This window comes from Magnolia sinica, chromosome 10 (genome assembly GCF_029962835.1).
Source record: "Magnolia sinica isolate HGM2019 chromosome 10, MsV1, whole genome shotgun sequence".
Classification (NCBI taxonomy): Eukaryota; Viridiplantae; Streptophyta; class Magnoliopsida; order Magnoliales; family Magnoliaceae; genus Magnolia; species Magnolia sinica.
Window position 1 is genome coordinate 8,928,325 of NC_080582.1, and position 60,948 is coordinate 8,989,272.

Here is a 60,948-nt window from a genome sequence, read left to right on the forward strand (position 1 = left end):
AATTTTGTGGGCGGGTGTAGAAAAATACATTAGACCCTCATCGTAAATTATGAAGAAATCTGACGGCTGAAATGTCTTACATTTCAGTTTTATTTACACGTGCCAGATTCTAATTTTGGCATTGGTGGGGCGCATCTGGCAAGTGTCAGATTCCACTTCTGGGTGTCCACTGGGTCCGTGGTCCGCGATAGTCCCCAAGCCTAGTGAGATCTATGCTCCCTTAAATTTTTATAATTTTCTGACCTTCCCGAGCCGCGGTATAGCCTACACGGGATGTCGCTACGTGTTAACGGTCATCTGGCTTAGAGGCCTGCACCAGGTTCTATCAAGGCTCGTCTGGTCTATTCAATTGAGTTAATCTTGGTCTAATTTATTTGTGATACCTCACTATGAGTGGCTTAAATGAACAGTCCTGTGGTAAATCCTACGTGGACGCCCCAGGACACTGTTCTGGTTGGGCGAGACATTACACTATACCTGATGTTCGAGTGATTAGGTGGATTCACTGGCTTCCTACGGCTGATTAATCAGATTTATGTGGTTCTTTACTGGCTTCACCCCTGTATAGACCAATATTAAGTGTTATTGATCATTTAAGTGATATTATAAGTTAATTAATAAAAAAAATTCAAGGATTTTTAGAAATCCAAAACAGTGAAAATCCAGGATGTTATAATAATGCAATATCCTGATGTAGAACGTCTATCAATAACTGATCCAGCTCAGTCAGCATCCGTCCAACATTTAATCCGATTGTCTAAGACTCTCAAGGTCGATAAACGATAACTTAAAGATAATGGTCCGCACATTTGCAATGATTCGCCCGACTTAAAGCTCTCCTAAGATTAGGGATTTGAGAAAAATGATTCATATACCAATGTTGAAGCAATTAGGTAAGATTTATACAATTTAATCTAGAAAAACATACATTAGAAAGTAGGATTCATATCTTACCTCTCGATTGCGAGTGGGATGGATCCGATGGAGGAGAACGGTCTAGGCTATGACTTGATCGAAAGGAACTCATCAAGAAAACTTCAAGATTTCTTTCTCTTCTCTTTCTCTATTTCTCTCTTTCTCTAGGGTAAATTTGTATGTTGAAAGGGGGTGTGAAATGAAATGGTATTTATAGTGCTAGATGTTGTACAAATGACCTCAATGACAGTTTATTCATTATACTAACCCTGGAGAGGGTTGTTTCCAACTAATGGGACTTGCTGGGAGGTGTATAGGTCAATCTAATCCATGGGATAAGTGCCCTAATATGCAATCTATATTTGGACACAAACATATGATGATCGGACATGTCAATTAACCAGGAAAGCCTTAACTTAGATCGATGGTCACCGATGATCAATGGATACGTGTGGAGAAATATCTTTAGTCGGTACCTTGAATTTGGCCATGAATCGACGGTTCGAAAATTACAACTTCGTGAAAGAGAAATGGGCTAGTTTCACTTAAATTTCAGGTTTTCACCTAAGGCATTCACACATCCCATGCACTTGGCTTGTGGTCCAAGTTGAGTAATTCGAGACACGACCTCAGCTTGATGTCCCGTGATGGGAGTCAAGCCTACTAAGACAAACGTATTTCTATAGCCTCGAGTTTAGTGGCCCACTAACGAGCGGTATGGTGCTCGTTCAGTTAATCATGACATTCTTAGAATGAATTGAGTAACGAGATTTCTTGTACACAATGATTAGGGTTTGGATTAACTAAGTTCATAGTATGGCTTATTTGCAACTAGCAAAAATGACGATAAAATTGTAATCATCATAAGCCATTGGTTCTTTAGCTAAAAGGATAAGTGAGTTAGTTTGATTTGTTAATTAAGATCTAACCCCCTAATTGTCTTGACTTTTGTTAGATTTTTATTTAGTTATGGTTGTCTTGATTAGTTAGTAATAGGTCAGCTAGATTTGGGCCCTAGATGAACAAATCGCGAGACTAGACTTAATGTTTAAGTGATCGGGGCGGATTCGTTAGCTTTCTGTGGTTGATTAATCGAATTTGTGCGGTTCTTTACTGGTATCACCCATGTATAGTGTAACGCCCGTAATTTTTGTTAATAAAATTTTAATTTTAATTTTGAGTAGGAAAGATCCGCCATAATCATCATTTTTCCTCTTATTTCTCGTTATTCAAAACTTTCCTTTTATCTCGTAGTCTCATAACAAACACTCTTTCTTAAAAATGTAACGAGATCGAGAATCCTATCAAAACTAAAAGAATCAAAGAAAAACTCGCAGGAAAAAAAAAAAACATAAAAGAGAAAATAGGAAGGAGGATTTTTGGAATTCACTTATTCAGGTTAGTATTTTATTTTTATTTTCTTTATTTTATTTTTGCAATAGTTAATTTAGCATAATCTACACATTAGATGGATTTGATCAATCAAATATCCATTGTGTAGGTTTAATTCATTCATGTGAAAAGTTATGCGCATGACTTTAAAACTAATGTGGAGAATGTGAGATTCTAAGGTATGCTCATGGCTTTAAGGCTAATATGTAGAATATGAGATTTTTTCGATAATGGACAACAATCAATGTGATCTATACTGTTCATGGGTGTTATAAGACTTAATTATATAATATTTTTAAGAATCAAACCAATTCGACATCTCAATGGATCGTATTGATTATAAATCTACTAATTTTCTTCCTTAATCTAATGAAATTGAATAAATACCGAAAGATTAATTATCTGCCCAAGATACAACTTGACACAGAGAATTATATAACATAATCTGAAATGTCATTACTATTTCATTAGTTCTTTGAGATTAAAATAAATTAAAATCTTAAATTCTAAACCGATCGAACCATTGGATGGGTAACATCGATCTAAAGAAATGATAGATAGTGAATCTTATGTTTGAACCTTACATTTTATTCATTATGTATAATCGTAAGATCAAAGAAAATTCTTATTTATGTGATTTTAGGAAATCTTAATTCAATTCAAACCGTTGGTTCAGGGAATCATCTCCACCGCATAAAGGTGAGTGATCCCGATGTGTTTTTCATCCATCAAGTTAAAATAGATGGATTGTTTGATATATTATATAATTACCTTGATTTAATTGCCATGTACTCTTAATTGATTAGATGATTGTGTGATTTTGTATTAATATAATAATAATGATATGATTTGATTAATGTGTTAGATTATGTTGATTCAAATGTGATAATCAAAATAATCTATGCAATACATGATTCATGATTACTTGGTGCATCTATCAATTACATGTACAACACATGCTGAATTTCTGAGGGACCTCCCTACATGGTATCCTGGTAGAATCGTTACTAGAAGCCCACTATACTAGTAGAAGCCTACTCAAGGAGTAGATGCGAGCCTTACATATGCCTACCAAATGATATAAGCCTGCCAAGGGGCAGATGCAGGTTGACGGGTTTCCAACTCAAGCAAGTGGACGGATTCTTACTTGATGCATTGATGCATTATATTTGCATTTTAAAAAAATTTATATTATGTATGATTATTGACATTTTATTATCATTTGATGTAAAGAACCATATCGAGAATTCTCACTAGGCCTGACCAGTTTACCCTTTATTGATGTAAAATCATACAGATGAGCAATTAGTTGATGAGTTAGCGCGGGAACAAGAAGTTCTGGTTGAACTGGTGCACGATATACGTGAGACGTAACCGTACCTATTAGAAGAGGAACTGACCGCATTTGAACCATTCCTAATTATTTTATTAGAATTTTATATGTTAGGATGATCTAATTAGTTGTAAGATTTTAAGCATTTGATTGATTTTATCTATCAGAAGAGGAACTGACCGCATTTAGACCATTCCTAATTATTTTATTAAAATTTTATATGTTAGGATAATCTGATTAGTTGTAAGATTTTAAGCATTTGATTGATTTTATTTAATTGAATTGTTTTAGGTTTGTAGCAAATATTCATTGGTAAGCTGCATTGACTGATAAGTAAATTTATGCTGATTGAATGTTTATGGATATTGAGAGTGGACAAATGTTAATAGTTAAATCATTATGTGAATAATTGTGAATGGACGTAGTTGGAATGTAGAAATGAATATTAATTTTGCCTCTGAATAATTGTATAATGGAGTGAAATTAGTACACTTCGTGTACGAGTTACGATTCGAAACTCGAGTCTGAGGGTGCACATTCTGTACTCGAATTTCGGAGCCTAACATATAGGCTCACCTCGCGCATCAAGAGTCAGTAAGTGACAATGTAGGCTAGTTATATAAAAAAAATTTTAAAGGATTTTTAAAAATTCAAAATAGTGAAAATTCAAGACGTTACTATCATGGTGGCCAGTAAATGGGTGTCGGGAGCCGAGAATGAGGTTCTACGGAGGCTGTCGGTGCCGGATTCGGCGATCGGAAATTTTGTGAACCCAGTTTCTGAGGTCGGGGCGTGACAATGTATGTGTTGTATACACACCGTGCATCCATTTGGAGAGATCATTTTAGGGCATGAGCTGAAGAATAAGGCAAATCCAAAGCTGTAATGGACTCCAAAAAAACAGTGGAGAGTGTGACGCCAATAGTTGAAACTTTCCTAAGGTCCACCGTGATGTTTATTTGAGATCCAACCTGCTCATAAGTTAAAACATACATTAAATAAGGGAAAACACAAATATCAGCTTGACCGAAAACTTTTGTGGCCCTTTAAGTTTTTAATAGCAAGCGTCACTCTCTCCACTGTTTTATGTGGTGGGTCCACTCGAGATTTGAATCTGATTCATTCTTTGGCTCATGCCGTAAAATGGTCTCTCCAAATCCAAATGGATGGACGGTGTACATACAAAACATACATCATGGTGGGACCCACTGAACTTAGTGAAGTCACTTCATGAGCGAGTCTCGCTACTCAGCTTGGGACATAGATGGCGTCCTACCCGGGCAGGACCATGTGTGGTCCACTATGATGTAATTGTTTTATCCACATTGTTCACCGCTTTTCTCGTGTCATTTTAAGATGTGAAAATAAAAATGAAGCAGTTCCATAGCTCCACTGGACCACACCAAAGGAAGCTGCACTGATAATAACACCTACCATTGAAACCTTTTTAAGTGCCAACGTTATGTTTTTTTACCATCCAACCTATTCGTAAGGTCATGTAGATGTGGATGAAGTAAAAACACATATATCAGCTTGATCCGAAACTTCTCCAGCTCCCAAGAAGTTTTTAACGGTGGAAATTCAATCCCCACTTTGTGATCCAATGGAACTGTAGAGCTGCCTCGTTTTTAGCATCACGCTTTAAAATGACCTGATAAAAGCAGTGAACGGCATGGATAAAACAGTTACATCACAGTGGGCCCCACAGATCCCTGCCCGGACGGCGGGGGTAGGACGCCATCCGCGTCCCTCAGCTTTTCATCGGCGCCCCCTTTTTAGACCCTAAAATGAGCCGAAAAAGAAGTGGACGGAACATACGTCACGGTGGGTCCAACATGACTTTTCCAGCACCGACATAGGTGATGGAGGAGTCACAACCGAATCCGAGTCGACGGTTTTCACGTTTTGGTTTCGGCTGTCCTTGCTGACAGCCCGAGTCGTATCTCTCTCTCCCCATCTACGTCGTAGGTGAACAATAGTTCAATAATCGGGACCGTCCAAACTGGTGGGTCACCACAGATAGGCCATCGTAGAGTTGATGGGAAAAAAATCTTATAAATACGGCAAAAAAAGAGCAGGTCTTTTCTCCGGTTCAACCGTCCGTTTGTAGTCGGCTCAACATCTAAGGGCTTCTAATGGGAAGCGGATTGGCTGGTGTACCACACATCAGCTATATAGCTGCTGTAGGTACGTGTCGTGCCAGGACGAGCACTGACACTCCTAGAGCTCTGAGTTGTACGAACGGTTCAAAGGAGATCAAAGTTACATGGCCCCACAGTGATGCATTTATTATATTTACACCGTTCATCTCGTTTTAGAGATCATTTTAGTTCATTTTCCAAAAAATGAATCATATCCAAAGATCACCTGGACCGCACCACAAATAGCAATAGAGATAATGATTTTCACCGTTAAAAAAATTTGTAGGGTCCACCATAACGTTCATTTTCCATCCAATCTGTTCATAAGGTCACAAAGACATGAATTAAGAAGAAAAAAAATTTTGATATTGATCCAAAACTTCAGTGACCCCAAAAAGAGTTTCAATAATCGGAACCGTCCAAACTGGTGGGCCACCACAGATGGTCCATAATAAAATAAAGGAATTGATGGAAAAAAAATCTTAAAAATACGGCAAAAAAAAAAGCAGGTCTTTTCTCCGGTTCAACCGTCCATTTGTCGTCGACTCAATATCCAAGGGCTTCCAATGAGATTTTTACACAATGGTCACGTGTATGCTGGAGATAGGGCAGATTATAATATTTGTGGACAAGTGCTTTGCCATGATACGCCGCGATGTATGGCTATAGGATACGTCCGGACTTCGACTTTGGATACGCTGTCATGCTTCAATGATCCTAACCGTTTATTCGATGGGCCTTAATGTTATCGGCGGCTGCCTCGAAATCTTCAAGATCGGAAGGTCTTCAAGTTTAGATCAGTGGCCCACAAAAGAACGGTTCATATTCAAAGGAAAGAGTTAAATGATCAGTTGGTCCAAATATTCCAATACGGGAGTTTGATTTTTTGGTTATCTAGAATAGACAGTGAGACACATCATATGAATGGTTTGGATCACGCAAACAAGATTCAGAAAACCTGGGCAGCTGCAATGGTAAAACAGAGGTTTTGTAGGACACATCATACGTCCCGGCGTACCGAGATAGGTACGTTGGAATCTTATACATTGAATTGGTGTCTTTCAATGGATATGGAATAAACAACCTACATTAAAATAATACAACCGTTGATTATTTAAAGTTCACGGTGACCGTCCATATTCGAAGGAAAAGAGTCAAACGATCAAAAGGTTAGAGTCTATATTTTTGGTTGTACACCATCCAATTGAGGCCCATCCTATAGACGGTTTGGATCAATCGAGAATAACCCCACGTTCAATGTCTAAAGTCTAGATGTATCCTAAAACAATACGTGAGTATTGGTTCTAGCAAACCTCTGCGAGGTAAACTCATGCGAGTGTAGTTTGTAAACGTACTCACCTACCTGAGGAAATGTGGACCAAATGGGCTTATTTCATACAATAAAACTACCTGGCAGGACACTACTGACGAGTGGTTTGGATCTCACACATGTGTGAGCCAAACAGCAAGAGAAAAAAAAAAACAACGATCCACATTAAGTGCACGTGTGACTTACGAGATTATCTGATTAAGCTTTTTTTTAAGAGAAAAATCTAAAGCTCGCTGATCAACGGTTTGGATCTCTCACACGAGTATCACACGGCGACCGGTAGAAGAGCCCGAAAGTACACTCGATCCTAGTGCAGTTTCCCCTCCTTGCCGGCTGTGCGAGTGCCAAGCCGGCAAACATTCAATCTATCCAAAAGGCGACCCCACCACTGAGATGACTTGTCCAAAAATCTCGACGGTCCAGTCATTAAGTAGGTCAGAATAACGGACGGCTGACAAACTGCGGCCGCCCATCTGTTTTTATGCAGCCACGCTGCAGTGGAACTACTCTGGGCACCGTAATCCAAAGGTGTGGGCCCAATGCAATGTCCGTGTAAAATCCATTCCGTTCATCAGTTTCGTCAACGCACATTAGGATTATAACCCCGAAATGAGGTAAATCTAACTCTCAAGTGGGCCACACCACAATAGAAAGTGGCAATTGAATGCCCGCCACTGAAACCTTCTTGGGCCCACAGAAGGTTCGGATCAGGCTAGTATTTGTCTTTTCTCGTCATCTGTTGGGAATCACCTTATGAACGGTCTGGATGGCATATAAACACCACGCTCAAGCCTAGGAAGGTTTCAACCGTAGATGTTCCCATCTCTACTTTTGCATGTGATGTGGCTCACTTGAGTCTTTAATATGCTTCTAATTATTTAGCTCACATTAACATGATCGGTTGAAACTGATGAACGGATGGGATCTTAGATACACAACTCAGCAGGCCCACAAAGCTTTGGATTACACGAACCCCACGTGAGTTTTGGATCTTCCTATTTTTAAAATCCTGTACTATTGAGGAGTGGGATTGTGTCAATACGCAGTAAAGTATGTTGGGCCCACTTTAATGTATTCAGTTTATCCACTCCGTCCATCCGTTTCTATAGTTCATTTTAAGGGTTGATATAAAACTTGAAGTATATAAAAATCTCAAGTAGACCACACCATATGAAACAGTGGGAATAATGACTTTCACTGTTGAAACCTTTCTAGGGCCCACAGTGGAGTTTATTTGTCAGCCAACCTGTTCATAAGTTCACAAAGATATGTATTTATAGAAAACACAAATATTAGCTTGATTCAAAACTTCTGTGACCCCCAATAATTTTTCAACCGTAGATCTTTAATTCACACTGTTTCATGTGGTGTGATCCAATCGAGCTTTGGATATGCTTATTTTTATAAATCATACTTGAAATTATCAGTTAAAATAGATGGACGGAGTGGATACATTATATAAATCACGGTGGAGCCCACAGAGTGTACGCAATCGGTTTCCTCTATTGTGGTCTTTCAAAAGAGAAGGACGGAGCGTATTTGTCACGGACCTCTCTATGGGCCTACGCAGCGGGGGAAGCGGATTGCGTGCTGAGTAACTGAGTACCCCAAGCGTACTGAGTAAACTCTGTGGGTCCACCTGTAATTTATATATTTTATCTACACCGTCCATCCATTTTCCCAGATAATTTTAGTTCCTGAATCTAAGAATAAAGTATATCCAAACATCAAGTGGACCACACCACAGGAAACAGTGTGAATTGATCGTCTACCATTGAATTTTTTTTGGGGGACACGAAAGTTCTTGAACAAGCTTATATTTGTGCTCCATTCATATATGTCTGTGTGATCTTATGAACAGGTTGGATGAGAAATAAACATCAATGTGGGCCCTTAAAAGGTTTCAACGGTGGAAAGCATTATTCCAACTGTTTCCTATGATATGGTCCGCCTGATCTTTGGGTATACTTAAATTTTGGGCTCAAGATCTAAAATGAGCTGAAAAAACGGATAGACGGTGTGGATAAACCACATACATTAACGGCGGGCCCAACAGAGTTTACTCAGTACGATAAGAGCGTACTGAGTAACTAGTACGCATTCCGATTTCAGTGCCCGGGTCACAGGCAATCCTGTCACTGTGGGCCCACCCAACGAACATATTGGATTTCGACACACGCGTCAGATTGTCGCACATGCCACATACACGCGCGAGGATCAGTCCGTGATTTTGTAATTCTCGTTATTATTTTATCCAGCGACAGAGCCGATTCAAACAGCGTTGCCGGTTTCTCTGTCTCTCTCTCTCTCTTCTGCTTCTCTTTCTTTTCCTTCCCTTTCTAAAACTCAAATACCCATCTCTTGTTTCTTCTCTCATATATATACTCCTATTTTTCTCTATTTTTTTTTTCTTTTTTTAGCTGATGATTTTGATTTCCATATCTCTCCATTCAAACCCATTTTCTTAAAATGGGAATTTTTGATTTTGGAAGAGATGTAAGAAGATTCATCAAACGAAAAGACAGTGATGCTGGAGAAGCAGGTTTGATTTCAACATAATGGGTATTGTAGTTTCCGTTGTTTTGAATACAATGTGATTTGATTTTTCTTTTATTTCTGTAGTTTTCCTTGTTGGATTGTTGAGTTTCTGCGATTTCCTTTCTGGGTCCTTTTGTACTGTATTTTTGGAAGATTATTATTATGATTTCCTGATATTTTCTATCGATTTGGTTGAGAATGATTCCATGCATTGTTAGAATCTTTTGATGATTTTATGTTCTATTCATTCAATCAAATGGGTGTGAGTTTATACTGGAACTTGGGTCCCTCATTTAGGATTTTTACTCTGAATGGGGTGATTTTCCGGTGACTGGACCGTTGATCTGATGGGCCCCTCTATGAATTGACTGCGGCTGAATATTTCCCGTTTTGGAAAATCCTAGTTGCCCGATCTTTGATGCTTCCTTCGTTGAATGTGGACCATCTGCTGCAAGATTTCTAAACAGTCTATTTTGCAGCCCCATAGCGAAGGATTAGGGCATTCCCATTGGGGTGATTCTTGGGGCATGGTTCATATGAATGGGGGCACATCAGGTTAACGGTCTGGATTGTTGGAATTTAAGTTCCACATGCAGAGGCATGGTTCATCTATTGTGGGGGCACATCGGTTCAACAGGATTTTTGGGTAATTTTTCATAATTCATGTAAGTATTATTTTCATCAGTTGTATTTTGTTGGATGTTTATTTAAGTTTTTTTTTTCACACTTTTTCATTCCTCTCATATTTTAAATTCTATTCATTAATTGCTGCTGCTGTTGCTCTGCTTTTGAAGGAGCTGATTGTGATTTTCTGAGGTTTAAGGTTTTTGTAGTTTGATTTATGTATGTTTTCGTATTTGCTAGATTCAATCAAATGGGTATTCGTAGTTCTATTTCCGTTTCTGTTTAAATGCTTTACATATAATTCATGGAACTGATTACTGTATAAATCCATGGAATTTGAAGTAGCTGGTTTGTAAGAGCGTTTCTTCTTCATCATCTTTTGGTTCCTTTTCTCATCTTTTGTAATTTTGGACTACTTTGTTACTTCTATTGGGTATTTGAATAAAGGAATTAAATGAGCTGTGAGCTGAAGGTCATATAGATATAAAAGAAAAGGATGGGAAATTTTCTCCTGCAAACTGGTTCTCATGAGAACTCGTGAGAACCCTCCATATGATGTGTATACGCATTCCAGGCCATACAGACCCTTCGTCCAGCTTGGACTAAGGATTGGAAAAAAATCAGGTTGTTTTGCAACTCAGGTGGGTCCTGGTGAAAATCACGGGTGGGCGTCCCTTCTCACTTTGTTTCCTTTTCTGTTGACTACCTGAGTTTTGGATCAGGCTGATTTCTGGGACCTAAAAGTTTCATGAAGTGACGCATCTGATGGATGGATTTGATGTCATTAACACATCACTTGGGTTGGGTTCTCAAATGGTTCTCCTGAGAACCAATTTGTAGGAGAACATTTTTCAGAAAAGGATTAAAGACCAGCCAGTTTGGTGGGGTGTGCAGATACAATATTAGCAAAATCTCTGTTTGAAATCAAGGGAGGTGATTGTCCAACATTCTCAGATTTCTCAGTTGGGATGTATAGTGCTCTTTTTTTTTTTTTTTTTACAACCCTTTGCTTGCATTGCCTGGTGTTCTTGCTTCTTTAATAACTGTTACCTTTCAAGAAAGAAAAAGTTGAAGTAGGGCAGTAAGTTGAGAGGAGAAAATGGCTATTTCTCCTGCAAAGCGGGAAGGTGCTTAGAGAGGGACAAGCTTTTTTAAAAAGTTGTTTGGGTGGGAGGTGAATCTCTGGCCTTTGTTTTCATCCTTATGAAAATGGAACTTTGCTCAGTATTCTACAAAATTATTGGGGGCAACATGTACATGGGAGCCTACCTTTCAAAATCTGAAAGATAGCAAAAATCCTATGTTTTTGAAAGGCTGCTACTCGATACTAAGGAGTGGGACGAGGATTTGGAAGTGGTCAGTGGGTGGCTGCTTCTCTTCTCAATCTTTTTTCAGCCATATTTGAAAGGAGGGAACAAGGTTTACTCAATGTGAGAAGTGGAATACTGCTGAGGGTGGAAGCTTTTGCTTACTACAATCAAAATCTAGATGATGGATAATTTGAAGAAAAAGAACTTTGTGCCCCTGAGCATATGCTTTATGTGTTGGGAAGGTGAGGAATCAGTCAACCACCTTTTCCGCCATTGTCCTATCATGAGAGAGGTCTTGATGGCGTTTTCCAGTCCTAGTTATGTTTCTAGTTCGAATGAGGTGGATATCTTATTACTCTGTGATGGGCTTCCCATTGTTTTGTCATGGGATGCCAATCCTCTAATCATTGAAGGGGGGGTGGGGGGGTCATTCAATGTCATCAAATGGGCTTCTTCGAAGTTTTGGGGCTGTGGAGATCATCTTCTTGTATATCAGAGATAGCCACTGCTGAGTAACGAAGGCGCCGCTCGGTATCAGTTTATTGTTGTCTTTTGCTATGAGGCTAGTTTATAAATTTTGGGAACCCTTTAAAAAAAAATAATCCTTCTTGGTAATAGAAATAGATGTTCTTTTATTTAGGAATATTGTAGATATTTTGTTCTTTTAGATATGATGCTTTCTTTCTTCGAGGTCATCTACTAGTACAAGTTTGAGCATTTCACTCCCTTTTCCATGATTTCCTTTTGGTTTCTACCTTCTGTTTTCCTTTGTTTCTTACATCTTTGCCATGTGTTCTTTTTCTTTACAAAGAAGGATATATTACAGATTGATTCACCTATCAAAACACACACACACACACAAAATTTTTTTTACTCATGCACACACACTCACGCCGTAGTGGGATTTCACCACCTATGGGTACTCGAACCCTTGACTGGGTGTTGAAACTCCTCAGAGTCTACCACCGGAGCAAGAGTAAGGATCCCATGATAGTGGACACTAGAAATGCGCTTTCCTATTCCCATGATAAAAGAAAATAAATTTATTCAAAGTAAACCAACATATATCATTGTCTATCTCCAATAGCCTCAAATGCATCACATGTGCCAGTGTACCAACTACCAAGTAACTCATTGTCCATCTCTAATTATGCCTCACACGCGCTGTTGTGCCAAATGTGTTACGATTCATCTTCTCTTACATACCAGGTTGTCTTTTCACTTATTTTTATTTATTTTTTGTTCTCCCACCAAATTTTGAAATATGAATGCCGAAGCATTTTGGGATCAGCTAGTGGGTTTGCTGAGTTGTACTGATTCTCTTGAGAGTATTGTAGGATATATTTATGTGTGTTGAATTGTGGCATTTGTAACTCTTCTATGGCTTCCACGGTGCTATTTTGAGTTTCCTCATCTAAAATAACAGGCCGATCATTGGAAGAACTGCGTGGGTCCCTTTACAATGATCTCCGTGCATCAGAAGGTGCAAAACGGCAACAACAACGCCTTTGTGGCCCAGTCGTGGCTCTGACTTTCAACTTCATAATTGCCGTCGCGATAATCATCACGAACAAATTGGTTTGTCTTATTCCACTTTTGATCATTCCAAGTATTTCTTTTACCGCATTCAGCAACAAATTGGTCTAGTATTTTGTAGATGATCCTTGAGTTGAGGGTATATTTGCGGTATCATCAAAATTTAGATTGGACAGGCTGTTGATCTGATGGGCCCTGGCACGTATGACCAACTCCTGAAAACTCCTATTGATTTGAGCAATCCTAACTATTCTATTGTTGGTCTTTGAGTAAACAATCAAGAAGATAATATATGAAGGGTTCACAATCAATGTAAAATAAAAAGAATCAAAGTTCTGCAAAATAGGAGCTTCCATTATGGGTATATTTGAGGCACGACCATGGCTGCTCAAGGTGTTTCATATCGGTAACGGTGGATGTAACGGTCACCACCATTACTGATATTGAGTATTGGTGTGACTCCCCTTTTTTTTTTTTTTTTTGGGGGGGGGGGGGGATTTTATTTTTCATTGGTTTGAAAAATTCTGAAAAAATATACATAAAATCTAGAAAAATGTAAACATTCCAAATATGAATTTGGTTTTTATTTTTGAACATGTTTATGGTAGTATAACGGTTCACTCTTTGGTGACAATATTGTATTGGGTTGTCTAATGGATTTATGAACTTGACAAACTGGGATTGGCAGCAAACCTTTTATATTTAATTTTCCAACTATATAATATCAATAATAAATTTATTAGAATAAATGTAATACTAACATATCTCAGATTTGTAGGTTTTACTATTATTTACAACCTTGGTGTATTGCGTATCTTGTGACTTGGGTGCATTTCATTTTAGCATACAGAGTCTCGAGACTTTTGTGTCCTATTATGTTATACATATACCTAACAATTCGATATCATTTCCCCCAATATATCTAAGAAAAAATTGAAATTAAATTTGGGTGAATAGTGTTGTGGATTTGGGCTGATTTGGTGGACCGCTTGATGCCCCAAATGACCCGCTTGTCCAAACTCAAGGCTCTAAGGACACTGCATACCATCAGCTTTAGGATCATATAATAGAGCTTTGTTGAGCCCGCACACATGTTCAATAAAGCCAGTATACATGCCATACGTGCCAGTGTTACACAATAGGTCCAAGAATCAGGTTGATCCACTGTTCAGATGGGCCACAGTAGGCAAAACAAATGTATGGCTCCGAACAATTTGGCTGAGCTTTTCTAAACCATCCATCTGTTTCCAATATTTAGGCCCGCATGCTGATTGGACCAGATTTTATTTTTGGGAAACCACGTAGAAAGTCAGACCAACCTGATGGATGGATCTCGCATGTTTGTGCCATGCTGGCGCATATGTGGCGTTGACACAAACTTGATTGCATATGCATGTGTGCTCTTAGCAAAGCTCCATATAATATGTAATAGCTCTAAGATTGTGGACCGTCGTATCTCATCCTTTTCAAATGATATCTCTCTCTCTCTCTCTCTCTCTCTCTCTCTGAACATTCAAACATTGTATTGGGGTCTATAGGTGCTGGGAAAGATTGGTTTCGATTTCCCAATTTGTCTCACATTGATCCACTACGCGACGGCTTGGTTCTTGCTTGCCATCTTTAATGTGTTTTCGTTGCTTCCGGTCTCTCCTCCTTCGAGATCCACACCATTCTCTTCTTTGTTCGCTTTAGGTGCCGTCATGGCTCTATCGACGGGCTTTGCTAATATCAGCTTAATGTACAACAGGTGTGGTTTCAGTCTTCTTATTCTCGTGGTTATTGTGCCGATTGCCAGTTCTTCATGAAATTAACTTTACTAGTGCCTGTTGTTTGCTCTCTCTCTCTCTGTCTCTTTTATTTCTCTTTTAATGTTGTGTGTGTGTGAAGTGTGGGGTTTTATCAGATGGCTAAGATCGCTGTGACCCCGACCATTGTTCTGGCAGAGTTCATCCTATTCAGAAGGACAGTTTCCTTACCTAAGGTGGGTATGGTAAATTTCTTTTCATTTTTTCTTATTAGAGATTGCTAATTGCACACTTGTATAGCCTGAACATGCCTTCATGTGTGCAGGCAACATGGTGCACATGTGGAACATCCAAGCCATTCATCATGTGGCTCTGCTGTGTAGATGCTGTTGCCTAAGAAATCAGGCTGTTCCCTTTATCTGGTAGGCCAGCGTACGAAACAAATGTATGGCTAAACAAAATTGGGTTAGCACTTCATCAGTTTAGTACATTGCAGCTGTGAATGGACAGGACTTATTTTGTATCTCTGCACCCCTATAGTGGGACCCAGGGATCGGACATTCTATGTACGTGCCACGTGGGTACATGTTCAGGCATATATGGAGCTGCACATTACATTCAATATAGACCCATACGACATGGTTCTAAAAAATGGTTTCAGTGTCCGAATTGCCTGGAGACTGAAACCGATACAACTCATCCTGACTCATTCCTTTTTGGTTGATTTTAGTCCTGTTTTGGCATGATGACTTGTTTCATTGTCCGCCAAAACTGCAATGGCTCAGCTGTCTTGGTATCAGATGATAATTAAGAACCATGTTTATGACTGAAACAATGTGGGTTGATTTTTATGCTTAGAAAACAAGAAATGCTCCAGTGCTCTCAAACTACTGTAAGTTATATTGCTCCTAGTTGAATTGGATACTTGAGTCCAATCCATTGATCTGGACTGTTTATCATGTCCAAGTCAACATTCCAGAGGTTATGATGCAAACATAGAGAGTCCAATCCATTGATCTGGACTGTGTATTATGTCCAAGACACATTTCATAGGTTATGATGCAAATATCACATCTCTGTGAGAGTATGAATATTTGATCAATGGCCTTTAATATGGATGGTCAAGATCATTTACACAAAAATACATTAAATTAACAATTTGATCCATCTATTTGTTAGTGACCATCATGGATTACCTTATGATTCTAAACATGACTTATGTTAGGCAATCAGTGCCATCCCATCCATTACTTGGAAAAGGATGTCTACATAACAATAAGGCCTTATCAAGGACTGATTGGATCATCCAATCCATGAAAATTTTGCATTGTAGGCTGTGAAATGTGTTCTGACGTAGTGGACAGATCAGATCAATGGTTGGATTGTCCAAGCGAATCAATGCAACCAGGAGCATTGTAACATATAGTGCTCTGAGAGCATTGGAGCATCTCTGAAAAAACAAGCTTATGAATTCGAGTTGTCATTTTTCATTTGCTTATTGGAATGGTGCAGGTTTTGGCCTTGACCGTTGTATCAATGGGTGTGGCGGTGGCAACCGTTACGGATCTACAGTTCCATTTTTTTGGTGCTTGTATTGCATTAATTTGGATAGTGCCTAGTGCTATAAATAAAATCCTATGGTCTAATCTGCAACAGAAAGGCAACTGGACTGCTCTGGCGTAAGTAATCTTCTTTTTCTTCTTAGTTGGTTTAAAAAAAGAAAGAAAAAGAAATTGAAAACCCATAAATTTCAAAAGAATTCTAGCTCTTAATTCACATACTAAATCAAGCAATAAACTTGTAGGTTGATGTGGAAGACTACCCCAGTGACCATCTTATTCTTGTTAGTTTTGATGCAATGGTTGGACCCACCTGGTGTGCTGTCCTTCGACTGGGATGGTAGGAATACGTCTGCTATCCTCGCTTCAGCTCTATTAGGTTTTCTCCTTCAATGGTCTGGGGCTTTAGCACTTGGGTGGGTGAAATTTTGATTTGTGGAGGTTTGCTAATCCCATTAGGCAGCCAGCTCATTTACATTGCACCAAATGTCCCAACGTGGCATGCAAGTTAGATATCCAAGCTGCCCATCAGATGGTTCCTACTGTGTAGCTGCCCTGGCCAATAAAATCTGGCCGCCATTCATGAAGTGGGCCACAATGTTAGAAACAAATCAATGGCTTAGGAAATTTCATCAATTTTTTAGCCGGCCATTTATTTCATAAACTGTATCCCACCCAGCCTGATTTTTTGGTGCCATGGGGGCCACCTGATGGACGATTTTGGATCTCACACCCATGTGCAACGTGGATGCATGTGGTGCCTATGTAAATGAACATGTGAGATTTGCAAACCACTTGATTTTGTTACCTATTCTATTTCAATGACTTAGTTTTTCATGCAGAGCAACATCCGCAACTACCCATGTTGTTTTGGGCCAGTTTAAAACCTGTGTTATCATGCTTGGAGGCTACATGATTTTTAAATCAGACCCTGGAGTGGTGAGTATCTGCGGGGCCCTTGTTGCTTTGTCTGGGATGTCTGTCTACACTGCCCTTAACTTGCGGATGGCGAAGGAGACTGACGGTAAGCAGCTTTCTGATCAGAATCCACTTCCACCAAAACCGAAAACCGACGTAAATACCACTGAGAAGCCTGGCACAAACAATATGGAAGTATTAGTGAGCGTACAGAAAGATTGAGATCGTGCACAGCTGTATCCGTTTAGATTGCTGATCTTAAAAGATAGGATCTCATAGTTGGTGTAGATTGATACACATAGCTCCTATCTTTTAGGATCAGCAATATAAACGGATATAGCTGTGCATGATCTCATCCTTCTGTGTGCTCACTAATAAGAAGAACTTGTTTGAATTAAACTTGGGGAACACAGGAGCATGACTTTCGATAAACTAACCCAGCGTATTTCTTCTTCTTTTTTCTCATTCCTGTTTTTATTACTTTAGTTATTGAGAGTAGCTAAGCCCACACACATGTAAAATGGAGCCAACCCATGTGCCAAAGTTGGGCACATGTGCGAGATCTAAGCTATCCATCAAGTGAGTCCCATCATGTACATGCCGTTGCCCGAAAATTGGGCCTTTTTACTGAATGGGTGCACTGCAGTTTATGAAACAAATGGACAGCTAAAAGTGATGAGTTTATTATTATTATTATTTAAGTCGTCCTTTGGTTTATAACATTGTGGCCAATTTGATGATTGGACGGAGTTGATGGGATTGCGTGTGTAGATGTGCTCCCTTATACACATGCGTGAGGTCTGCGAGGCCTTTTGATTATTTGTGTAACGTTTTTGACGTCTGATAAAGATGCAATTCCTGTATAGACTAACCTCACAATTTTGAGTAATTATCATTCAATGAAACTAGTTGATTTTGAAGATTGTGTCTTCATTTATATAGATTGGAATTGACTGTCTTGTTGAATTTTGGATACTCTCTCTCTCTCTCTCTCTCTCTCTCTCTCTCTCTCTCTCTCTCTCTCTCTCTCTGCTTGTGTGTGTGAGATCTGTGTCAGCATTTCAACGGAGGTACAATTTGTTTGACTCATTGGGATTGTCATGGGGTACCCGGCCTGGTTTTAATGATTCAGCGTCCCATTTATTGGACCCGTTAAAATTGGGTTGGGTTCGGGTCCGACAGCATTGTCATATGTGATTGCATAATCGCATACCATGGCTCAGATCGCTTATGCATCATCGCACACGCCATTATTACGCGATGTCATAGTTGCATAATCATGGCATATTTTAGTATTAATGTCAAGCTTCTTGTAGATTGTAATAAGTTGTAACTTGTACTATATGCATCAACTCATCAACAAGTTACACCAAATAATGGCTAATGGTCAGTGCTCTGTGGGCCTCACCATGATGTATGTGTTTCATCCATGCCTTCCACCCATTCTTCCAGATCATTTTATCGTATGAGCCAAAAAATCAGGTTGATCCAAATCTCAAGCGGACCGCAAAGTGTTTATTGAACGCCCACCATTAAAAACTTCCTGGGGGCCACAAAAGTTTTAGATCAAGCTGATATATATTTTGTCCCTTCATCCAAGTCTGTATGACCTAATTAACAGGTTAGATGTCAAATAACTATTAAAGTGGGCCCTAGTAGGTTTTTAATGGTGAACATTCAATCACTACTGTTTTCCCATGGTGTGGTCCACCTGAGATTTAGATCTACCTCATTTTTGGGACCTAAAATTATCTTTCAAAATGGATGGAGGGCGTGGATAAAACACATACATCATGGTGGGGTCCACAACACCGACCACTAGCCAAACCCCGTCCCTTCTGCCAACCCCTTTCTAAAAAAAACCTAACCATTTCTTGTTTTCAAAATTTGAAACTTCAACAATTTTGACACCACGTGACAGGAATGCAGCTGATTGATTGATTACACTCTGCAGGGATCGGATCAATATGGACGGTCCATCTAGTGGGCCTCGTAGTATGTGTATCTTTCCACATTGAATGAACTACCTTTCACCATTCCTGCTTTCTGATCAACCATCTGTGCGCCATTAACGGCTTTAATGAGAACCTCATGAGCAGTAAACAAAAGGAGCGATTTGGATGTTTGGATAACTTGAAACAAAGGTTTCCACGGTGGTTGGTTAAAATGCCATTGTCCATGGACAATGGTTTCCCCAAAAATGGTTCTCTGTTCCACGCAAATACTGCAATCTTTCTCGATTGGGCTGAAAGTCGGCCAGGTTGGTTGGGTTGGTGCTCAGCCTTAATCTAACCCAAGCGGGGTCGATATATTAGTCTATTATATTTCAATACATATCTTATTTTTTATACCTATAATTTTATTAATTATATAGGTAGTTATTTATCATTTAAAAAAAAGCTTCATTTTTTCTAAACAAACAAGTGAAAATATAGGACAACTACTTTAAAAGTTGTGTTTTTTAGCACGCAATCTATCAGGGAGAGAGAAATCTGATGTATCTTATTAGCTTGAGTCATCGGAAATGACGTGGACCAATGAGACCCGATGGCATTGGAATTTCCGGTGCCTTTAACAAAGACGATCTGCATTCGATTATAATTTATAACTCATATATTGATCAGGTTTGGGTTGGGTCGCGCAACCTGAGACCTCAACCCGAGCCCAACCCAAGTTTTATCGGGTCCTGATACATCCTGCCCTAGCCCAATCCAATATCGAGTTGGTTAGGTTGAACCCGCTAGACTTTCAGCCCTAGTAAGCCCTAATGCATCAGATGGATTGGGCGCATATCTAGGTTTAGGGTTGAGTTTGGGATAAATAAGAGCATTTACATGGCAGGGCCCACCCAATGGATGAATTAAATTGCACACACAGGTGCCACTTTAACACTTGTGTGGTGGATAAATGGTCTCTCTTACATGAAATAATCAATATTTTACGATTAAAATTCATTGAACCTGACCAGGCCCCAAGTATACCCAACCTGACCTGATTTTAATCAGATCAATCACGTGGAACCGAGTGAGACTAGATTTTTAACCGGTCCAAAAGGTGAGACCCGAACCTGACCGACTTTCTTAACGGGTCCTTCCTGTTAAAATTCGGCCAGATCCATTGGGAAGCCGTGAGTCCGAGTGCCTATTTACAGCCCTACTTAAGAGTTGTAATTAGGGTTGTTAAGGGATTGGGTCATATAGTACCAGTACCCGGGCTGACAGGATTGAAATCGGATTGCCTACTGAGTTACTCAGTGTTACTCGGTGCCCTTTTATTGTACCGAGTAAACTCTGTTGGGCCCACTGTGAATTCATGTGGTTTATCCATGCCGTCCATCCATTTTTCCAACTCATTTTAGGGCTGAGCTTGAAATTAATGCATATCCAAAGCTCAAGTGGACCAAAACACAAATACCAACTTAATCCAAAACTTCTATGGCCCCTCAAGATTTTTTCAGATTTTTTCAATGGTAGAAGTTCAATTCATACTGTTTCTTGTGGTATGGTCTGCCTGAGCTTTTGATATGCTTCATTTTTGGGATTAAGTACTAAAATTATCTGATAAAATGTATAAGAGTAGATAAAATGTATAAATCACGTTAGGCCCCAGGGACTACTAGTGTACTTAGTTACTCAGTATGCAATTTGCTTCGAACAGTTTTCCAGTCCTTGGGTTTGGTTAGTTATCAGTATCCATTGAGTCTTTGAATCTAAGTTTCTAATTGGGTTAGAAGAAAAAAAACAAAAACAGAGAGCATTTGTGTGATTAGGGCCCTCACCAAGATGGAATGATTGTGTATAGCCCTATAAAAAACTTTATTCTTTGTACAAGGGGAAACACAAATATTGGTTTGATCAACTTGTAGGATCCTCCAAAAGTTTATAACAGCAGGCCTTCAATTCCCACCATCTTTTCCCATGACGTAGTCTATCAATCTACCTCACTTTTTAGCTCATGCTCTAAAATTAGCCAGTAGAATTGATGGATAACATCGATAAGCCATATACATCACGGTTGGCCCACACGAAATTTACATCCCACCCTGGTTTTAGGGTTCAAAAAGAAAAATATCAATTCCGCCTTGATTGGGTCCTGACTCATGCTCCAATGGTGGACTCACAAGAGTTTCAACACAAGGTCATGGGTTCCAGTATCAACGGCAGTGTGAATGAGTGTGAAAAACCTTGAGAATGGTATTGGAATTAGAGAGCCCCAACTTGCCCAGTTGGGGGTGCATCGGCCGAATCGCCCAACTCGGACGTGACTCATGATATTGGACCGTATCATGTAATGCTAAACGAGTCGACTCGGACGAGTCTTAAACCCATGGTTTAAGATAAGAGCAGAAACGCATTGGATATTGATTTGGGGCAGAAAAGATGGAGAACCCACATCCAGACTAATCCAATTTCTACTTTTTCGCACTGCCCAAACACTTGGCGAGATCAACCATCATCCATTCTGCTATAAATATCCTTTTCAATAGCGATTTGGTGTACATCCAAACACACCCTTCAAAATTTATTTCTCAACCATGGATCAAAATTATAGAAATCAGATTTTTTTTCAGTATTCTAATAAGCTTCTTGAAGTAAGACAATTCATGAATTTTGTTAAAAACAAAACCGAAGTGTATTTTGGTCAACTGAAAATGTAAGCCCTCACCGCCGCTTCAAACGGGCGACACCTCATCGATGGCAGGCAGCGTCGGGGACCACATGACATCGTTTCGGACCCTCCTCGGCCGCTGAGGAACGACTTTCACTGTCTCCTTGAACATAGACGGTGTTGATTTAGATGTGGGTCCCACATCAGATGATCCGACGGTGCGATGATCAGCTGCCACGTCATGCGAAAGGTAATTTTCAGATGGTGGCCCAGTAGACTTTCTGGAAACTCTATCGCTATGTCGTCGGGATATGGATCCGCTGGAAATTTCATTTTTCAACGGTGTAGATTTGCTCGTGGGTCCCACTACAGGTGGTCTCCATTCACAACGATCAGGACCGTTGTTGATGGAATGCTTATTTCTAGCTGATGGCCCAGTGGATTTTTTGAAAATTCTGACCTTGAATCGCTGAGAAATGGATTCATCTGATGATGATTGATCAGATACGGCCTTAAATGAACGGTGATTTTTAGCTGATGGCCCATTGGATTTTCTGGAAGATCTGTCCTTATATAGTCGGGAAATGGATACATCCGAGATGGATGTATCTTTAAATGACTGATCGGATATGGTCCTGATAGGAATCTCGACTACAGGCCGTCGGATCCGACGCCGGAGCTTACGCACCGTACGTTGAGGCACCACATAGAATTTCTCACCAGGGGTCAAGATCTCTTCTGGCTGGATAAGAGAGTCCCACGGCCGTTGGAAGACGGTGGGCCGCGCGAGTAGGAATGACGGGTACTTCTCCATGATCTTGCCTGCAGGGACTGCCACGTAGTAGTACTCGACGATCCCACCCACATGGACGATCTTCACCGCCGGACGCTCCGGCCTGGACGGTGCTGATGAGGATGATTTTGGTGGCACGTGGCGGAAGAAGGATGGTGCGAGTGTACGGACGGGGAGGAGCTTGTGGAGCATTTGGGTGGTAGTTATTTCCGTTGGGAGAGTTTGGCGGGTATGGAGAGAGAGAGAGAGAGAGGCGGCCTCTCTTTATGTAGCTTCCAAAGTCGATGAAATCAACGGTCTTCATTTGTTTGTAGTGTTTCAGGGGCCAATGATTTTATTTTCCGATATTAACCCTTCTCTAATCACGATTAAGGAGGAGTTATAACATAAGTAGGCATTTTAGTACGGTACACGTGCTTTGAATTCCGACAAGTGGGGACTATTTGTCAGTAATCTAGACCGTTCGTCTTATTTTTCCCACCATATATAGAATATGAATCAAAATTTATATTATAGAGAAATATTAACCTTTTGATTTGTTTCCTACGGGTAGATGGCTAGGAATAGAGATTCAGATACAGACTAATTTCTCTTTTGAGAGGTTCTGTTGGCATTCCCCATCTGTCGTGGGATTTGAGAGATCAATGGTTTGGATTACTGAACCATGGCCGTCACACGTACGAATTGAAGACGCGTGTGTACTGAGCATGGATGCGGGGTACGTATATCATGTACATGAGATCCACATAGCAGGCCGGAGGTTTTGTACTAATGTTTCCTGACCGGACGCGGTTTGGGTAGTACGCTTGTCCCGAGTTCAGGATAAGCTGGCATTTTGAGGCGTCACTGTGATGTATGGATTTCATCCACACCGTCCATCCATTTTTTCATATCATTTTAGATTATAAGCCCAAAAATGAAATATATTCAAAGCTCAATTGGACCACACAATGGAGATTAAACTCTTGTCGTTGAAAACTTCTTTGGGCCACAGAAGTTTTGGATCAAGATTATATTTGTTTTTTCCCTTCATTCAGGCCTATATAAGCTTATGAACAGGTTGGATAGAAAATAAACATAACGGTGGGCCCTAGGAAGGTTTCAACCGTAGGCATATTAGCACCACTGCTTTCTGTGATGTGGTCCTCTACAGCCTTAGATCTGCCTCATTTTTAGGCTCATAAACTATAATGATATGAAAAATTGGATGAACGGTGTGGATTAAATCTACATATCTGGCTTCTCATAGACCCAACCCAATCCGCGTCCTTTATGGAGGAATCTTGTTATGAATAATGTATGATTGTTCTCTAACGAAATTACTGGAAACGTGTTACACGTCAGAATGGCTTTGACCAGACATACACCAAAACTCGGTGTAAAAACCTATGTCTACCGTCTAACTTAAGATGTCATCTATGATTTTGACAGAAAGGATCCAAATCCAAATTGATGGGATTTCTTTAAAATCAATGGAGATAACTTCCGTTGCTAACTGCCAGAACAGTTACCACTGATCACATGGTTGGGAACGTGTGATGGTCGATTGATGAGGTTTTTGGGTTTCTGACCATTGATCGGTCTGGATCAAGAGTTCCTAATTCATGTACAGGACTCGTGAAGACCACAAACCTTCATGCGCTATTGTCCACCGCATAATCGAAATTAGACGGTGGGAATCAAAGTGGGCCCACTTCCAGGCGGCCTGGTCTGAAATAGCCATAATAATTTAATAGCATGTTTGGCGGGTTGCATTAGGTGGGATTAGAAGGTATGAAACTAGTTTTAAGGCAATGATGATGTTGACGGTGGATGAGTTAGAGTTCCACGGTAATGCAATACTCCGGGATAAGTTTTGATAGTCTGTTTGGATAAATTGGAATATTCTGGGACAACCATGGTTATCGTGTTTGGCCAGCAATGGTGAAAAGCCATCAGCTGCGCATGGATGAGATGCAATCAATGAAGATGGATGACATTTATGTTTATGTCACCACATTCTATGGGCCCACAATGATGTATGTATTACATCCACACCGTCTATCCATTTTACCAGATCATTTTAGGAGACGGCCAAAAATGAAGCATATCAAAATCTTAAGTGGACCACACCACATAAACTAGTAAGATTTAACATCTACCATTGAAAACTTCTAGCAGGCTGCGGAAGTTTCGAAATAGTCTGATATTTGTTTTTTACCTTCACCTAGGTTTGTGTGACCTTATGAACATCTTAGATGACAAATAAACATCATGATGGGCCTTAGGAAGGTTTCAACAATGGGAATCATTCAACTTGGTGACGCACATACACCACCGTGCAACATACCACTTTCTTCTTCTTCTTAAATCCATGCTGGATTCACTTCCGTAGTTGTAAATCCAGCGGCATTGGGAGAATTCAAAATTTTATCTGGTTCAGTTTCCAAAGTCTTGAACCAATACCACCAAAGCTAATAACCAAACATGCATGAAGTTTGAACCATTGATTTTAATTTTCTTATTCAATCCCACGGAATCCTTCTTAATACAACTGGCCAAATAGGCCCTAAGAGGTCATTTGGCACCCTGGATTTGAGGGGATTTCAAATCCTCTATTTGTTTGTTTGGCACCATAAAGTAATTGGGGGTGGGGGTTTCAAATCCCCTCAAAGAGGTTTTAAATCGACCGCGAGAGCTTGGATTACATCTAAAATTCTTCCGAGAGTTGCATGAGTAACATGTGGCTCACTCGATTATTAGTCTATTATGCATGTAGCCTACTAATGATATCTCAAAACAATTAGATTATCAATTGCATCACTATAATTACTTCAATATGATGATCAATGTGGTCCAAACATTGTCCATGGAAATCAATGGTTAAAAATCGTCGGTTAGTCACTCGGACATGATCTTGTGCTTATGGCGTATCGAAAACTTAGAATTTCATCATATTTGGGCAAAATATATATTCCTCCGAGTTTATTACAATTATTGTGTCAAATATTATATTACATACGTTCACTAATTAAAAATATTAAAGTTGATTTAGTAATTAAATTAAAACCCCTAAAAATATGTCATACATAGCTAGTTTTGGATTAAAGTTATTTCCATTCCAGGGTGCCAAACACAATTGGAGAATTTCAAATCCAAAGGGGATCCGAATTCAAGAGGTTTGAAATCCGCGCTCCCAAACAGGACTATCTTCTTGCCCTGCTCCAATCCAGAACTTCAAATTCTTCTCCCAGGGCCCAAGTGGGCCCACGAGCAAAATAATCTGTATCAAACGGATGTAATCGAATGTATGCAATGTGGCCCACCCTCCAATGCCGATGTGGCTAAGTCATTTGATTGATTGGAGAAGGAGAGTCCCATGCCACCCGCATCAGAATTTTCTGATCTGGGCCACCAAATCTTGATTTTCTGAAAAACCAAGATCTAAGAGAGTTGCATCCAGACATAACCTCAAATCATACCTGCACCAATCAGCACGTGACCAGTCCAGCTGACACGATACCATACACGTGTGACATCTAATCTTTCCATCAGATGGGCCACAGTTTAGATCTTCCGGTAAAAAACGAGGCAATTTGGCCAAGTGGGCCAGTGTGGTATGGTGGTACCCATCAGATGCAGGGCCCACATGAAGTGCTCATTGAATTCAAACCGTCCATCACTCAGAAAACTCCCATCCTCGGGCCATAGCACATGGAATATGTAGAGAGGGTACAACCATTGCTGATCAAGTGGGGCCTACCGATTTGAACCAAGGTCGTTCAGACCTTTCATCGAGTTCAAATGAAAGTTTCACAAAAAAAATCAGGCTGTTTTACGGTTCAGGTGTGCCCCCGTGCAATTCAAGGGTGGGTTATTCCCTTTACCGTGTCCCACTTAATTTTGGATTAGTAAGTATTGGTACTTGGTTTTTTTTTTGGGAGGCGAAGTGTCCGATGGATGGACGGGTGTGAATGCATGCTTTGTTTATGGGGCAAGTTAGGTAGTTCATGCATAGGTTGTTTTCCAGTTGGAAGATTTAAATTGAATTATAAATTCAACTTTAAAAGAAGATTTAGATGAGGAGATAATAATAATTTGTGTTTTCCCTTCCTCCGGATTCGTGTGACCTTAAGAACATGTTAGATGGAAAAAAAATTAAGTCATGCTCGACCTGATAAATTTTCATGTTAGACTTGAGTTCCAACTATTTCCCATGATATGATCTACTTGAGCTTTGCATCTGCCTCGTTTTTGGGTGCTTCCATTAGAATGATCCAGTAAAATTTATGGTAGGAAAAGGGAATAGTATATTTCTCTATTATTTATTTTTCCTTTTTTACTATCCAATGTAATCAGATATTTATCCACACTCAATGCTCTTGGCATGAGCCATGCTCAGAAAACTCTCATCCTTGGAACTGGACCATAGCACATGGAATATGTAGAGAGGGTACACCCACTGCTGATCAGAGTGGGGCCTACCTAGTTGAATCAAGGCCATTCAAACCCTTTATCAAGGGTTGAATCAAGGCCGTTCAGACCCTTTGTCAAGGTCAAATGAAAGGTTTCACAAAAAAAATCAGGCTGTTTTACAGTTCAGGTGTGCCCCAGTGCAATTCAAGGGTTGCCATTCCCTCCCAGCTTATTTCATTTGCCGTGACCCACTTAAGTTTTGGAACAGAAGTATTGTTACTTTTTTTTTTTTTTTGAGGGAAGTGTCTAATGGACGGGTACCATGTGAATGCATGCTGTGTTTCTGGGGCAAGTTAGTCTTTCCGTTGGAAGGAAGGTTGCTCACGCCTTATGTATTTTGTCTACCAGATTGCCTGCGAAACTAGATCGACCTCTATAAGAGAGATTAAACATCCATCTTCCCTTTTAATTTCATCAACGAAGGGTTTTGCAAGCAATCCGGTAAAACAAATACAGGCGTGAGCCACCTTCCTTGCAACGGAAAAACAACGAATGCATGAATTACCTAACTTGCCCCATAGACACAGCATGCATTCACACAGTCCATCAGGCACTTCACTTCAAAAAATAAAAAAATAAAAATACCAATACTTACTAATCCAAAACTTAAGTGGGCCACGGCAAAGGGAATAAGTGGGAGGGAATGCCCACCCTTGAATTGCATTGGGCACACCTGAACCGTAAAACAGCCTGATTTTTTTTGTGAAACCTTTCATTTGACCCTGATGAAAGGTCTGAACTGCTTTGATTCAACTCGGTAGGCCCCACTCTGATCAGCATTAGGTGTACCCTCTCTACATATTCCATGTGCTATGGCCAGTTCCGAGGATGTGAGTTTTCTGAGCACGGGCTCATGCCAACAGTATTGAGTGTGGATGAATAACTGATTACATTGGAAAGTAAAAAAGGAAAAATAAATAATAGAGAAATATACTATTCCCTTTTCCTACCATGAATACATATGTATATGTTAGATCCAAACCGTCCATCGATTTTACCAGATCATTCTAGTGCAAGTACACAAAACATGAGGCAGATGCAAAGTTCAAGTAGACCACACCACGGGAAATAGTTGGAATTGTATGCCTAACATTGAAAATTTATCAGTCCCAGCATGATTTTTTTTCGTTTTCTTTTTTCTTTCTTTAACCTGTTCTGACTGTCACACAGACCTGGATGAAGGGAAAACGTGAATATAAGCTTAATCTGAGACTCTATGGTCTTGAAAAGTTTTTAATGGTAAGAGTCCAATTCCCACTCTTTCCTTTTATGTTATGTTGTCTACTTAAGATTTAGATCTGCCTCATTTTTTGGATCAAGCCCTAAAATAATCAGAAAAATGGTTGGACAGTGTGGATCAAACAAATATATTATGAAGGGACCCGCGGAAATGCTACACGTCGAAACCGTCCAGTTTTCTTCTCTCCTGAATAGAAAGGGCTGCACAATAGCAAGAACGGGCCCATAGATTATTTGTTTTTTGATAGATTATGACTTTATATGAAAGTTTCAATAGATTTGCTATATATATATATTGGTTCTTGAAGCATTGGAATGTTGGTTCTTGAAATTTTTGATACTTTATGTCAATATGATGGATTTATTTTAATCTATTTGCTGATATTTTTGTAAAAATTAAAAAATAAAAGAAATTGCTTCAAGATCTTCACCTTGATTCTTGTTAGGAATTAGAATTTTGATTATTGTCTACATAAAGGTATTTCTTGCTGTATTAGAAAAATCTCATCCATGCAATGTCATATTACTAAAAGTCTTTTTCTTGTCTCACAAAATTGTTTCATCCAAAATGAAAATAATTTCTGATTAGAATTATTGGAGAGCAAAGCTTATTAAGGAGTGTTAGTAAATGATAGCTAATATGGAAATGGAGGTCATAGTAAATGGCAGTGTATGGACATGTAAACTAGTTAGCTCTGCGGCATCTTTTTAGTGTTACTATGCTTAGAAAATAATTAACTCATTAAGTTCTTATATTGATTATTATGTTAACAAAAAAGATTCAAATTTTGGTTTTTTTTTTAATATCCAAATAGTAGTTTTTATTATTTATTATTTAAACAATCCCATATATTTGTTTTTCTTTCTAAACCCCACTACTGTATCAACTTAACATGATTGCACAGGGTCATTCATCTGTTAGGCTCTATTGTATCCTTGGTACCAAACTTAGGATATTTAGGTCATTGGTTCCAAAATTATGAGATTCTTTACTTAGTCCAATAATAGGTTAAGTTAAAATAAATAAATAAGTGGAAAATAACCTTATTCGATTAATTATTAAATTTTTAAAAAAAAAAAAAAAAACTCTAAAATTTTCATTCTCAAATACTAATGTTTTTTTTTTGTTTTTGTTTTTGTTTTTTTTTTTGTTTTTTTAATGTTAATTACTTTTTTTTTTTTTTTTTACACACACACACACCGACACACTCACGCCGTAGTGGGATTTCACCAACTATGGATACTTGAACCCTTGACCGGATGTTGAAACCTCTGAGAGTCTACCACCGGAGCAAGGTAGGATGACCTTATTGCACCATGTTGATTGAGAATATAAGGTTACACTAGTAATGTTAGACATGTTTTATGATAATTTGGGTCCGATTCAATAAAAATCAATTCCATAAATTGCTATATACATATGCTTTACATGTCAGTTATATGCACATATCCTCAACAATGTGATAGTCGTGTCAGGTATGAATAACTGAAGAAATGTCTGTAAAAATATTTCAGAAACATCTGATGGTAGTGGAAATCTACTGGCGTCATTTCAAAACTAATCACCATATTACTTGAACAAAAATTTAAGGAAAAACAAAAGCATATATCAACCTAATGAGAAACATTAAAAATTTTTAATGAATGCATGTTTAGTGTGTGTGTTAAAAAATCAATAAATGACATGAATAATGCCCTTACACACTTCGCTGGTTTAATGGCCTAATATCCGTAATGTCATCCGCACTCTTTACTACTTTTCAGCTGAAAAATAATTCGCATTTAATGAAGTATTTCACTGCATGTGAGAAAGTAATTCACGTTTTGTGCAAGTATAATTACATGAAGCTTATACTGTAAGTATGTGGAGATAGGATTAAATGCCCTATAAATAAATAAATGTGTTTTGTGATATTTTTTAAATAAATATGGTGTTATGATACTTTCTTAAATAAATATGGTGCTGTTTTAAATAAATGTGTCATACAAGAAGTATTTATACTAGGGAGAAGTATGATAAGGATGCATGAGAGAATCTAATACTATACGCCACTGACCCATATCCTCTTAAATAGCCATGTGATGGATCCCTATGTCACCTGCATCAGTGCCCCACAAATCTTGATTCTATGATAAACCCGAGAAATCAGGATATAAGAGAGCTGCACCATCTAGTAGGCCATATTCCAGTTAAAATAGGTAATTTGTTTGATATGATCAGTTAAAATAGATATTTTGTTTGGTATGATCATGGAATGGATACTACCTCACTTGTTACAAGCTCGGGAAAGGCTGGGGCTTTGAGGGGCCACCGTGATTTATGTCTTTTATCAACACCATCCAAATATCAAATGACACAAATACTTCTCTGGCTTTTAATCCCATCTGCCACAAATATCATCCAAAACTCCACCACCACCCCACCCCCAAGAAATTTTTAAAGGTAAGCTTTTAATCCCATCTGCCACATTTTTTGGCTTATAATCTAAAATTGTGTGGTAAAATGGATAGATGGTCTGGGAAAAATCCCTATATCACAGTGGCCTCCAAGCTTTTTTCCTTTGCTGTGGCCAACTTATGTTTTGGATTACTGAGTATCCAGGCTTGGGGTTTCTTTAAGGTGATGCATTTGATGGACGGATTGGATGGTGTGAATACATTACATGGGTCCTACATCAGGTCGTGAGACCATCCGTTTGTTTGTTTGTTTTGCGCATTTCGTAGAGTGAAACAGCTTTGTTTTTGTAGAGCAGATCATCTAAGCAGTTGGGCCAGACTCAAGGGAAACTTAGATATTGGTCACTTGCAATGCAATAAGACATGCCCAAATGAATAAACAGGGGCCCACTCAAACTACCAAAAACACACGATATCAAATCAGTGCATACAAATCCATCTCTCTTAAGAGTTACTAAAATACTGTAAAATGGTCAGTCAGGTGGTTCACCCCTAATCCTCAAATTCAACCGCCCAACAAGACAGTTTGCCTGGCACAGGATAAATACAGATGAAGAATGCAAGTTGGCTAAAGATAGAGGAAGAATGGAAGTACATCAGGCCATCTGCATTTAGGGACCATACAATCGAGCCCTCTAGCCAGTACTACCTCAGAGGCTGAGGGTTGAGGCCGACTCTGAGGTTTGAGGCAGTCAGCTGTGAAACCCAAACATATGACAGACTCATCTTGCCACACAACACGGCCCAGGGTGGTAGTGTGTCCAATCCAGACCACCCATCAAATGGCCCTACCATGGATGGCAATTTGTTCAAGATACACGTGAATGCAACAACAGCAATGGCCCGGGAAATAAAGAGAAGGTGATTGATCCGATTGCCTGGTGAGTGAGTCTTTCAGACACAGGCCATACATAACAAGGCCCACTAGATGGACAGTCCCGATTTACACATCACACATACATGTATACACTGGAGATGGCTCTATAGTATTCCAGTTCTTCTATTCCCTTCGCATTGTCTTGCTAGAGACTATATTCAACTCTTGGTTAAAAAAAAAAGGAAAACAAATACATAAATAAAATGTAAATTAAAAAGACAATATTCTAATTAACTTATACCAATTACAACATTGTAAAATGTAAAATACATTTTCTAACTAACAAAATTTACTCTTACAGGCAAGACAGTGGTAAAAGAATCAAAACCCCACTAATGCTTGTATCTTACCTTCAATGTCCTTAAACCCACACACACACACACAAAAGGTTTTAAAAATATTTTCACCACCCATAGTAATTTAAATGGCAACAGTCAGAGAGAGAGAGAGAGAGAGAGAGAGAGAGAGAGCCACATACCCTCCTTGAACTAACTTTTAAATGCTCAAAATATCAGTCACATTTGAAATTTCACCTTTCACCACCCCAAGCTATGTGAGATTACTTCACAAGAGGAAAACCTTCTGATACTCTTGACAAGAGTGTGATGGTTGATACTCAGGCACTAAGAAATTGAAACAAGCCATATGATCAACGCAAATTAAACCGTCCGAATCATGGGCCATAATTTAGATCAAATCATAAACCAAAAGTTATACTCGTTTAATTTTCTAACTGGGATGGGTGGAAATGGAAAGGAGTCAATGGTCTGAATCAACAAACAAATGTACATTAATCAAGGCTTAGGATATAGCTCAATAGATCAAATTTTTGGGTGATAGTCTAATCATAATAGGTCCCAAAATTGTGAAGTTCAATTTGGTTTGATGTATGCTACATATATAATTTCTGGGTGCCTGCATATCAACTATCACACTCCGCCAGAGTATCAAATAACTCCACTTTTCAGAATTCCCCATGTGTTTGTTTTTGTCCCCTTTTTTTCTTTTTCCGGCTACCCTTTTATATACACTCACAGATCAGGCCAACGCCATATTTTCTTGTTGCGATCCAGACCCTCCGTCTCTCTACAATCTTCCGAGATTTGATGTATGTCTCTCTTCTTCTTTTTTGTGGGGTACCCAAATGAGTTGTTTCAATAATTATTGGCCCAGTTGATCTGCGGGCTCTGCTGTGGCTGCTGATAAACACCGGCAGGTGGTGGCCCCACCATCTCGACAGATCCAGCCATGGTCTGAGGCTGTTGCAGGAGTGGATGGACTGTTGCCGCTGGCACCGCTTGGGCAGGGTGGTAGATCCCAGCAAACGTGCCGTGGCCTGCTTGAGCAGCAGCAAAGGCCATGTGCTGCCCCTGAGGAAGGTTGTAGAATGAGCTAGGTTGCAGGCCAGGAATATCTCGGCTGGGCGCAGGAATCCAGACAGCAGAACCTTCACTCTGAAAAAGGATCAAAGACAGACATCATAATCTGCGGAATATCAGTTTTCCAGATCAGGTGATGAAGGGGTGAAAATATCAGTGGATTGCAATGGGGATGGCCTCCATGCTAACATGCCTCAAAGACACTAGAAGTGGGCCCATCTTCAGTTATCCAGACCATGGTTCTGTCTGATGGACACACCCTAGATAGACAAAGCCCCCATAAAACTTGCTGGGAGAATCCCAACCCCTTCAGATGGTGTCCTAAAATTGGACAGTTAATAAATAAATAGAACAATAGCCAATATTCAACTGAAAAAAGGCTAAAAGAGTGAATAAACAAGATCTGTCAATCTGGGACGTCTTTGGGGCATGGTCCACCAATACACTAGAAACGGGCCCACACTTCAGTGATCCAGACCATAGGTCTTTCTGATGGATGCACCCTAGATGGACCATGCTCCATCAAAGTTGATAGGAGAATCCCAACCCTTCAGATGGTGGGGCCTAGAAATGGACAGTTAGAAAATAAAATACAATAATGACCCACGTTCAACTGGAAAAGAGCCAGTGTTAATGGCCACTATCTTTCAATCTAGGAGATCTTTGGGGCATGATCCATCCATCATGAGGCCCATCCAATCAACATCTGGATTATGGAACCATGGGCCCCAAGGAGAATCCAAGGATATATCACATAATCACGCCAAGAAATCCACTAATTCCACTAATTGCTTTTCCGTATTACCAAGAGGAGAATAAATAGGAGGAATTATCAGATCCATGCACAAGGATACACAAAGGTGGTATAGTTGGTTTTTCAGTTTGTACTTTGTACAAGCATGCCCCATCGTTTAGTGACCCAGACCGTTGGGCTGCTGAACAGTCATGCCCTAAAACTTTCCCAGATTCGAAGATCCCATCCACCAGTTTTTTGTTCATTTTTCAGATGAACATGGACCTTTTCTGTATTTCTCTTCTCAGCCATTCTTTTGCTGGTCATGTATATAAAGGGGTTGCAGATTGCTTGGTGACCCTGCCACCACCGACATCCATGGTGATCCGACATGGCGGGTGTTGACTGGGCCACATACGACTGTCAAAAATGAGGCCCGGTCGAGTACGTACTCAACCTAACAACTTTCAAACACACTGTGTTGAACCCATCTCTAACAGAGGCACGAGGCCCAATAAAATCTCCATGTAGGGCCACTATGGACGTCAATGGTAGCAGGGTCAACATGCAATCCGTGTTCATTTAAAGGATAGTAATCATCCTATCAAGCAGATTTTCAGGGTGTTTGTCCACCCACGGTGGGACCCAACAGACCAATTGTCTGGATCACTGAACATGCACCCCAACAGGCTAATGGTCTGGATCACTGAACCATGCACCCCATTTAAAGGATAGTATCCATCCTATCAAGCAGTCCTATCAAGCAGATTTTCAGGGTGTTGTCCACCCTCGGCAACAACCAACAGGCCAATGGTCTGATCACTGAACCATGCTCCCCATTCTACAAGATCGAAACCTTGATATCATGTCATCGTATAATTCCTCCAATCTCTAATAAAAACCAGAAGGAACATACCTGCTGCCCGGAGATATAGACATTATTTTCCTTGTACTGAGGTGCCGCAGCAAGATCCTCGTTGCCAGTTGAGTTTCCTGCAGTCACAGCAGGGCTGGCGCTATAACCAGCTGGGCCAGAGCTGTATGGACCATACCCAGTTGGCATTCCGATGTGGGCCGAGTTGCTGGTGTTTGTGCCTGGCTTGTATTGGGAAAGTGAGTATTTGATGGCAGCGGCCGCTCCAGCTGCTGCTGCTGTCGGAGGTGGGTATATGCTACCGGTCAGAGACTGCTGCGGGAACGCGGTATTGCCTAAAAAATGATGGATGGCAGTGGGAGGAACATAGTATGGGGGGAAGTACTGGCTATAAGGAAGGTAGTTTGGAGGGTAATGGGATATGTGTACACCAGTGGGCTGACGGAAGACAGGAACTGGTTGCTGGGTTGCAGCTATGGAGCTCTGCATGACTCCTGCTGCTTGGGTGACAAGAGTGGGGCCCGCAGTAGAGAGAACCAGTGAACTCCCGTTCTGCAATCAGATGGTCACAGGCATCAGTTGCAATACATTCTAATTAGTCGCAATGTACAATAGGAAATTTTCTAAGCCTGCTAAAACCTCCACACACAATAAATTATGCAATTCCAAAGCCATGCATCAGATGGGACCTGTAGCGCCAATGGCCTCGTGTGAAAATTCAGAAGCCCACTCACCAGGTGGCCGTACCCGCATATTGTTGAATGTAGACAGATGGTAACTCTGGTGACTCTCATTTGAAAGGTATATTTATCTGTGAGGGCCCACTTGGTGAATTGACCAGCCTATTTGTGCCAGGTCATCGAATGGTTAGGCCCACCTGATGTATGGTTGGATGTCCCAATATTGCCGGGTAGCAATGTGTAGAGGTGAATGGGGTCCCAGGTGCCCGGCAAAACATCCGAGTTTACCCGGCTGCTAAGAACCATAATGACCATGTCTAAAATATTTTGCTGATATATAATGGAATGTCATCTGTGGGCCTCAGGCATGGAAATATATATATATATATATATATATATATATATATATATATATATATATATATATATATATATCTGTTTTCGAGAATGAAATCATCATCATCATTTTTAGATTTTTCCCCAGAAATTTGGGGACATTTAAATTGTATACTGGCAAAATTTTAAGTCAGCTGCCAACCACACATCAGCTATCCTCTTTCACCTGGCTCTAGAACCAGCCACAATGAAAGAAATTTACCAACAGTTTGTTTTTGTACACCTAGCATCCACACAGCCACTTTAGACGGACCACACATACCTCGAATCAAACTGCCGTCCAAATCATGGGCCCACTTTAGATGGACCACACATCAAAACCCACCAAATGGATGATCCTAATCATTTGATTTGTGGACATTTAATGGATGATTAAAGTGGAAGAAAAAGTAAATGGTCGAAATCCAACAGAAATATGTGTATTAATAAGATATCAGGATCATCTGTGCCTCATCTACAGTGGGTCAAGACCGTTTGGATTTAGGTCCAAGTATGCCATGTATGATGCTGAGTGCATGAATACATTTCTAATTCTTGCAAGCGTATCAAACAACTCGATTCTATTTTGAAAGAACTCATGTGCACAATTCAGAAAATAAAAAATAGGAGAGATTACTCTAAAATGAGGGGGTAATTCGGCATTCCTAAAACTCTAACCAATGTTCAACCTTTCAAACGGCAGAACTCCACCCGCTATGGTGGTGAGTTCCACTCTTGAAAGGGTAATCTGGTCATAATTTCCCCTATTTTTTCTTTTTTCTTCTGTCAGTGCTTTTATCAGTTCCTGTAATGATCAAACTACCCTTGTGGGGGTAGAACTAATAATAGTTGGGGGTGGAAACATCCCCAGATGTGTGAAGTTAGAAGTGGAAAAGTCAAAAATCATTGCTAACCTCTGGAGGAGACTGGCCAGTCTGAGAAGGTAATGCCCCAATGTTGCCATTGTACTTGGTGGTAGCACCGGGTGCAGGAAAGGGGGAGAAGCGACCATCGCTATCAGCACCGGGTCGGTATAACTGGGTATAATAGCTTGTGGATGGATCAAACGGTTGCTGGACCTACATAACATCACATAAGGGTGAATAGCTGAATATATGGGATGACTACAATAGAGTATAAAAGCATTAAACTAAGGATGAATAGAGAGAGAAAAGCAAGATATAGAAGAAGACAACGTTCCTTTATGAAATAGTCAAGTATCCTAGTAATTTTCGACTAACCATAGAGAGAATGACCAAAAGCCCCCTGCTTACGAGCATTGGGGCCGGAAAACCCTGTGTAAATTCCTGTGCCTAAAAGGTACTCAGTTTTTAAGATTAGTATTCAAGAGCCCCTGCCATCTGTTGCTGTTAGTCAAATTACATATCAGCCCCTACAGCAGAGCAAGTGCCATGCGACTGGCAAACCAAATCCTACCCTCTCCTCTTGTAAATGTAACAGCTGTGGAATCTGGACCGTTCATCTGATGGTGCCCACCATTCATGTGATTGGTCATCAACTGAGCCAAAGCTTTATGAGAAAATGGACAGTTACAAAAGATTGACCGAATAACCAAGATCAATTGCCATAGGTGGTCTCTACCCAATTTCCAGATAACCTAATTTTTAGGACACATCACATACATTGTGGCATCCGTGATTGGATGGTTTAGATGAAAATACATGTATGTCATGGGTACTTGGCAGCATGCATAGATATTAATCTCTACCGCCATTAATTTGTAAAGGGTACCCTGTTTGTCTTTTAACAACAAGCATGGGCATATGCGGAGATAAAAAAAAAAAGTTACAAAACAAACGGATTTTAATGATGGGTGCTCTCTCTTATCGAACTTCATGGGCAGGGGGCTTTATACATTAATGAGGACAAGGTTCTTCGGAATCCAAAACTCTTTTTAAAAAAAACACACCCACACACACCACAATGGGTATTCAAACCCTTGACCTTAGTGGTGAAACTCTTGTGAGTCTACCACTCAGCCATGAGTAGGGACCCAACCCAAACTTATACACACTGGGTATTTGGTCATTCTCCTTCAACTAAAATGCTAGCAATTTCAAAGACCCCAAGATGTCATTTTCGATCCCTATCAAGCTATGTAACTTAGATGCAGATACATATGCCCATGTCAAAGACGAATAGGGATGATGAATATGGGGAGGCTAGGTAACACAACATATCAATACAATGTAATAACAAAGAAAAAGAAAGTATATTATATATTTTTAATTCACAAATGCAAAAGAATTAGAAAAATATATTCATAAAACTAACGAGATGCTGCAGAAATACAAGGAAAGACAAAGGTATTCCATATCGGTTACGGTGGCCATAACGGTCACCACTGTGACCGATATGAGTATCAGTCGTAATGGGCAATACAAGGGCGTAACGACCTTTATGGCCCCCATAACGGTTCAAAAAAAAAAAAAATATATATTTGCTCGAAAAATATCTATAACAAAAAACTAGAATAATGTAAAAATTCCAACTCTATATTTGGTTTTTGTTTTAAACATGTTTATCGTAGTTTAACGGTCCACTCTTTGGTGAGAGTGTTGTATTGGATTGCCTGGTGAATTTATGAATATTGTTATGTGTCTTTAATGTTTACACATCACAATCAAGCAATAGAATTAGACAAACTATATATATATATATATATATATATATATATATATATATATGCAGATATACCACTTTTTCCGATTTTTTTAATAAAATGGCCCTCAAAGCTTCTATTTGTCTAAATCACTTCAATCTACTATTTTAATCTTAACAACTAGAGCACGAGTGGTTGAAATCTACTATAGAATGATGTAAGAAACTTTTTGCAATGAGAAAAATGAAAAAATGAGGAAAAAAATGATTTACATAGAAAAAAGAAGTGGTTATTTTTTACTGTTATGGGGGTAACAGTCGTTATGCCCCGTAATAGCCATTACAGCCCCTGTAATGGCTGATACGGTCCCAAAAAAAAACAATTTCTCTATTTTGCCCCCATATAGCGTAACGGTCATGACCATTACCTATTCGTATCGGCTTTTACAGAATACCTTGGGAAAGACAAACTAAAGTTTCTTTCTAATAACTATTTCGACTTGTGTCAAACATGGCATTTTTTAGAAAAAAAAAATGGAGTATCCTAGTCACGTAATTATTCCTTTACCATCAGATTAATTTCAAATTGCAGATTGTACATCTACAATGATACAACTAACAGAATAGTAGTTTCCCTCTCATGATAACAAGAATATAACGTATGAAGTGAGGTTTTGTTGGGTGGGTTTGCCTCCAAGTCTTCAATCTTGTATCATGCTCCATTAGTTACTGAAGACAGTGATTTAATGTGTACTGCCAAATCATGCAGGCAAAGCTTCCCATACGTCCTCAACACAGTTGGCGTTTGGGGTGTCGAGGAAAAGGAATCGACAACAAGCATTGCTTCTGTTTTCCCACAGTTTCTGCCCCAGACTGCAAGTAAGATGGGAACGGGAAGGTCCTCTTCTAGTCTCAACCATGAATTTTAAGTACAGCTGACACATCAAGTCAGGCTACAGAACCAGCAACACCCAAACATAAACCAAGTGCAGCCAAACTTAAAACATACATAAAGATATGATGGGGTTTGGAAAATCAGGTCCAGATGGATATGATGTTGTACAGTTCGACTGACAAATTACTTTTTTTCTTCTTTTTTTTTTTGGAGCATTTTTTATTGACAAATTAGATAGAGATCTAAAGGATTAAAGACTTACAACAATGCTTGGAAGGCGAGTAGCATCGCGTGCCTGAGGCTCAGAGCTTTCGAAAGGTGTGAATTGGTTCCCGAGCATAGGCGGCATCAATCCAAATGTCGAATAGTTCGGGGTGGCATGGACTACAGAGTATTGAGGACCTCCTGATGATAGTGCTGACTCTGGCTTGGATTGATCGTAATCAGCTGTTGGAGAAATACTAGATGGAACATCTGCCTCAGCAGGAGATAGATTCTCTTGCATCTGGTCAGGTGATTGCGAATGATCTGAATAATCTCCTTCCTGGGTGGTTGCGGATGGATTTTGCATGCTGCATCCGGAAAATCAAAACGATAAAAAATTTTAAATTTTCCAAAGAGCAAAGACAAAATCTAGTCTAAATGCATTAATAGAAAAGTGCTTTGATAAGCCCAATACCAACTATGTGAACCATCCTATCCATGCATCAGGTGGCCCCACCATGAGGATGACTGGCACAGAAATCAGGCCCCTCTCAACTCATCAGATGGACCACACATAAGAAATGATGGATGGGCTCAACAAATTGCCCATGGTACACATTCAATGTGCATACGCTGCCTGCATTATGGGTGGACTGGCCTGATTCCTGGGCCGGGTTATCTACAGAGTCAGGTCCAACTGGTGCAAGGGTCAGATGTTCCCCACACATCATTTGGTCTTCTTCTCAAAATAACAAGAGCGATGTTATAGATCAAGAAGACCAACTTCATAATAAAATTAGATAAAAGAATGAAAACTGCATTGGTGCCTAACAACAAAATGAAGATAGTCCCATCAAAGTTCCAGACCTTGAAGAAGGCTCCTCCACAGTCTCTTCAATCCCCTGAGACGACTCAGACACAGATGTAGAGATCTTGTCGCTATCCGGGCCATTTGCAAAGCTCGTACCTAATACAAAGCTAGCATCGAAGCTTCCGAAACTCAATCCAGTTCTTTCAGCCTCAGGCACAAGAAGGTGATTTGGAATGATAACATGCCGACTATTTGAAAAATGCAACTCTTCTAGCTTAGTCTGCAGCTTCGAAGCTGTTTCTTCAGAGGCAGAGGCCGTGGAACTCGATGCAGGAAGCGACCGAGCACTAGCTTCGGCTGTGATAGGTGCAACATCCGATGTGCCAATGGTTGAGGAGGGTTGAATGATATTGGGGTTTGTCGGCTTCGGTTTCCACTCCTTGCTAGGAGCTGCTGAAAGTGACAGTAGTTGCCCTAGTTAGTTATTGACTCGTCAATGTTACATATGTGCGGTCAAAGCAGTTCCAGGAGTTAAAAACATACAATAGGTTTAACAATTAGATAAGAAATCAGAAGTCTCAACCCAAACTAAACGTATAAGAGAAAAGGCCACGAAGATTGATAATTATGACATTTTAAGCAGGTTAGAGAATGAGTAAGCATATCGAGACTAAACGATATATGAAATGAATAAAGGGCAGTGAAATAACTATAGTATGTTGTGTATTAAATGCACAAGGGTCTAAATGTGTCATCATCATCATCTGAGCATTTCCCCCCAAAATTTTGGAGTTGGGTTTCTCTTTTTTTAAATTTAAAAAAATAATAATAATAATAATAATTTTAAAAAAAAGTAATTTGAGGTCAGCTGTTAGAGTGTAGATTGGCTTTTTGTTTTTTGAAGGTGAAAACTTTTATTGATGAAACGAGAAATCAGACAAGCTGACAGGTGGAATGACCCTCTCATCACCAACCAAGAAGGAAAAACTAAACCTCAACAAATAGAAGTTGAGAATGTTGACAACAATCTGCAGAACCCAATCTAGACAATTACAAAGATTCCCAGTTACCCAATAAATCCTCCCTAGCCAGACCTCTGAATGCTTCAGAAACTAAAACCCAACTGATGACCTTGAGACATAATTTATTTCTTAATGAAGCGCAAGGGTGATGATTTCCCTTCAGAGATTCTGTTGTTCCTTTCTTTCCACAAGTCCCAAAGAATCCCATAAAAGATCGACTTCCACAGAATTCCTTTTCGACCAATAAACAGCCTGCTCTGCCATTCGACCAATGCAATTCAAATATCATTGTTGACTGTCCATGCAACCCCAAGAAAAGGGAAAAACTCAAATCTCTGCTGCCACCAAACAATGTGAGAATAGATGGTTGACATTTTCTTCATCTTTCCTTCACATGACACATGTTAGTAAAGGTCATCTTCCACTTCTTCAAGTTGTCCAATGTAAGGATCTTCCTCTTCATTGCTACACAAGTGAAAGCCTTTACTCTTGGGGGAATGGGAGCCTTCCACACTTTAGCAAAAGGAGGAGAATTCCTCTCACTTGCTGAAAATGCCTTGAAGAAGGATTTCACAGAGAACTCACCATTGCATGACTATTTCCATACTCACCCTCACTTGCTGGTAATGCCTTTAAGAAAGATTTCACAGAGAACTCACCATTGCATGACTATTTACCAAACAAACAGGCCTAACTCCTTGTTGGATTGTCGGTCAAGCTCCTTCGCAATTTAATCAACCAAACTATGCTTTCTCCCAATATTTCGTAGCATGCTTGAACTTTCTATTACTCATCAATCGCAATCTTAAACAAAGTCCGGTAAATGACTCGAAGGCCACATCATCGAAGTGTCTCTCCATGAACAAATTCTCTCCCTTTGCCTACCAAGAATTTAATTGCTTCTCTGAATTTTTTTCTAATTTTTATTAAGAAAATCTTTCAAAAAAAAAAAAACTTAAGATATCACCATTGTCTTCCTCAATCTGCCTACCTACCTTGCAAGTATCTTTCCACACTGTGGATTCCATAGATCTGTAGAACAAACCTGGACAACAAGCCATATTTTCCCATAATGGATTTCCCCACCTTATTCAAAAAATAATAATAATGACGACATTTCTCTACAAAGATTCCAGCTCCTCCCCAAATCTCCAAAACCATTTCCTCAACAATGCCCAGTCTAATATTACCTATTCCTAGATCCCCCTCACTTGAAGGTTTTTGATACTCCTTTCAATTAATCCAATGGACTTATGGCCTTCCTTTGTACCTTCCCAGAGGAAATTTCTTTGGAGCCATTCTATTTTCAACACCGCCGCCATAGGGATTGTAAATAAGGATAGAAAATATACTGGAAATATGATTGGTTGACCACTATACATCAACTTTACTCTTTTACAGGCTCTAGGGCAGGCCATGACAAAGGCTCACATTGACAACACGTACATGCTAGCATGGTCCACGCAAATGCTAACCCCCAGCATGAGTGATACACACAAGCCCCAAAGGGCAGACGTGGATTAGCTACACACGGCTTCAATAGCTATTTTGCTACCATGGTGTGCCGTAAAGGCCGTTACATGAAGGTAACGGCGACAACCGTTACAGGGTCGTAAAGGCTGTTACAGCCCCGTAACAGCCCATTACGCCCCCCATAAAGGCCGTAACAATCCACATCATTATGGCTGCCGTTATCATTACGGAATACCTAGCTCGCTACTAAAGTGAAGTCACCAAGTTCTGTGGGGCCCCCCATGATGTGTGTGTTGTATCCACACCGTCCATCCATTTGGAGAGCATTTTATGGCATGAGCCAAAGAATGAGGCAGATCCAAAGCTCAAGTGGACCCCACCACAGAAAACAGTGGGGATTGAATGCCTACCATTAAAAACTTCTTGGGGCCAACAAAAGTTTTCGATCAAGCTGATATTTATGTTTTCCCTTCGTCCATGTCTATATGAATTTATAAATAGGTTGCATCTCAAATAAACATCATTGTGGGCCCTAGGAAGGTTTCAATGGTGGGAGTCACCATCCCCTCTATTTTCTGTAATGGGGTCCACTTGAGCTTTGGATATGCTTATCTACTTCATTTTTGGGCTCATGCCCTAAAATGATCTTGCCAAATGGATGGATAGTGGATACAACACATACATCATGGTGGGGCCCACGGAACTTGGTGACGTCACTTCAGTAGCGAGATAGCTACTGAAGCTGTCAGTAGTTTATCCACATCCCCAAAGGGCAAGCAGCCAAAGGAGATCGTGAATTGGTAGCTGCTAGACATAATCTTGAGCATGAGGCACATAGAATCATGGAGTTCTACATGTCAAGTAATAGAAACAAGAACCCAAGTTGGCCATTAGACCAAAATTGGAGAGGACGTGCTCAAGTAGGGGCATGGATTGGGTACTACCCCCACTAGGACCTAGCTAGAGATGGGCAGTCCTATCACTGTCAGGGGCTCTATGGGGTCCACCTTAATGTATATGTTTTATCCACGCCATCCATCCATTTTGAAAGATCACTTCAAGGCATGAGCCCAAAAAGGAGAAAGATTGAAGGCTCAAGTGGAGTACACCACAGGAAACAATGAGATTGAAATCCTACCATTGAAAACTTCTTGGGGGCCACAGAAGTTTTGGATCAAGCTGATATTTATCTTTTCCATTCATACAGGTCTATGTGACCTTAAGAACAGATTGGATAGGAAATAAACATCACGGTGGGCCTTAGCAAGTTTTCGATGGTAGGAATCAAATTCCCACTACTTCCCATGGTGTGGTCCACTTGAGCCTTTGATATGACTCCTTTTTGGGCTCATACCCTAAAACGATATGTGAAAATAGATGGACTGTGTGGATAAAACAGATACATCACGGTGGGCCCCACAGAGCCCCTGATATGACCATCCATCTCTAGCTAGGTCCTGGTGGGGAGAGTACCCAATCCCTGCCCCTCAAGTAGCTGGCTGGAAAGAATGGAAGGGCCCTACCACACATGGTTACCAACCACTGCTCATGCCTGTAAGAGAATGCCCAATACTGCACTTTAGCCTAACTATTATGTGCTATCAAAAGAAAGAATTTGCAAACAGTGAGTTCTAGAGCATGCAATGCCAAACAAACTTGCTAAGTTTTTTCTTTTTCCTTTTCTTTTTCCTTTTTTTGGTCAAGATGACCAATTCATTAAAAGCCTAAAAGAAAATTACAACCAAACATCGCAAGAGGAAGGTGACCTTATTGTCAATCCACACTGATCAGAACAGCAGCAATAAAACAGAAAACAAAGAAAAACAATCTTGCTAAGTATGAAGATATCAACAATGATATATGAATCATAAATTCAAACAGTCTCTACTGTATATAACGAGAGTAGCAGGGGTAAAATCTACCACGCAATTAGTTTTTGGAAGAAGTTAATGGTGGAGCACGATTCATGTAGCCAACAACAATTAGTTCTTATAAATGCTTAGAAAATGATGATGACAATGATGAATTAGATTTTGGAAGAGCTAGACCTTTAGTCTTATTAAAGGACATGGGTAGGGTTTTTAGACAAAAGAATGAGCAACTGCATAATTTAGTAATGTATGACCAACCTATGTTGGAAGAAACTCTCTTGCATTTTAAATAAAGAAAAATAGTTTGGCAGAGTAAGATGGTTGACACAAGGCAGAGCGAAATTGAATCCATAGAATGCCATAAATTCACTAAATTGTACAAATCACAGACTTTAATTCAATCTGAATTTTGGAAACGAACTTGTTGGTTATAATCAACTTGTTGATTGTAATCAACCTATGTAATAGAATATTAAATAGCTTCTTATTGTAATCAACCTATGTAATAGTCTATTACATTGTGCTTGTGGGAGTTTTATGCTCCCATTGCCAGTGCCCACCCCAGATAAAAGAGGGTTGCGTCAGGTTGGCAGCTGACATCAAACTTATGCCAAAACTTCCAACATAAATCCGAACAATATGACATTCCAAATGGCCCTCAATAGTGGAACCACAAAAAAGGATTCATGTAGCCAACCCCATTAAGTTGAGACAAGGCTTAGATGAAGATGATGACGATGATGATCAATTCTGAAAACTAATTAATACTTTCCATATAAATGCTATCCTAAAGTTGATTTCCTAACAACACCTAATTTAAAAGTAATTCAAAATAAACACTTAACTTGTAGGCTTAGGGTAGAAAAACCAACAAGTTTGACTTTGATCCACAGAGAGCTAACCAAAGGGATGTTAGCAACTGAAAAGACATTTTTTTCCCTCATTTCGACATAACAGATCATTATCACCTTATGCACCGTTTTGGGGTTGATGGCATGGCCGACCTTGACGCTTCTATGATATCCATGGCGTCCACTCGTTTTGGCCACACATTTTAGGATATGAGACACAAAATGAGGCAAATTCAAAACTCGAGTGGGCCATACATGAAGATATGGTGGAGCTTGGACACCCACTGTTGAAACATTCTTGGGGCCCAGGTAAGTTTTGGGTTAGGATGACCTTTGTGTCCTCCTTCATCCTCATAAGAAACGAACCAATGCAACAAAGAAAACTTAACACACAAAACACAACAGATTTATGTGGTTCAGCATTGTCCCTACTCCATAGATGAGTCATTGTTGAAATTACTATATTCTTTTAGCACCCAAGGAACTCCAAAAAGCTTCTCTTGCATAATCCTAATTCGACTTCCATAGAGAATATTTATACCCTGCACATAAAAATATCTAAAATACCCTTATTCAGTGCGGTCAGATCTTCGGATCAGGTCTCATACAATTTGGGTCGGGGACATCGCCTTGAACCCCCACTGAGGTGCAATGCACCCCAGACCATGCGAGAGGGCAAACACACACACCCTCTCTCAGGAATGGTGTGCCATAAAGGCTGTTATGGGGCTGTAAAGGCTGTTACGTAAAGGTAACGGTGGTTACATGTTACAGGGTAATAAAGGCTATAACAGCCGTTATGGAAAAAATGACCCATAAAGGTTGTTACAGCCCCCATAACGGCCCATTACGCTCCCACATAAAGGCCGTAACAGCCCTGTAACGGTCCATTATAGAGCTAATAAAAAAGAGAGACCGTAACAGCCATTATGGGGGTCATAACAATGTTACAGCCCGTATCGTAAAGGTAACGGTAGTAGCCATTATGGCCACCATCACCATTACGGAATACCTTCCTCTCAGGGAGGAATGTTTCAGTCATCTCGGTCAACTGCTTCAGAAAAGACGATATTTTAAAATATGATGAAAATAGTTAAACCTTGCTTTGCCAAAAGAGAAGCTTCTGTATTTTGAGCCCCTCGTTCAATTTAGCGGGGTTTTTATTAAAAGGCCCCTGTATGAATTATTAACCAAAAAAGAAGAAAAAAAAAAGAAGAAGAAGAAGAAGAAGACAGACGACAATGTCTGAAAAAAACAAGAAAATGAAAAAGAAAATTTAGGGGGTGAACAATGTGGCTAATGGACTGCAATTGACCAGAGCAAGGACAATACAATCCCATGCCCAAACATGTACAGATACCACACATTTCAGGCGAGCTGAAGTGAGGAAAAAATTGACAGCTATTGTCGAACACATGTACAGCACCAAGCACCACTGTTGATTTGAAATAATCATGACTGCCTAGGCCACACCTATTCCTTCGAAGGTTCCCAGCATTCCGTAAAACCTAACAGAACTCGGAATTAGCAACCAAAATGCATAGATGGGCAACACATGTTTCCGCTAGCTGCTCGGACCTGAAATCAGCCCAGCAAATTCAGAAACCACCAGCCTGCACATTTGCTTCATTAACTACTATGAGGTTCGCTAGCCCCACATGCACCCTCCCCACACTTACCTTTAGATGCAGCATGTGCCAGCTTGGAACATCTGTGGGGTATTGGTCCTCCATAAGGCGAAAGCAAACATGCAGATCTGGTGCAAAAATAGGCATGTCCACTCATCAGGCAGGCCACCTATATGTCAGAAAACAATGGAATTTAAGAAAGAACTTGCCAAAAGGTCCCAATTCAAGATGCGTGTGTAGATCACCTGCTGAGTTGACTTGCCTATATTTCTGGCTAGTCATCTTCACAATGAGGCCCACATGCATGGCTCAAATGTCCCATACTTGTTCCAGGTTGGCACTTACACCACATGGAAAGGTGCATGGTGGGCTAGCATAAACAGAAGTATATGCGTGTCATGAAGCTTTATTAACTTATGCCTACCTGTATAACGCACATGATAAAGAAAATGCGAAAGAACCATGGTTTCATATATATGTAAGAGTCTACAAATATCATGCCAAGAAAACAAGTCACTAGTGGGGTATACATTACCTTTCTGAGGACCAGTAAGTGGTTGCGATCGGCTGCCGTAATTGGATGAAGGCCTGCTCCCCGAAGAGCCCGTAAGAGAAGATGAAGACAGCGCTTGAGGTGCCTCGGAGAGCTGGTTTCTTTCAACACCCTGAGATTTGCTAGGCATCTTCCCATCCATGAAGGGGTTCCCCATTTCTGAAGATGCATTTTCATCTACGGACTCGGGGCCGGCTGAATCACAAGGTACTATTTTGTCGATTTGCAAAGGGTCTGTGAAGTCTTGTGAGACAGTTTTGCTCTCGGCAGGAACTGTCACAGTTGGTTCAACAGCTGTCCGCCGACTTCCTACTTCACGTTTAATTGTACCAACTACACCGGGGATGCGTGAATCAAGAGATGGCACCAGTACAGGATCTGAAGCTGAGGAATAGACTCCTGATGCAGATACTGGTATCGTGGGTGATAGAAACTGCTCCCGTTCACCACCAATTACAGACACTGAACTGCTTTTTACATCAGCAGGTGACAGTGGTGCATTCCCAGTTTTATTAGCATCGGCAGCAGAGCTTTCTTTGGGTGCCAAAACACCACTGCCTCCAGGCACTAGTGATTCACTTCCATGAGTAGAATTCCCATGTGCTACATTGGTGGGACCATTCTCCATTCCAGTTATTGGGCTACAAAAGGAGGAAGGCGTGTATATATCAGATGTTCATGTGTAAACATGAAGTGAAGATGAACGATTGCACGATGAGAAACTGAAATAGATTAGAATATAGTGGCCAAATACATGAAGATCTTCAAAAAGCAAGTTAGAGAGTTCCATTATGAGGTTATCCATATGGTGCACCAATGCTCCTTACTGTGAGCTCCTCGACAATCGGACGTACCACAAAGGTTAACGGCAGGGACTGATTGCTCTGTGTGAACCACCGTGGGGTGGCCACATCGACGAGGGGGACTCACTGATTGAACAATCTTAACCATCCACAATTAGTTACCTACAAATCAAAGTTGGGATAAGTACTGCATAATCGGCATTAAATGGAAGAAGGTCCACTAATCGGATGGGTGGGATTGTCCAATCCATATGACTTGTGGCTCCATCCATGGTGGGACCCATGCGATGAATGGCAAGATGATGCGGGATTGTGCCATGTGTCCAATTTGAGTGCCACACAGCAGCTAAGAAACTTAGTGCAATTGCTCAAGTTAGATTTCCCCTTCAATTATTAAGAAAGCACACAGAAATGTCACAAGAAACTAAACAATTTTTCAAAAGCTATTCTTCAACAAAACAACATCCATAATAAAGAAGGAAACACGAACAACATCAAGCAACAATTCCATACCACAGGCCTGCACTCAGTGATGATGATTTAGATGAATTAAGAGAAGAAACTGATCCAAATGGAGAAGCAGGTGCTGACAGATCGGGTAAAGTGAGGACAGGTTCAGATTCAGGAAGAGCAGGGAGGATTGGTTCACATGGAGAAAGCACGGGATCTGATGGACTGTGTGGCGGGAGAAATTGTGCAGTTCCATGAAGAGGAACAAGCATGGGTCCAGCCAGGGATGATGAGTGAGTATCGGTTCAGGTGCAGAAAGAACAGGGAATATTGGTCCATGAGAACATGATGCAGCAGTCCTAGCAAGCGAGCCAATCACAATCAATGCAGGCAGAAAAGCGACAAAATCACCAAGTCCTTGCAATTTCAAAACAAATTGCAACTTTTCAACTAAAACCTACTGTTTATTTATTTATTTGCTAGAATATTGATATTTTGTTAGAGAAACAAAAAAGAGAAAGCTTCTACAAGGGAACGCTTTGGCACGCCATCTTTAGCGAGCAGGCTATAGAGTTCACATCCCTTGGATCAACGCAAGTAGTAGGCCACGCCTCAGCCACAGCTCTAATCTCATTGACAATAGAGCTCTTCCATGGGGCCAGCACACCACAGAACAATTCCTGCACAAACTTAATTCCCATGAACTGCTCCCAGCTTGGCGCAATTAAAACCTCCAATGCAAACGGGACCGGCTAAGACCCATTTGATCACGCCAAGCTCATTCTAAACCACTCCTATCCCTGACTTGTGTTGCCAAACAAGCTAACATCCACATTCAGCTCTACCAATTAGTTGGAGAAGGAAGCCACATTGTTTTAAACCTTGGGCTTATAACTCTGAGCAATGATGATCTCCCACCACGTTCAAGAAAGGTCCGCCGAAGAAAACTTAAGTAATAGACCATACCCCAAAAGACAGGCTCACAGATTCTTCTAGTGCGCTCTTTCCAGATACCCCACATAATTGCATGAGGTACATATGCAACAAAAGATCCCCCTTGTGTTACCACGCTGAAGGAACGGCCCACCAGACCATCCCCACAAGAGATCCACCACAAAAACAGGAACAACCCACTCATGTCGTTCATTAAAATAATAATAATAATAATAATAATAATTAAAAAAAATTAATAAGAAAAAAAAATGAATGACCCACTCAATCTAGAAAAGCTAGAAGAATATGACCAATTCAACTTTGCAAAACTGCAGTGAACCAACAGATGGTCAACTGAATCTACATCTTTCCAATAAAGATGGCAAACATTTTTTTGAAGGATACAAAGATAGCAAACATTGAAAAGAGCCAATTCCTTTTTTCAAGGTTGTCTACAGTGAAGCCAACTAGTTATTGACGACTGTTAAAAAGGTATTGTTTGTGATCACTTTCTTGTTTGAATTTTTTGGCAATCAATTTTCAAAAATCTATGGCACCCAAAATTTTAACAATTAATTCAAAATTTTAACAGCTGAAATTTTGGCAGTGATTTTTTTGGTATTTTACAGTACAACGAAGGCTAAAAGTCGTGCCAGTTAGAAGGAGTGAGTTGATACAAGTTGAAGGATCTGAAAAATGTAAGGCGAAGGCCCAAAAGGATGTGGGTGGAGGTAGTAAGAAAAGACTTGATAACCCATGGTCTAAGTGAAGTTATGGCCCTTGATAGTGGAATGGTGGAAAAGATTCATGTAGTCACCCCCACCCCCACCCCTACCCCCACCCCCAATTCATTGGGATAAGGCTTAGATGATGATGAATTTTGGGATTTTACAAACAGTTGCTGTATTATTTTCTTAATCATCTATTTGCAGTCCACCGCATGAAGTGTCACAATTTTCAAACCCCCAAGATCCTAGTTTTCACCATTCGTTTGTCTCCAATCATTGCTGAACAAAGTTTGCTTGTGCATCAATGTTTGCTTCTAGAGTCATCTCTCATTCATGAGTTCTTTCATGCTGTCTAATTGTGGTGACAAATTCGTACAAGATGATTTGATGTCAAAACACACTCTAAATCAGTATAGGCATTTTGAGATGCATTATGTTTGATAACATTGAAACATTAAAGCAGCCAAACAGAGCTTTATGCATCATGGAATGAAAACTGAACCACATCCAACTATAGCAAGCACCAGGAAAGTGAAAGTACTAGTAACATTTATCAACATGAAGACAGAATCTTATCTGCACAGCCCCTCTAGGAGATCCTTCTGACCATAATGAAGAAATCAGCAGCACAGAAATAACTATAAGTAGTGCAGCTGAGCTGGACACTTAAGTGAATTGAATTGTTTCCATCCCATAAATAGTGAATCATGATGAAAAAAGGGCTAGCCTGTCTCTGTTCATAACAAGGGACTAACTTGAAATTGCAATCACTTTTGTGCCCAACTTGAAACGTAGGTAATTGTAATTAAGGGTCTCATCCTCGTTATGACATTTTGTTAACATCCTCCGTAATTAATTGAAGGGGCACACTTAGTGATAGTGGTACCACTACCACCATAACCTCAGTGGTACCAGACAAATGTGGGGCCCAGTGATGTATTCACACCATCCAACTCATCCATCAGATGGATGAGCTCAAAAAGACCCAAAGGTCCGATACTCGGCCTGATCCAAAACTGAAGTGGGCCACAACATTGTAAACAAGCTGAGAGGGAACACCCACCCTTGAATTTCATAGGTACACAGCTGAGCCATAAAACAGCCTTTTGTCCTGACCCTTCATCTAGCTTGGGTGAAGGGTTTGAACGGATTGGATTCTATACACACAACCATTGTTCAGAGTATCCTCGATATTATTTATATCTCTAGCTCAGTGATACCGATAACACTGGTAGTATCAGAAATTCTAGGTATTGGAGATGTATCACCAAGTATCACCAATGTATCACCAATGTTTTCGACCGTGTAAAATCCAGATGTCGCTTATATTGCCAATGTGTTAATATCGCCAATATTTTCAATTGTATAAATTCCAAGGGCCACTTGTATCACCAGCATATTGGCAATATTTCAATAATATCGCCAATGTATCGATATTATCGAAAGTCTGTTTATTAAAAGAATTTCTATTTCATTTTTTCTTTTGTACATGGTTGTATGCAGTTGTTCAATTTGTTGATGCTAACATTGATAATATCGTAATATTATTGTTATTGCAACATGGGAGATATCGAGACCCTAATCTTTTGTTTCCTTTCCAGTTGTCGACAATTTCTTGGCGAAATAGTGTGTTGTCGATGTTCTAAAATATCGATAGATATTTGGATGGAAGGTTGGATGTTCGATGGATAAATGAGATGGATGGCATGGTTGGATTGATTTCTTAAGCCAGCACATGCCTTTAGGCCCCATTAAATGGAAACTTATTATGCATGCATTCTTTTTTCAAAATTTTTTATTTCTAAATATGCAATATGTGTATTTTAGCATTTCCTAAAGTTTCACTGAAAAATTCCACCGTTTTCACCATGTTTCTCTGCATTTCTGGCTCTTAGCAATATTATCGATGATATCAATATTGTTTCCGTATCACTGGCCAGCGAAACTTGTAGCAATAATGATACTTCGAACACTGCATACAACACAGTAGGTCCCTCACTCTAATAAATAGTGGGTGTTCCCTCTCAACATGTCCCGTGTGCAATGGCCCACCTGAGTTTTGGATCAGATGTGGGGCTTGGGGTTTTTTTAAGGTGATGCATGTGATGGATGGGCTGGATGCCGTGAACACATCACTCGGCCCCACATCTGTCAGGTAGGTAAGGTCATTGGAGCGCTCCCCTTAATTGAATGGATGGCAATTAGTTCAATTGAGCATCCAAACGCAATATAAATTATCTTAATTTACCATCAGCAAAATGCTTAAAAGTAGTTGAATTGCATTTTCTTTGCTTCACCTAGTTTTAATCAATCTAGAAGAGGATTCAAACATACTGGGAATTGGGAAAATGAATACAGCAGAAAAATCTATAAACGAAGTTTACCTCATGGTTGGAATGGTTGCCTTATTTTCTGTGTACTGCAAAACTGGTGAAGAAGTGGATGTAAGGCCTCTGTCGGTGCTTTGATTGACCCCATTATCCTTTCCAGTATTAGCATTCCTCCCACTACCAACATCTGATCATATGAAATTAAGTCAAGGACTTAAAACTTGGAAATATGACTATGGTAAAAATAAACAAAAAGAGATCATTCCAGCAGCTGATCAGCGTGGTGCAAGTTCTGAATTAACAAACCTGATGGTGCAAATGCAATAAAATGCAATCGTCGATCACAAAAAAAGTAAGGAAGGTCTTCAGCTCTAACCAAGTTGTATGAATTCTACAGTAGTAAAAGAAGGTTTGTCGAGAAAAGGCTGGAAGCCCCACGAGTCTCCTTAGAGATCAAGGCTTGCTAGTCTCCAACAATCTCCACCATAAACATGGAACATGTAAAGGAAATTAAACCACTCATCTAGCGGGCCATCATGTGGTGAGACAATAGCCCAAAATATCACAATGCTCCAAGAATTGTCACTATTATATTGGTGATATTTACAGTCTTTGAATGGGGACTTCGTTTCTCTTTTATTGATAATAAAACGTTATAAAAAGTAGCATCAGACATGAAACAATAATCATAAAACACCCACATGGCTAAAAGGCCATAGGATCTTAAGATCGCAGAAAGGAAAACATGGCTAACACCAAAACAAACCCTCAGAGAGTCATGGATAAATGCATATCATTCCAGCTCTTGGGCTCTGCCTTCTAGCCAAGGGCAGAACTGCCTTAAACCTGAGGGACCCAGAGAATCAATCTGGAAGAAGATGAATCCCCTCTCTTAGGGCCATGGCTTCTACCACAATCAGCTGCACAGCCACTAACAGGTGCAGGATAGGAAGCATTCAGGTGAACACATCATCATTAGCAGTACCACAAATACCAATGAGCTCTGGTGTATCAGAAAAGCAAGCCACTTAATCTCCACCCTCAATCTGAGGAACAGACTGCAATATCTTCCATGTGTGCCATGCCCACTGAAAGTGAACGTCGACCACTCAGACATGCTCAGATTCTTTTTGCCATCCATATACAGGTTGGCAATGCCATGGGAAATATAGTTCAATGCTGTGATTTTTAGCCATAGGCCCATCATGTGGTGGGCCATCAGATTAATGGTTCTGATTTCCCTAGAAGTGTTCCATGTGTGCGGCGGAGATGCTAGAGACAAGTGAGAAACATCTCCAATGAGGCTCACAATCCTCTCCACACCAGATTGCATATGGTCACGATTCATATTTAAAATGGTAACACAAAAACAAAAAATAGCATCACTAGCATACATGGAATTTGAGACCAGCAAATATGATGACATGAATTTGGGACCCTCTAAGTGCTAAAGCAGGCTTCAACCGTAACCAAGTGTTTCAAAGATGCAGTTTTTTCATATTAAAATGAGGAATATGTATACCATAGGAGCTGTAACGAGAAGAATAGCTCCCTCTAGCGCCCCTACCCCCACGACCCTGCATCCCAGGTCTCCACCTAATAGTCTCAGCAGGCTCCCTGTTGCTAGGATTCTGCCAAAGAAGAAGATACTTGTTAATAATGTTAGTCGCTGAAAAGGTCAAAAAATAGCCAAGCAACTACGCTGCTTTTGCATTATCAACTGAAGGACTCAATGCCGAGTGTTGACAGACTGACACAATAAAACATTAAACAAGGTATTTCCATCTTAAAAACAATGAGCTCAAACGTTAAAAAGGGCCATCATCAAATATGTCTAAGAGATGACATGTAGGCAACAGAAATATTTTATGCATTACACAAAGCTCTAGCTTTTGGACACAAAGAACTCTAGCTTTTGGCAGGTGTCAAGGGCAGTCCTGAAGAAAGGATGAATGTCAACAGAAATATTTTTGATGAATGTTCAACAGAAATATTTTCTTACTTATATACACTTATATAAGTAAGAAAAGGATTCAAATGAACATATCCAATAAATGAGAACTGAGAAAATAAAAATCACCAAGAAAAAAAAAAATTTTTAAGGAAGACTAAATTCGTACATTTTGGCGCAGTTCCCATAGAGACAAGTCCTGTACAGACCTGGCCCCCATGGTCCCAACTTGATCTGATTTTAGGCCTGCAGGTCAAACACAGGCCTATTTTTAAGTCCACCAAATGAACAGGACAGGCCCAGTCCAATTTTGACAACTTTCTGAATTGAGGTCTAGCCCAAGAGAGGATTCAGGTCCAGGCAGGCCTGGCCTGAATCATGGATCAGCTAATTAAATGGGCCAGGCCCTGACCTCAATTTCAGTGAGGGTGCGTAAATGGACTAGGCTTGGGCTGACCTAGAACTGGCTCGCTGCCACCCCTAGTAAACTGTAAACATACTGAATTTTCATCAGATTTGAGGAGCTAAAGCCTACATTATGAGACATTTGAACGACAGAAGAAAAAAAATAACCAACCCTATGACATCAAACCATATAACAAGTGTGACTATCTTAAACATACGATGCAAAGAATCTAAGAAGGAAATATGGAGTAAGAAAGTCTACAAGAAACTATAGTTGCATGAAGCGTGAAGCAAAGCTGCAACAAATTTGGGCATGGGAGTTGAGAAACATCTCTTTCAAAATGTAAACAAGACTAACAAGCATAGATGGGTAGGAAGCAGAAGCGGGAGCAGAAGCAGAAGTCCAAAGTGGGGATTTGAAGCAGGAGCAGCAGAGGAATCATGCAACTAAGCAAGAACCAAGAAACTAACAAGCACTAAATGGTCTGAAATGGAGAACAGGAGAAACTAAACAAGAACAAACCGGTGATAAAGACATCCTCGCCAACAACATAAGGTATGAGCAAGCAAATGGAATAGCATGTGATGCTTAAAATGGTAATGAAAATAATTGAAATGAAAACATTTACCTCTTTTCTCCTATCACGCTTCCTTTTAACTTCATGAAAGGGATCTGCAAAATCATTTAGCAGTTAATCAAATGTGGAGGTTGTGACAGTTTTATCAGTAATAGAGAAGGTGCATAGCCACAAGCATAAACACAAGATTAAAAGGAAGAAAACAGAGCTTCAACCCGTAACAGCATAGAGACAACTTCCATAGCACAAGAGAGTCAGCAGAGGTGAACTCTACCATATGAACAAGATGGAAATATATCTACCAAGGAGAACACTTGCCATGTAACTCTTCTGTACTATCCCCAAGCCCGACTTATAAATTAGACTACTGAGTAACAAAACTTTTAGAACTGCACAAAGTTGGGTCATTTGAACATTAGCCATCATTCCATTGACTGGATCTGATTCATTTTAAGGATTGTTAAACTCACATGGAGCTACACCACAGAGTCCTTACAAAGGATCATCATATCAAAAATCTAGAAACTGCAAGGAAAAAGTATTCAATTGCAAAGTGATATTTTCTCCGACCGCAAATCGGTACATAGTAGCACTTTTATCAACCATTTTGATGCCTATAAAACACGTGTTAACTACCATAATTGCCAAATTTCCACTGGTTTCCCATCAGATCCACGATACAAAACACAATAGAATCCTATATACAATTCTTGTGGCCAAGGTGCACCTTAATAGCCATTACAAGGCCATTAAAAAAAAAAAAACCTATAATGGCCGTAACAACCCCATTACGGCCCGTATCTTACGGGGCCAATATGGGTTTTCTATTTTTTTCTAAAAATTAAAGGCCGTAACCGCCGTTACACCTCCCGTTATGGCCCATATCGAAACAGTAACGGTGGTGGGGTCATTACATCCACCGTTACCTTTACGAAATACCATGCTGACGGCACTGAGGGTTACAAATCGCTTGAGAACTGATCGAACTGCTGATTCATGATCTCCAAATTCTAGAAGCAGTAAAAGGCATTCAACCCAACAAATGCAATCCAGCAAATAGAACCCAATCAAGTAAAAACTAAGATTTTGATGCTGCATAAATAGCTGCAGTCAACAACATCCTGAAAACCACTGAAGCGATATTAACCCGGTCAAGGTCAAGAATCATGCAGGGGTTATAAATTTTATAGTTGTAAAGAAACCCATTGTAGTAACTAACATATATCATCTAAGCCTTATCCCAATTGATTGGGGTCGGCTACATGAATCATGTTCCACCATTCCACTGGGTCAAGGGCTAGACGCCTAGACCTTCAATGAGACCATAGGCCTTGAAGTCTTTTCTTACTACCTCCATTCACATCCTTTTGGGCCTTCCCCTTGGCCTTTTAATGCCTTCAACTTGTACTAGCTCACTTCTAATTGGCACAGTTCTTGGTCTTTGTTTGCACACGACTAGACCATCAAAGTCTACTTTCCCTAGCTTATTACCCCAAGTGAGGTGGGTGGCTCGCATGAGGCGGAACCCATGTGATTTGGGGCCTACGAGGGGGCGGAACTCATATGATTTGGAGCCTACGAGGAGGGTTTGGCCGAAGACCGAACCCATGGATGTGAGGCTTGGGCTATGAGATAAAGGGGTTAATTCGTCATGTTCTATCAGTTCAAGCTTTTAGAGAAAGTGGTTAGTTGTCCTGCATCAAATTGGTATCAGAGTGGGAGGTCTCGTGTTCAAGACTCCTCACCGAGAGTGATTAATGCAGGGGCATTTTCACACTGGGCTTGAGTGAGGTGGCCTGTGGAATGAGGGGGCACACTCGGGGTGGGTGGCTCGTGTGAGGTGGAACCCATGTGATTTGGGGCCCACGATAAGTGTTCGGTCAAAGACCTAACCAATGGATGTGAGGTCTAGGCTACGAGATAAAGGGATTAATTCGCCATGCTCTATCAGTTTGAGCTTTTAGAGCAAGTGGTTAGCTGTCCTGCATCTCTGTTCCTTAATTTCCCAAAATTTTGTCCATAAAGCACGGTTGATCTTGGTATCCTATAACCCTCCATCCATGCTAGGGACCTGCAAGGAGAGCACACTCCCACAAGGGCAACATAATACACTATTACATAGGTTGATTGCAATCAAGTGCTATCTAATAGTCTATTACATGGCTGATTATAGAAATATAGAAATAATGTATATATAGGTGAGTGCATGCACACAATGATGGGGGAAACCCAACTGGATTTTTGTTGCTAAACTAACATTTTCCTTCTGATAGATGTGAAGTGAACATGCTTTAATAAAAACATATGGAAATTCATCAACATGAGCACATAAAAAACCACGCACACATGATGCATGGATGATTTTGTGAATGCACACATACATACATTTGTATATGTTTGTGCGTGTGTGTGTGTACACAAGCAAAGATGATTATATATGTGTGTAAAATACATATGTATGTATGTATATGAATGTGCATACAAACTAACTTATCTTTAACATATATAGGTGCATACATGTATGTATGTAGTTTGTGTGTGTGTGTGTGTGCGCGCGTGCATCTAGTAGAAGCAAAGAAACTGTAACTAAATAAGATTGGAACAAATCTACGAAAATTAAGCTGCAAATCTGTACCAAAGTAGTTTAACCAATCAATCATGATTGTGTACATTGACGAACTTATATCAAAGCTGCTAGACCAGCAAAATCATTGAGACTCATGCACCCAAAAGCCCATTTTGCCCTTCGAAAGACGTAATGACTTTGGACATCTGCCTGAAATCCAGTTTTAACCGATCCAGCAGGATTTCAGAAACAAAAAAAAAGGACCATTTGACTGCCACGGGTTATTCAAATTTGGACACAGAAAAAGAAATGGCACAATTCCAACACGAGTCAAGAGCTACAAACAACCCCACTCATGATTTCTGCGGACATGGTTTCCGGTTGCCATTTAGGTCCACTCAAACAAGCCCAAACCCATCGAACTACAAACGGATGCAGAAAACCCAGCTCAAATTGCACAACAAAATCATCATATCCCACCTAAAAAAATCCCTCTCTCAATCAAACCCAATAACAAGAATCAAAGATCCAACAGACACCAAAAATCTGCAAACAGAAAAACAAATAAAAATACCGAAAAAAAGGAGAAAAACGAGAAAAATACCCAAAAAAATTCAAGACAAACTGTTTATAAAAATAATAAATAAATAAATAAATAACGAATAATAGATAGAATAAGGGAATGAAGAGAGAGTAGTTACCTTGTAAGAGGAGGTTTTGAGCGGTTTCGTTGGGATCCATGGAACATTCCTTGAGCATTGCATAAATCTCTTCGTCTGTGTGATTTCCAGCAATCTCTTTGATGTCCTGGACCATCTTCCGTACGTTGTTGGGAATTGAAACCCTAACACCGCCGCTCATCTTCGCAGAATAGACTGATAGATAGAGAGAAAAGAGAAAAAGAGAGAGATTTCTAGGGGCTTGAATTGATGTTTCTTAAGGGGGAAGAGAAGGAGGAGGGGAGAGAGAGAGCAAAAAGTCTTTTTAAGACATGAAAATGCAACGAGAGTAGGGCTTTTTTTTGTGTAATGGATCCTTTGAGTGTGTGTCGTGGGGCCCACATTTCATTGATCACGGCCGTTGATCTGCTGGGCCCTAGTAGGATGGGCTATCTATCAAAGGAGGACTAATTCGATAGGTGGCCTGCATTTTTAGATGGCATGCAATGGATATCTTCCAATTTCTGACATGTGGGGCCCATGGTTAACTAATCCGGAACGTCTATCCTTTGACTCCCACCGTGGATGGAAAATGTCCCAAAAATCTCCTGGGTTGAGCATCTGTAGTGTGGCCCATGGTTGGGTGATCTAGTCCGTTGATCCAATGGACCTTCAATGGAGTGACTTATATATTATGACAAGTGGAGCTGTGATTCAGTAATCTGGACCGTTCTTCTGTTGATTCCCACTTTGGATGGGGAATATCCGCAACCATATCCTAACTGGACGATTCTATCGACCAACATTAGTACCCTTTTCACTTGAACGTGGACCGTTGTTATTTCTCTTCTAAGCTGTCCATCTCTGTGGGGAAAATCTAGCGGTTGAGATCACTATGTTGAAGAGATCTTTGAGATATCGTCCACCCACTTCAGTGACAACAAACGAATGGTCTGGATTACTTAATCAAGAGCCCCACTTGTCTGAATTTAAAACGCGTGTGTACAGTTGAAGGATTCTGGCCACGGGTATCATATAATTCCTCCAGTGTACAAAACACTGGATAAACCACAATCTTACTCCCGCTAGATCACAGCCGTTCATGGTCCGCTGTACGAGCCCTGGCATCAGAAAATCAGGCCAATTAGCTCATTAAGTGGGCCATAAGTGTATTGAACGGCAGTTATTAATCAAACTTCCAAAACTGTTTTATTGTGTGGCCTGCATTATATGCCAATGGGCCTGATTCTAGGCCCAGGTAGGCAAGGATGGGCGTGCCTGATGAATGGGCTTGTGAGTCATACGGGTGTCTGACACGTGTGACCTTTGGAAAGAGAGACTGAAGGTATATACTTAGACCAGGCTCGGAAGCTAAGTGGACCATAGGCAGTTTGTGTAGGCCCAGCCCATAACTAGATACCCGAACCAAGCATAGTCCAGAACACTCGCCAAGGATCCGGACCCGGGATCGAAACAGCAGGATTAGAGCTGGTCGAACCAAGTTAGGGCCGACTCGACTCGATCCGGTTTTGAAAAGGCCTGACCCCAACTCGATCCAACTCAAGACCGAGTCCAACATGCCTCACTCGATCCGAGTTCAGTCCGAGCTGGACTAATCCGGACCGAGTCTAATTCGGTCAAAAGTACCGAGTCAGGTCGAGTTGGCACCGAGTCAGATTGAGAGATGAGGGTGAGAGGGAGTGAAGAGGAGAGTGGAGTAGGAGGACGAAGGTGATGGTGGTGGGTGGTTGCTAGGCTTGGAAGAGGAGGGAGGGAGGGAGGAAAGAGGAAAGAGAGGAGGAGG

General features: G+C 40.2%; 2 protein-coding genes across 7 annotated transcripts; one reads left to right on the forward strand and one right to left on the reverse strand.

Moving 5' to 3' along the window:
• Positions 1-9,504: 9,504 nt before the first annotated feature.
• Positions 9,505-19,536, forward strand: LOC131257926 (nucleotide-sugar uncharacterized transporter 2-like). Of its 3 annotated transcripts, XM_058258875.1 has the most exons (8): positions 9,505-9,653; positions 13,010-13,161; positions 14,658-14,866; positions 15,007-15,100; positions 16,377-16,543; positions 16,669-16,839; positions 17,266-17,447; positions 19,296-19,536. In XM_058258875.1, the coding sequence occupies exons 1-8, from the start codon at positions 9,581-9,583 to the stop codon at positions 19,361-19,363; spliced, it is 1,116 nt and encodes a 371-aa protein (XP_058114858.1). In that variant the 5' UTR covers positions 9,505-9,580; the 3' UTR covers positions 19,364-19,536. The 3 variants fall into 3 exon arrangements, with proteins under 3 accessions (XP_058114858.1, XP_058114857.1, XP_058114859.1); XM_058258874.1 differs by lacking the exon at positions 19,296-19,536 and having other exon boundaries at positions 17,266-17,612; XM_058258876.1 differs by lacking the exon at positions 19,296-19,536 and having other exon boundaries at positions 9,539-9,673; positions 17,266-17,612.
• Positions 19,537-31,974: 12,438 nt separating this feature from the next.
• LOC131257927 (GBF-interacting protein 1-like) lies at positions 31,975-59,446 on the reverse strand. Of its 4 annotated transcripts, none has more exons than XM_058258879.1 (10): positions 59,187-59,446; positions 55,971-56,014; positions 54,508-54,616; positions 53,040-53,172; positions 47,724-48,382; positions 40,400-40,793; positions 39,591-39,900; positions 36,726-36,890; positions 34,799-35,308; positions 31,975-33,224 (listed from the first exon to the last, which is right to left on the reverse strand). In XM_058258879.1, the coding sequence occupies exons 1-10, from the start codon at positions 59,344-59,346 to the stop codon at positions 32,925-32,927; spliced, it is 2,784 nt and encodes a 927-aa protein (XP_058114862.1). In that variant the 5' UTR covers positions 59,347-59,446; the 3' UTR covers positions 31,975-32,924. The 4 variants fall into 4 exon arrangements, with proteins under 4 accessions (XP_058114862.1, XP_058114861.1, XP_058114863.1 ...); XM_058258878.1 differs by having other exon boundaries at positions 40,400-40,796; XM_058258880.1 differs by lacking the exons at positions 54,508-54,616; positions 55,971-56,014; positions 59,187-59,446 and adding an exon at positions 55,106-55,243 and having other exon boundaries at positions 40,400-40,796.
• Positions 59,447-60,948: the final 1,502 nt, after the last annotated feature.

What these genes read in the sequence shown, in the direction of transcription:
- LOC131257926 (XM_058258874.1), top strand. Translation starts at nt 9,581, where the DNA reads ATGGGAATTTTTGATTTTGGAAGAGATGTAAGAAGATTCATCAAACGA. An exon ending in TAATCATCACGAACAAATTG is followed by an intron (nt 13,162 to 14,657) that starts GTTTGTCTTATT and finishes TGGGGTCTATAG; the next exon opens with GTGCTGGGAAAGATTGGTTT. An exon ending in ATCAGCTTAATGTACAACAG is followed by an intron (nt 14,867 to 15,006) that starts GTGTGGTTTCAG and finishes GTGTGTGTGAAG; the next exon opens with TGTGGGGTTTTATCAGATGG.
- LOC131257927 (XM_058258878.1), bottom strand. Translation starts at nt 59,346, where the DNA reads ATGAGCGGCGGTGTTAGGGTTTCAATTCCCAACAACGTACGGAAGATG. An exon ending in CTCGCCTTCCAAGCATTGTT is followed by an intron (nt 36,891 to 39,590) that starts GTAAGTCTTTAA and finishes GATGTTATGTAG; the next exon opens with GTCCAGCAACCGTTTGATCC. An exon ending in CTGGCCAGTCTCCTCCAGAG is followed by an intron (nt 35,309 to 36,725) that starts GTTAGCAATGAT and finishes ATCTGATTGCAG; the next exon opens with AACGGGAGTTCACTGGTTCT.